Genomic DNA, 70,126 nt, shown 5'->3' with positions numbered 1-70,126 from the left:
TCGGTAGGCGCGTAGCACTGAAGGACAGTGACAGAACTATCGGCCGTTTGGAGGGTGACGCGTATAAGCCTTTCAGAAATTGGTTCCCAACTAAGCAAGCACTTTGCTGCTCTTTCTGAAAGGAGAATTGCCACCCCTTGACGGTGATATCGTTCTTGGCCGGAGTGCAGACACATGTGACTATCCAACAACCTCTTTCCAGATCCTTTCCATCGCGACTCGCTCAGTCCTAGGATGTCTAACTTGTAGTCATCCATGATACGAGTCGCGTGAATATCTTTACCGTGGACCTGCATTGTCCGCACATTGTACGTTCCAATCCGGAAAGATGAATTGTTGGATAGGAGCCGTTTAGTGAGCGCAGTCCTAATACCACAGCCGGGTCGGGGGGTGCCAGAGAAGCCGGTGTCCGAGGCATTTCGTGGACTTATCGTAATCAAAGGGTTTAGGGAGGCAGAGTGATTGGCCCTGCGCTCCCGAGGCCTGAGGAGGTCCGAGGACCCCTCACCAGGTTGGCTCAACCTTGTTTCCCGCTTTGTCTGGCCTCTCTTCACCAACCTGCTTGGCATGGGAGACCCTTCTGGTAGTTAGACTACCGCCATAGCCTGGTGAATCACTGAGGCACGCAAGCCCCCTCACCGCGACAAGGTGGGGATCAAGAGGGGGGAAATATATATATATATATATATATATATATATATATATATATATATATATATATATATATATATATATATATATATATATATATATATATGTATATATATATACATATATATATATATATATATATATATATATATATATATATATATATATAACTATATATATATTTATATATATATATATATATATATATATATATATATATATATATATATATACATATATATATATACATATATATATATATATATATATATATATATATATATATATATATATATATATATATATATATATATAAATTGATTATTCGTAAAAAATTATTTGTCGTTATTTATTTCTTTGACTCTCCAAATGGTACATAAGACACCACATAGGCTTTTTTTGTTCTTATTTTTTTATGGCTTCTAATCCTTCTAGCCAGTATTTGGTATTTTCTGTTTACACTATTTGCCTATTTTTTATATGTATTATTTTTTTTATATTAATTTAATAATTACACCTTTGCATTTGATTTTAAAATATTAGTATTCCTGTTAGTGGGGTAAGTATTCATTAATTGATCCGTCAGTCACTTTGTGGTAAAATCTATTTATTTTCATTAAGTTTTACTTCGTACATATTACTATTTCTTAAAATCTATGTTTCATGTTTTCCACATACACGCCATTATTCCGACACCTGACCTATCCACTTTCAAGCATTTGAAATACTGAATCATGTCAAGTTTTCCTCGGTCTTCCTCTGCTTCTATTACCAACCACATTCGCATCATAAATTTGTTTAACTATCCTTTTTTCAGTCATTCGATTCACATACCCAAACTTTCTTAACACATCTTTCTTAATTTTTTCGATAACGCTTATCTGAGCCTTGTTAATTTTTGTACAATATTTTAATTCAATTAAATAGCAGATTGTTTTTGCAAAGAGTTTTTCAGAATGAAATAAGTTCTAGATAAAAAAAATTGTTACTCGTGTGTAAAGTGATCACTTAAATCAGCCTCTGACGGTCGTCAGCCCCGTAAATGCCTATTCCATATTCTTATCCATACATCATTGACTTCCATATTCTTCTTCATCTTTGATGAGATGTCAAAAAATAATATGATATTAACTCCTGTAATTGGAGATAATCCATATTTTGTGAAGTATTTGGACACACTCAAAATGTTGTATGTTCTAGATAAGTTATAATACAACAATTATGATGTAAAGATGATACGAATCTACTCATAAAATAAGTTGATATAAATATTATAATCAGCAAGTCGGTCAATATCGCCAAAATGGTATTGGTAGCGTCGTGAAACCTTTTTACCACTAGGACCATTTCCAACTACCTTCCCCTATTTCGCTTTCACCGCAAAGGTTCTAGCAGCCTTAACCTTTGACTAGAGTACGTTCCAGAACTTGAAGCTACCCCCTAACCCTAAAATTTCGTAACAAACAAAATACTTTGATGTGTAATGTATTCACTGGCATTAAGGCTGACGTAATAAATAGGTATTTATTTATTGAACGGCTAATGCCTTTAACAAAATACATATATACAGTATCTAATATAAAAATACAATGAATACACTAATAGAGAAACAAAAAGTCTTAAACATAAAATAATAATAAAATAACAGATAGTAAGCACTGGTAGATACATGTCTCCTTCACACACTATCAGCGAGCAGCGAGAAAGAGTGAAACACAACGTTTAAATTTATACATTATAACATGGAGAAGAAATGGTGAGAAAGCACAGAATTCAGGTATCTTTAAATCGTCACGCTTTTAGAATCACAGCCACTTTCTTAGGAATACAATAGGTCGGGTTGTGATCCCGTGGTTAGTGTCGCGGACTCTCAAGTCAGAGTTTCTCGGTTCGTTCCCACTCTACTACAATTTGATACGTTTTTTCTAATAATGAGCCGCTTAGGCTCACAGAAATAGTATGAAATTGAAACATTTGTGTCAATATTAAAAACACAAATATTTCTTTAATTCAAAAAAACAATTGATAATGATAGAGGAATAGGAAATGTGTGCACTATTTCCAGTGTATCCAAATCCTTACTCGCAAATCTGGATTTTATTCAATTAAATTGTAAAAATAAAATTGTAATTAATGTACATATTACATACATATATTCACATTGTAATTCAACTAACCATCACGCCGCTTCTCCGCAGGAGTAGGCAGAGAGAATAGAGCGCCACACCACTCTGTCCTTGCAAACATTCTTCGCCTCTTCCACGTTCATGCATCTCCTCATACATACCCGCCGATTGTTACGACTCCTAACCTGACCACTTTCAAGTATTTGGCATACCTGATCGTGCCATGTTTTTCTCGGTCTTCCTCTGCTTCTTTTCCCACTAACATTCGCCTCATAAATTTGTTTTACCGTTCTTTCCTCACTCGTTCGTTCCACATGTCCAAACCATCTCAACACACCTTTCTTAATTTTATCGATAATGCTTAATAACTATAGAGGTACGTTTTTGGTTGGTTGGAAGATATTAATATTTTTAAAGCAAAAAGCCCAACAATGTAACCAATGTAGGCCAATTTGTTAAAGCTCTTAAGAGCTTTTATTCTATTCTTAAAAATAGAATAAAAGGGGCTTTAATAAATTGATAAATGACACATGAGAAATGAATTAACGAATTTTAATAAAGAAATTAATAGGCATTTCAAGATGAAATCATCGTTGATGAGATGTCAAAAGATAATATGAAAAATAACTCCTATAATTGAAGATAATCCAGATTTGTGAACAAGTATTTGGACACACTCAAAATATTGTGAGTATTTGAATGTAGTAGATATATAGATTACGATGTTACTTTAATTTCACGTGGTGTCATAGATTGCTCATCATAAAATTGTTTGAAATCACGCTCATCATAAATGGCCTCATTTGATCAGACCACAGTATCCTAAACTTTTTCGCTCCTTACACCACTCGTCTTTTTTGTTTTTCGTAGACGTAAATAAAAATAAATATTCAGCCTGTATGCGTTTTACCGGGTGGTCCACCCGCCCGAGAAGTGATGAGATGCATAACGAATGCAATTAGCCGATATACGAGTACGTAGGATAAATTTGGCAGGAGAGTTAGCTTTGTGTTTACGCTGCACGTGTGTTTTAATCACGACTGGTCGACTGATAATTTGACGGATTAATACCTGCGCGTGACCGCAAAACGCTCGCCTGATGCTGATTGCAATTTAGGAGCGAAATGACGTAATTATTTGCAAATTGATTACTATACCTATACCCAATATATTTGTTTATTCAGCATCAACTTTGTGGAATGACATGTTGATTAAAATCAATAATAATAATAAAACCCTTATCCGCACCCCAATGGTGCATAGGGCACTGTGTCATATTAACGCAGTGTTATCTTGATCGTTTACACATGATGGAAAGGTGATCAGCCCTCCGCTTCAGGTACCAGTCCATGGTAATATTGAATAAATATTACAGTGAAAAAATCACCTATATTTAGTTTACCCCCCTTGGGAATCGAACCCGGGACCTCCAGAACGGTAGCCGAGCGTGCTGACCATTACACTACGGAGGCGGACTAAAATTAAACACTTGTATAGTACCACTTATTCAGTTTTATTTCATTATACACGACTAGTTTCGAAAACAGTTGATTACAAAAACTAACATGCAAAAAAATATTAAGGTATACATATATATAAAGAGGTGGGTGGGGTAAATAATAGAGACGGGACATTTTGTTATGGGAACATAGATAATAATGGTGATGTATTTTGGAAAAGCATATTATTAATTAATGTTTTATCAGAATTAAACTTTTTATGTATTTCTAAATTGTTCATAACTTGACATTTGTACGTATACATGACTGAATGTAATAACTTGAACTAGTCGTGTGTAATTAAATAAAACTCAATAATTGAAGAAATTTTTAATAAAGCTTCTTTTATTTTTTTTATAAACTTTTAAAGAAATAAAAAAAGTGCGAAATTCACTTACTTCATTAACTCTAGATTTTCTAATGATTTAGTTCTGCACAGATGTAAAACAACAGCAGTGTTAAACCATTAAATGTACGTAGGTAAAAAAAACTTTAATAAACTTCTGGAAAACTTAAAATCTATAAAAAATTATCAAACCTTTAAAACTAAATTTAAAAAAAAACATATAAGACTCACCCCTACCTAGACTCCATACAAGGGAGTGTTTTTCAAAAAAAAATATTAATTTATTAATTTATTTTATTTTTAATTTATTTTGTTTTAATTTATTTTGTTTATAAAAAAAATGTAAAACGAACTCCCTCTCTAAACAAAAGTATCTACTTTATTAGAGAGGTAGAAACGTTATATTTGAAATGTTTTGTTTATTTACCAACTATTTGGTATTATTTGAATATATATCTTGTAAAAAAATCAATAAAAAAAATAATAAAATAAATTGGTATTGTACAAGTGTTTAATTTTGAAAATATTTAGTAGTTTATTTTTAGTCAATAATTTGTCCGCGTCTCTAGTGTGATGGCTAGAGCGTTTAGCTACCATGCTTGATGAACCGGGTTTGATTCCCAGGGGGTTAATATAAATACATATAAGTGACTTTTCACTCTAATTAGCTTTGGGTCAAAGTTATTACTTTACAGTCATACTCGCCTAGCCAAATGGGTCAAATGGCTTAAAAATACAATTTATATTTGAAGGAGTAACTTTGTGATTTTCCATTTTAAAATTAAAATTTAACTTTGTTTTAAAATCACTATAAATATTTTATTATAAATTAATTATAATGTCTACCGATTTCAAAGCTAACCGCTTCTTTATCAAGACTGATTAATACTTATCAGTCTTGATAAAGAAGCGGTTATCTTCGAAACCAATAGATATTATACTTAAGTTATAATAAAATATTTATAGTGATTTTAAAACAAAGTTACATTTTAATTATAGGCTTAAAAATATATTTGCGTAGTTAAAAATGTTTCCTTATAGTCTTGACCAAATATTTTATGTGATTGTGTGTATGTATAGATAAAAAAAATCGTGTATGATTGTATAATTTGCTAGGATTAATTTAATTTTTGCCTCTTCGATGACCCATGTTTGTACTCAATTATTTCAAAATAATTATAAACACGAGCTACGCGCGAATGCTACACACAAAGAAAACAGGATGTACTAGTAGTCCACAAAAATAATTTCATTTAATTTTATATTTTCAATATATTTTTAGCGTTTTGAAAATTCCTATTTTGTCAGCATCTTTTTTTAATTTATATATTGAAATAATTATTTTACCTTGTTTTTTTATGACACGTAATAATTTATGACTTTATCAACATCAAATACATTTATATAAGATGTTTTATAAATCATAAATCATTTGAAGCCCCAGCAATGAAGCGCCATCTACGGAATCCCATGTTATGATATTATTATGTCTCGTGTCTCCTTCTGAAAGAGTTTCGCAGTTTTCCGTGGCTAGATTGTAATTTATTATACTGATATATTTCACTTGCCTCGGAAAGACCTAGGATCTAGATGATATCAAAGGAATAAGTAAGTTGCTGGTTTAGAATACTTTTTGTAAGGACGTAGGTGAATCTTTTGAATATAATAAATCATAACCTAATACGACAATGGAAGTAAAGGTGAGAGAATGGAATCTGAAATATAGTTGTAGGAACAGAGGTAAAAATCCAAAGCAAACCATGAGGAATCTTTTTTTTTTAAAATGGGAATTGCATTTATTATTTACTTTGCTTATCATGTTTAAGGTTTATAGATTATTTAGTGGATTTTTGTTTGTTATAGCTAATTAAATATGTTTTTATTTGTAACTGTGTTGGGAACAGGAGGGATAATCTAGTGTGGGCCAATCAGGAACTTCTCAGCATTTGCTCATTGCTGGAAGGAAACCACGTAAAACTCCTCAGGAGAAGACTGATGACTGTTGACTGTCGTCAGCGATGAATTGAGGAATCAATTTAAAGGTAGTAAGGTCTCACACATTGCTTAAAACTATTGAAAATGGTTCATCGTTCGTAGGCAGAAGTATTTCCTATTCAGTTAATCAGTCTCGTTAAAAAAAAACATGAAAAGTCCACGAAAGGCAATGAATCGATGCTTTTGAGATGTGGTGTTGGAGATGTATGCTCTTTATTCCTTGGATCAAGAGGAGGACAAACATTTTCATTTTAAAATAGCAAAATGCAAATGATAGACTTTCTTCCGTCTGTTTGAGAAGAGTCATTCAGTTTTTTGGACACATCGCCAGAAGAAACGATAACATCCTTGAAAAGTTAATAGTTATGGGAGATGTCGTAGGAAGATGAAGATATCCCACTAGATGGACTGACCAAAACAAGGCCGCCTTAAGTTCGTCAGTGGTTGGAGTGCTGCTGTGTGTGATGTGTGTGTATGATGTGTGTCAGATAAGGTGAAAGACAACTAAACAAAATGGTTTGAGGACAGAAATGATGGTCATTACGCTCAGTAATAAGAACAACGACGCAGAAGAACAATCAATTCAATGATCAACCAAAAACTCTTAACAGATTTACTCCAGTCGTTGAGAAAAATCTGAAATTTGATATAATAATAAACAGAACTCCTACCAACCATCAAGCAGAGAAAGCTGATGTACTTCGGACACGTCATGAGAAATGAAAAATATCGTCTTCTCCACCTAATCATACAAGGAAAGATTGAGGGGCGAAGAACTCAAGGACGCCGAAAGACATCATGGCTGAAAAACCTACGACAATGGTTCGGCAGAAGCACCAAATCTCTGTTACGAGATGCAAAATCAAAATTGAAGATAACTATGATGATCGCCGATCTTCGTTAGAAGTAGCACAGAAAGAAAAAGAAGAAAAACAGAAGTTTTTCATTGATTTTGTTAATGATGATCTACCATTAATGATTTTATGTACAAGTTTTTGATCTATTACTGAAGTTAATTTGTTTCACACGACAATCGCCCGCTATTCGACAACAAGCGCTAGAATGGACGGTCTGAGCATCCTCAATCAAGCTGTAATTATTCCAATTTGTTGATCTGCTAAGGTATGTGTCGCGAATACAGAGTGTGCTGTTTGTTGGCAGATGTGCTCGGTAAGTGAGTTACCGGGCGTGCGGCTGCGCGGGCTGGGGGCGGCGCGGGGGCCTTTCCGGCGCTGTCTCTGCTGGTGCTGCTGTTGCAGCTGCAATGGATCCTGGTGAGTTTGCCTTCATCATTCTTGTCTTCTACTCCATTACCTTTCATCTTATTCCTACACCCCATCTAGTCGACGTTCCTTGCTCTTTATTAGTTATTTACCCGTTCTCCTTCTATCTGCCATCTGGAGCAGATGGAAGATTTTGTAGAAACTATTTGTAGTGTATGCATCTTCCTTACCTTTTACCGCTGTCTTTCGTTTGCTAAACATTTTTTAAATTACTTGATATATTTTCAATTGTCTTCCGCTCGTCTTACATCTATGGTATGCTCCATTTTCTCAATATCAGCTTTCATCTCTGTCTTACGTTTCTTCTTCAATACCCTCATCTAGTCTACGTTCCATGCTCTTTATTAGTTATTTACCTATTGTCTTTATATCTTCCATTTGTCCTCTGTTTGTACCTAGTGTGTGCATTTCACAAATGTTTTTTGTTTGCATCCCATTTTTTGAATTACCTAGCACATTTCCATTTGTCTTCCGCTCGTCTTACATCTTTGCTCCATTTTCTGAATATCAGGTTTCATCTCTGTCTTACATCTGTATTTCAACACTCCCATCCAATCAACGCCGATTGCTCTTTACTTGTTCTTCTTCTATCTTCCATCTGCCATCTGTTTATAGTTTGTGTATCTTCTTTACTTTTCACCAATGTCTTTCGTTTGTACTCCAACATTTCCATTTATTTTCCACTCGTATTACGTCTGTGCTTCATTTTATCAATATTAGCCTTCATCTATGTCTTACGTTTGTACTTCAAGGCATCTTTCTAGTATATTCCTTGCCCCTTATTTGTTATTTACCTATCCTTTTTCTGTCTTCCATCTGTCTTCTGTTGGTAGTATGTGTATATTCTGTACCTTTTTATTTATATCATTAATTTGTACTCCAAAGATTCCATTAGTTTTCCGCTCGTCTTACATCTATGCTCTTTTTATCAATATATTCTTCAACTGTCTTCCATAGGTTCGTTATCCGTATTCCAACCCTGCTTCATTTGCATTTTGTTTTCTCGGTATTACAAACTTATTCACCTACTTCGCATCCCGACAAGAGAAGCGGTATAATAAGATAAAATGAAATGAATTATTTAAATAAAGGGAAATTAAATAATATTTGCTTGTCTGATGTATTTCACTTCGACGCATTATTGAAACTTAGTTCATCTTCAAAACAAAGTTAGTTCTTATCGTTTTAACTGGGGTAGAACGACTCTATTGAAGAAAAGTTGATAAACCCTGACAGACGTAGATAACAAATTACGAACAAAGAGATTCTTAAATTTAGCCTGCTGCAAATATGGGGGCTTCTTTTAACTTTCGTTTCTCAAGTTTTAATAGCATGCACACTTGTGATAACCCTAATTTCTAAACGTTAAACGCTTTGAAGAAATTGAAGCTGGAATTTTAAAAATGATCTATTTAATGTTGTTTTAAAATTTCTATTGGGAAAGTTGGGCAGATGATTACGTGGTGTTATCGATTTCGAAGATATTTTTTTGATCATTTTCAATTTTTATCTCCATGACTTATAAGCTGTTAGTTTATTGGACAAATCATACCTTTCTTACTCATAGTCTCCTGGTATGTGTTGGACTTGCACTTGTGTTGGTGCATAATCGGTCTTCGTTCCTTTGGATCCTGAACCACGACGAAGGCTGCGTTAAAAACTTCGTTCACAATCATCTTATAGGAGATCTAAGGTATTCTTATGGGGTTTACCTTAATGTCCCTGTTACTACGAGTTCTCGAGATTTTTCACATTTTTCCTGACAAAGAATCCTTCCTTGTTTGTTTACGAGTATGTAAATACTACCATTTCTTAAGTAATCAAGTGAACGGAAGTCCAAGGAAAAGTTTTTTTTTTCTCATAATGACATGTTCATTTTAATTTAATATTTCTTTTTCTTTTTCGTTTCATGTGCTGTTCTCAGGTCTAAGTGGTGAGTTTTAAATTATATTTTATTAAATGCTTCCAACAAGATATTTAATCCACTTTTTTTTAAAGGTTTCTTCTGGTTTTATATGTTTCAAGTCAAAACCAATGTTTGGAGACAATGAGCACCATAAAATAGAAATTCATCATTTCTAACCTATTTATCGTAACATATCTCATGATACATTATATAAGATATCATTGTATAATATATCTGTCTGTGTGTATGTTTGGCTGTATTGAATGTTGAATACAAGAGACCTATCTCAAGATCCATTGATACTAAATTGATCAGATGCAATTTTCTAGCTCGAGGAAAGTTTTTACAGTCCGCTCGTTCTGGAGGACCCGGGTTCGATTCCCAGGGGGGGTAAAAATAAATATGAGTGATTTTTTCAGTGTAATATTTATTCAATATTACCCTGGACTGGTACCTGAAGCGGAGGGCTGATCACCTTTCCTTCATGTGTAAACGATCAAGATAACACTGCGTTTATATGACGCAGTGCCCTATGCACCATTGGGGTGCGGATAACGGTTTTATTATTATTATTAAACGCATTTAAATTCTGTAAGAGACGTTGACAGTTAACAAGTGGGTCACACTCAATATCCCCATATTAATTAATTTAGCTTGTAAATTGCAATATAGCGTGATAAATTAAATTTCTGAGTACTCTAATTAAGTAGTTCCTAGGAGTGTAAAATAGGAAAATGCTAACACGCTAATCGACAATTTACTAGTTGGTATACGCAATCAAAGGGTATTTACTCTATTAGCAAATATTTCACGATTTTTATATACTACACACTTCATTTGAAATCGCAAATGGCAGTCATAAAAAATATATAAAAATTCGCGGAGGCGCGCCTTTTTCCTGACTATTGATATTATGAAATGCGTCGAAATCGTTTGCATACAGGCACCGTACTCAAACCAAACATTAAAAATTTATTCATTGATTTGGCAGTCAATTTGTGAAAATACATATCTATTTTTTATTTAAATTTTAGTTGTTAAAATAGCTTTCTTTCTAAAAATCTATCATGACATGTGTTTCGATGCATTCCGCATCATTTTCATATAACGTAAGAGCAACTGTTTGAAATCGATGCGGAATGCCTCGAAACACGTGTCACATAGATTTAAAAATAGTGGTATTTACCAAATAAAATTTATATTGCAAATTCTAAATTTATTAAAATTCTAAATTTTATTGACTTACTTAAGGGGGAATTCGGTGAATTTAAATACAGAACGCGGACGACCGTGCAAGAAGTCGGTCGTGCTTCCACGCGAGATTAAAAAATATAAAAGTAAAAAAAATGTAAAATATTATAATATAACATTGAAAATTATTTTTTTTAGAGATTAAATAGAAAAAAATATTTTTACCTTTTATAAAAGTTAAAAATATTTTTTCTATTCTTTTCGAAACCATATATTGATTTGGAAGAAAATATTATTTTTTCAATACAAAAAAGGTGTTATAAGCAAAAAATGCGATTAGGTACGTCAAATGTTACTTTAGTTTAAAGAAAATTAAGTATGATTTATCGTGTATTGGGCCTTAATTAGCATACATCGATAAGAAAAAATCTCCCAAAGCAGGTATATTAAACTCAAAGTTACTGGAAGGGTTCGCTAACGATGAACCGTTATAGACAAATGAATGATCTCGCTTTTTTGAATAGCTTATAGGCCAGAGAGAGCCCCACTTTGGTAGATAAACGTTAATAAAAACAAAGTCTGGTCAATACCTTGTGTCCGCAAGTGTTGTTATTGAAGTGGAAAATGGTGGTTTTAATCCAGTGTTAATAGCTTGTTCAGGCGATTATTACATCAACGTGAAATTCAACTCGTAACTGTTAAAACGGCAACAGTTTCCCTGAAAATAGTTTCACAAACAGTATCTCAGTATATCGAGATTTTACCCCTATTTTTTTCATTTTATTTTTTGACATCTCATCACAGATGAAGAAGAATATGGAGGTCTGTGCATTTATGGGGCTGACAACCGTCATAGGCTGGTTTAAGTAATTACTTTACACACGCGTAACATTCACCAAATCTACCCATTATTGACAACCACACTACTCAATTTTTGAATTACCTAACGTCTAAGTGACTCTGAAATCTAGCTACGGCTTATGTAACACCGCTTATCATGACCCTACTCCGGCGTCAACATTTTATGTTTCATAGCCTATGCCTACTCGTGAGTGGATTTACTCTTAATTCTAGACAAAAACACTCGCTACACACAACTCAAATTCTTGAAAGCTCTTTATAAATTAACCGATTTCGAAACGTTGTTCTTGAATCACTAAAACTTCACTAGAGACATCTATTGGTGAGATGAAAAGAAGCTTATTATTAAGCAGAAACTCTTTTAAATGGTTGATTTTTTTAAATTTGTATCTGAGGAGGATAAGACATATTTGAGAAATAATTTGTAGTATTATTTAGCGACTAGAATGATGAGATCCTGTAACAAGAACAGATCCTTTTTATATCCCCCCAAGGAATCCCATCCGAGGCTGAAGAGTTTGCGCTAACCGCTACCACTGTGTGTCGCCACAATCTCGGGATACATAATGGTAGTGTTTATTGTTTGGCTAACTTAAATAATAAGCGCTAAGGGAAGTGCTGAGAGGGTGGAATAAGGAAACAGGGGTGATCAACCGTACGGAAGAAACCTAGTACCAGATATTAATTTATTTTGTTACTACTACTTGTTTTTATATGGGAGCATTTATTATTTACCTTGCTTATTACAAGGATTACAATACAAGGATTATAAATAATTGAGTGTTCGTTATTCTAAAACCTTCAATTCAAAAACCATGTCTTAATCAAAAAAATCAATTACAGTAAATGTTACCCGGGTGTACATTAAGAAGTGTGAGAATTAAGTTGCTGGCCATCGATTATCCCGGCTTTACCAAGTTTACCGTAAGCAATGCGTCAATTTGATTTAAAAATATAAATTCATTTTATACGCAAATCGGACTAATTAAATTAGTTTTTAAAAACATTGTTTAATTTTGGATATATTATCCAAAAATTTAAAATGGAATTCTACCATAATAAATGACTATTTTCCGTATTTTTTTTTTTGAATTACCTAACGTCCAAGTGACTCTGAAATCTAGCTACGGCTTATGCAACACCGTTTATCATGTCCCTACTCAGGCTTCAACTTTATAAGTTTCATAGCCTATGCCTACTTATGAGTGGATTTACTCTTTATGTTTAAAGTTACTATAATTTCATGTAATTCATGAGTGAAAATTCTAGGCAAAAACACTCGCTCTATTTTCCGTATATTTTATAGGTCCATTTGTATGCAAGTTCAATTAATAAACGAAGTTTTTAAAACAGTGTTACTAGTTAATAGAAATGTTTTTATGATGGTAGATTAAAGAGCTTTCGTTTTTCAACAACTGAATCTAGTTACCATGACTGTATGGTTGGGCGTACAGTGTGTTTCGCTCCAGATATCAGAGTTGACGTTCCCACAGCTCAGCGGGCAGGAACTAAGCCAGGGCGGCTAAGAGTTCTCATCCTAACAAAGCCTTCACCCAGTTTCCCGCCCTCGCCTCCGCCACCAACCCCTCCCAACCCACCCCTTACAAGGCTCGCACATTCTACCCTCTACTGACTAACGTAATTGTTAGAGCGACAATCAAGTCAATTGAGTACATACGAAATTATTTTATAAAATATATACAAAATTGTAAAAGAATGACACTTGTTTTTTGCCACTTGAGTTTATTTTATTATGAATAAAATAAACTCAAGTGTTTTTCTTTTAAATATTCATCATGTTTTACCACAAAGTGAATGCCGAAACAATAAATAAAAATTATAATTATTTATCCTTAATATGATACGAAATTATTGAAGGGGTCATCCTAGTAAAACTGACATTTCTTTTTTGTAATTATAAAAAATATATATAAATATTACTTGGGTTATGATTATTTATTTATAACAACTAGTTTCGGAAGCTTAAACATGTGTTTTTCTTTTACAATTTCATCATGTCTTACCACAAAGTGAATGCCGAAACAATAAGTAAAAAAAAATACAAAATGTGTCAAATTGTTAGCACAGAAAAGCTTGTTTGACCAAAAGCAAGATTCACCATTTTGATTCAAATCATATCAAATTAGTTAAAAGGTATTCTGAATCAAAACAATCTCAGAGCATATCGTAGTCGTACAGGTGAAAGTGACAAACTACCAAAACGTAAAATGTTCAGGAGGGCCATTAAAGTCACATTTGATTGACAAGAAAATAAACATCCATGCAGTTAGTCATTTTTAACAAGTCAATATATTATACTTTCGAGTTTAAAATCGCTTTGGGATTTTTTCAGGGCAAAATTAAGCTAGTAAGATATCAAATAGTAAATGATCACGTTTTTGTACAAAATGCACTTGGTCACTTTCTCCTGTATGACTACGATATATTTGATTCTATGCACTAAACAAATTTACTGATTTAAATCTAGTTACTCAATTTGATGAACATCTGCTGGAATATTGGCTAAATTTAAAAATAAATATGGATTAAAGACGTAATATTATATCATCCCCAAAATTTTAATTTGTTACCGATTATATTTAAATACACGTATATACATACTCGTATAAGGGTGGCATAAAATTAAGTACCCTAAAGGAAGATGTTAATATTTTTGGAAATGACATCGAACGTCAATCATAATTGACATTTGTGAACTAGACAGCTACATTATATTGCAGATTCTAAAACCTTTCAATAATTCTTCCTTTGCAAAACTATATGTATATTTATTTCGAAGAAAAACTTATTCATTCAATTATATTATTTTTTGTTCAACATTTACTTTGTGAAATGACATGCTGATAATTTTTTTTTAAATTAAACACTTGAATATACCACTTTAATGAGTTTTATTTATATATACGACTAGTTTTGAAAACTACAGTTGTTTTCATTTTCTGGTACAAATTAAAACATTTTTTCAATTGTTAAAACGGTGTTTTTAATATATATATATATATATATATATATATATATATATATATATATATATATATATATATATATATATATATATATATATATATATATATATATATATATATATATATATATATATATATATATATATATATATATATATATATATATATATATATATATATATATATATATATATATATATATATTACGTTAAATGTTAACTAGGTTTAGTGAAAATCAAGTTGAGGGCTATCAAATATCCCACCTTATTCCAAATGTTAATTTTTATGGTAAATAATGATGCAGCTAAAAATGGTATTTTTTAAGATGTGCTTAAAATTAATTAATCATCAGCGTTTACGTATTCTCATTGTAAAAATATTAAATAATTATCTTAAATTACTTTAAAAAACTTGAAAGACATACTAGTAAACAAAATAAATTAGGCAAAAAATGATTGATTGGGGGAAGTAAGGCTATGTAATTTTCTTTTTTATGTATATATATTTATTAGACGTTTGTAATATTTAAATATCATTTAGTAATACACATTGTAACAACCGAATTGCTGCAGCTTTTAAGAGCTTTTGGTTTGCTTCTCCGCTATTTTCCGACCGAAGTTTATTCAGGAAGACATTTTGATTGATTGAAGAACAAGCAGGGATTTTCGTTATCAAAATGCAACTTACAAGCTTAGTCAATAGATGGCAGATATAATACTGATCGGTAAAGGTTTTATTGTGTACTTAGCAATTGTTATATGTAAACCAAAGTAACAACGAATAAATCATATTTTGCGGTAATTTGTAAGCTGTTTATTTATTCTTTATTATTTTGAATACTGTCGCTATCATTAATTATGCTGTTTATTATTTTCTCTCGATATTTCATGATCTCAAAAAGATTTAACAAAATTCATTTGTCCTACTCATTTCATGTCATAATACAGTGGAACCTAGGGGCTAAAAACACCTTTATTAACGAATAATTCGAGTAACGAATAAAAATCCCGTCGAAATAATTTTTCGGCTCACGAATGAAATTTCGGGTTCGATCGAGGAACGGGGTTTGGGGAACGATTGTAAAAATGAACACAAATTTTAATTCGTGTTAATCATAATGAATTTACTCGAATTAATCAAGATTTAATAATTTTTATTTTATTTTTATTTTTATTATAAATAATTTATTTTATGGTTTAGCGAAAACTTGATAATTACGTAATCCGATTTCATAAAATGACTTTACAATTCATAATATTGACATCTCATCAAAGATGAAGAAGAATATGGAAGTCTGGGCATTTACGAGGCTGACGACCGTCACAAGCTGGTTTAAGTGATCACTTTACACACGTGTAACATTCACCAATTCTACCCATTATGACAACCATACTACTCAAATTCTTGGAAGTTCTTTATATATGAACCAATTTCGAAACATTTTTCTTGAATCACTAGAACTTCACTAGAGACATCTATTGGTGAGATGAAAAGAAGCTTTTTTGAATGATTGAGCAGAAACTCTTATATTAGTATGTGAGGTCCGAATCCTGGATTATCATCACATACATGAGAGACGCAAGAAAATATCATTTTCATTTTTATTATTTCAGCTTATAATTTGATCAGTTAATTTATTTACAACATATTGAGTGAGTCTTTAGACTTTACAATTGTTCGCAAGGAAATGGCTTTATAATATTTTTAATAATGCACAATTATTGTTTTTACAAACAATATTATTAAACAAATTATTAATTAAATATTATTATTATTAAACAATATTATTTCTATTTTATTAAATGTTGTTTTTTTAGTCGATATATTGATGAATAAAATAATTTTTGGCTGAAAATCATCGTATTATTTTCATGAAATCGACGTTTGAAATTACGATGAAAAATATCGATATCTTGAATGTTTTTCGCAGATACTTTGTGGCACATTTTATGAACTTTATAAAATAAAACAACTTTGTTTTAACCACTTTTTATTGGTACACTTTTTCCAACTGGTGTCGACAAGAACCTTGTCATCCTCGGGGTTTATGTACTAATTCTAAAACATTGAAATACTTTATATTATTTATATTAATATAAAGTTTGAAAAATATCGAGACTTATAACGAGTTCATGCTCTGAGAAAGAATGTAATTAAATAAACGACAAAAAGAGCTTTTTCTCAATTCGCTAATGTGATGAAGTTATCAGACTTAAAGACTTTCGGAAAACCGCTAATGTGCGGTTAAATTTTCCGGCGCAACTCCGGTCACGCTCTGGTCGCGTGACTCACGATCCAGACATGTGGAGCGTCTGTTTCGGCCACTGTATATATTGCCATTATAAGTTTTACCTAAACAATACACGAAATGCCATGAGGTACGCCAGTGTAAACCGAGGCCCACGCAAACACATCACACCTCTTTAAATAGACAACCAAAAAGCACAAAGAGATGGGTGTTTTCACAACACTGTCCGCTAAGTAATAACACAGGAATTACACCAGTCACAAAGCTAGGTAAATATGATATGCAATATTATAGGTATGTAACTTGTTTAAATAGACAACAAAAAAGCGTAAAGAGATGGGTGTTTTCACAACACTGCCCGCTAAGTAATAACACAGGAATTACACCAGTCACAAAGCTAGCTGAATGTGATGTACCATATTATAGGTATCTAACTTGTTATAGACAGCAAGAAGCGTAAAGAGATGGGTGTTTTCACAACACTGTCCGCTAAGTAATAACACAGGAATTACACCAGTCTTAAAGCTAGGTAAATATGATATACAATATTATAGGTATGTAACTTGTTTAAATAGACAACAAAAAAGCGTAAAGAGATGGGTGTTTTCACAACACTGCCCGCTAAGTAATAACACAGGAATTACACTAGGCACAAAGCTAGGGGAAAATTATATTTTAAAGGTGTCTCGTCTCAGCTTGATATGAAACATCTATCCATATGACACCTAAAATGAATATATAAATGTTAAACGTATGTTAACGCAAGTGTCATAGAGTCTTTAATCTTACTATAGGTGTCTCAAATTGATATGATTTAAATAATGACTTATTTTAAACAAGTCGTAATTCAGATGTTTTTTTTTCAAATTCGATCGCTTATCGTTGATTCGTTGAATTATGCATTACACTTTTTGGACATCTCAACATAGATGAAGACTATTATGGAAGTCTGGGTATTTATAGGGTTTATTATATGTCACAAGCTGGTTAATTGAACACTTTATACACGTGCAACATTCACTATTCTACCCATGATTGACAACCACAATACTCAAATTTTTGGGACTCCTACATATCGCTCCCTCCTTTCAAATCCCTAAGCTTTTTCTCAACTTCCATTGAATATTTCTTAAAGACTCCAATATATCGCTCACTCCTTTCAACAACGTCCTATATCAAAAACTTGATTTTTCAGGAGATCGTTTTTAAAGTTTAAAAATATAATAAAATGTATTAAAAATAAATATCAAGCCACTTATTGAACTTTTTACTGTGCAACATATCTTTTTAGGTAAAACCTGAATGTTTTTTCTCCATTTAAAAAATATTTAGTACATTAAAAAAATAATTAAACAATACCTTTTCTTCAAAATGCAAAAACCATACTTCTTCATCTATGTTGAGATGTCAAAAAAATGTAAAAATGACCTTCATGAATATAGAAATTTTTATTCAGAAGAGACCCATTTATTTGTGTGCAAGATCCAAACCCGGATTATTTTTCATGCTGGGAAACGGCTGAAAACCAGGTTTTAATTTTTTTTATTCAGTTATTTATCACTGAACCAGCCCACGACAGTGCTGAAGGTCTGCTGATGACAGTTAACAGTCCACCTTCTCCTGAGGAGTTTTACGTGGTTTCCTCCCAGCAATGAGCAAATGCTGAGAAGTTCCTGATTGGCCCACAATAGATTATCCCTCCTTTTCCCAACACAGATTCAAATAAAAACATATTGAATTAGCTAGAAGAAACAAAAGTCCACTAAATGATACATAAACCTTGTGCATAATAAGCAAGGTAAATAATAAATGCAATTCCAATCTTAAAAAAAGCAGCCCACGACAGGTTGTAAGCCCTGTAAATACCCAGATTTTCATATTCTTTTTCATCTATGCTAAGTTGTCAAAATACTAAAATGTAATGAAATCTACGAAAATGTTTTAAAATATTTCAGTAGGTGCGTTTGATGTTGAAATGTTACATTATAAATCATTTTTGGTCGACAATATAAATTTAAAGTTTCAAGGTCCACCCGCTTTGATTTATCTGGATTATTTTTAGAGGAGTGTTACATTTTAGATTGGCACTAGTGTACATTGACATAATACTCTTACGAGTACATCGTTGCAATAAAAAGTCTACAAAAATACTATTACTATTTTGTTTAGACGCAGCTATCATAACTATTAATCCCGATATTAATGACGTCATGGTTGAGTGTAGAGAATAATGTCGTTTTTTTTTTAAATTAATTAATTAATTATTGGTCATACTAATGACGTCATAGTTGAGTGTACAGAATATTGTCGTTATTAAAAAAATCATTCTAATAGTCATAGTTGAGAGTAGAGTATTTTGCTGTTATTTTTTCAAATGAATTAATTGGTTATATTAATGACTTTATAGTTGAGAGTATAAAATTTTGACGTAATATTTTTTACATTAACTTATTGATTATCATTCTAATGACGTCATGATTGAGAGTAGAGTATTTGGTCGTTGTTTTTTTATTCAATTAATTAATTATTGGTCCTACTAATGACGTCATAGTTGAGTGTACAGAATATTGTCGTTATTTAAAAAAAAATCATTCTAATAGTCATGGTTGAGAGTACAGTATTTTTTCGTTATTTTTAAAATTAATTAATTATTGGTCATACTAATGACGTCAAGGTTGAGAGTATAGAATTTTGTCGTAATATTTTTTAACATTAATTTATTAATTATCATACTAATGACGTCATAGTTGAGAGTAGAGTATTTGGTCGTTGTTTTTTTCAATTAATTAATAAATGCTCATACGAATGACGTCACACTTACACGAGTATTCAAGTTTCTTCTTATTTTTTCAAATAAATAAATAATTTGTTTGTCATACTAATGACGTCATAGTTGAGAGTAGAGTATTTATTTAATAAATGGTCATACTATTGACGTTACAGTTGAGAGTAAAGCATTTTATCGTTTCTTTTAAAGGTTGATAATTAATTTGTGTTGAGGGGTGAGACTTCGTTTAATGGGAACATAGATAATTGATAAATAATAGTGATGTATTTAGGAAATGCATATTATTAATTCATGTTTTATAAATATTTAAATTTTTATGTATTTCTATATTTTCTAAATTGTTCACTCCATATGTATTGCGTTAACTTTTGTGCGTAATCCCGATTATAAGTTAACGCCTTATGCTACAGAATGAGACAGTATGAGATGACTTACAGTGGCATATGCTCCACATAGGAGCGAAAAGCGATGAAGACGTATAAATATCTATCGTACTTGCATCTTGCAACTTTCAAGTGCATTATTCTCGCAAACATATTTATTTGAACCATCAACTTGCTGCCAGAATGTTCAAGTGCTAAATTCAAATTGAATTTCATTTAAATTTATAGTTATGCCAATTTTGTGTAAACGGATATGAATTATTGCAATTGGTAACTGCATTCGCATGCCGCTGTTATATTATTACATATCGCTCACTCCTTTCAACAACGTCATATATCAAAAAACTTGATTTTTCAGAAGATCATTTTTAAAGTTTAAAAAAATAATAAAATGTATTTAAAATAAATATCAAGCCACTCATTGAACTTTTTACTGAGCAACAGATCTTTTTAGGTAAAACCTGAATGTTTTTTCTCCATTTGAAAAATATTTAGTATATTTAAAAAATTAATAATTTTTCTCCTTCCTGCTAAATCTATTATCTTATATCATACCCTTTTTTTAAATCTCTGAATGTTTTTCAATAGTTTTATAATATAAATGTGGAATTGTTTAATTGGCTTTTATTTAACGTAACTATTTTTTGTTGATGTAATGTAATGTTTATTAATGTTAATGTAACTATTGTTTATTATGTTTTTTTGTATGTAAGCTGTACAATTCCCGAATAAATAAAATAAAAAAAAATAAAAAAAATACAATTATTAAACAATACTTTTTCTTCTAAATGCAAAAACAGCACTTTCTGCCCTGTAGCCGGTAAATATTAAGTTAAAAATATGCCATTTTTGCCGGGATATAGTACATTTTCTGGGCATTTCGAAAACATGCACAACTGAAAATTGTCGATTTTTGAAATACGACGTTGTTGAAAGGAGTGAGCGATATAATAATTCTGAAAATTTAATGCATTACATCTAACCTTAACACACCGCTGATTCAATGGAAAAATGACACAATTTAACCCTGGGATATTCAAATATCGTAAAAATTACGACGGCAAAAGGACGATTCCTGGAAATTTTCAATTAAAAATTTTCGCCTCGTTCCCGCGCCCCTTGCTGGACAGTAACTATTTAAAAAAAACGTTATTTATTTCATTATAACGTGATCTCTTAAACCCTAACAATGTTACATTTGCATTAAAATAATGAGAGTTTTTGATTACTTTAGAAGTAAAAGAAACATTTTTAAGGTTTTCTTAAAATTATTTTCAAACACCGTTTGATGCGGAATGCATCGAAACACGTGTCACAATAGATTTTATGAAATAGTGGTATTTACTAAGTAAAACTTAAATTAAAAATAGAAAAATAATACTTAAGATTATGCACATTATTTTTTGACATCTCATCAAAGATGAAGAAGAATATAGAAGTCTGGACATTTACGGGGATGACTACCGTCACAAGCTGGTTTAAGTGATCACTTTACACACGTGTAACATTCACCAATTCTACCCATTATTGACAAACACTACTCAAATTCTTGGAAGTCCTATATATAAGAACCAATTTTGAAACATTGTTCTTGCATCACTAGACATTCACTAGAGACATCTATTAGTGACATGAAAAGAAGCTTTTTTATTGTGCAGAAACTCGTACTAGTATGTGAGGTGCGAATCCTGGATTATAATCACATACATAAGAAACGCCAGAAAATGTCATTTTCATTTTAATTATTTTAGCTTATAATTTGACCAGTTAATTTATTACAACATTTTGAGTGTGTCCAAATAATGTGAAAAATAACTCCTATAATTGGAGATAATCGAGATTTTGAACAAGTATTTGAGCACACTCAAAATGTTGTAAGTATTATTACAAAATAATCTGACTTAAATTAAAATAAGCAAATAAAAAATACAGATCAACTGATATTTTGTTTACGTAAACAGAAGTCACATGTATTGTATTTGTTTACCGTGCGTTTATTTGCATTATACAATACACAAATAGAAATGTTATAATTTAATGACGGATTTATAATCTTGGTTTCATCCCAAAATATTCTTGGCAAAACAATCTTCATCATATGAAAACTACAAGTAAATCAAATGCAAATGAATTAGAAACTAGAATTCACGTTTTTATAATCGATCGAATGCCGGTATACCGAAAATAATTTATGGGATATTGTATATTATATTATATAATGCTATTATTTGAAAGTGGTGTTACTCAGACTATTAGCAAACTGAGATAATTGGAGCTTTGCTTTTAAATATTTCTTTCCGAGAACTCTTTTTTTACAAAAATGTTAGAAATCAACTACTCACTGAGATTTTTGTCTACCGGTTTCAAGACGTACCCGTCTCTTCTTCAGGACAATCACTTCAACAGCATGCAAACAATACTACACGTCACTACCATAGCACTATTCATACAATTACAACTGCACAAAGTGTTAATTAAATGTGACGTAGTTGGGTTGACGCTCCACTGCGAATCTGGCGTCGCGGGTTCGATTCCCGCCAATTGCAGAGTAAATTCAAGAAAGACTTATTTTCAATTGGTTTAGGTGTTTTTGATGTATTTTCACATTTACCTTTCCTATACTTACTATCCTACATGCAGTCAAACTTCTAAAAAGAGAGCTTTGCGGGTTATTCCTTTGAAAAATATATATATTTTTAAGAAACATGCAATTTTGGTCGATCCGAGGATCAACATGCACTAAGGATTGCAAAACAACATGCACTTAAGGCCTATTTGATTTATTTGTGAGACATGCACTCGGTCGATAATGGTTATAAGAATAATAATATTCTGTAATCATTATTTGATAATTTCATCTTTTAAAAACATTGATTATTTTTTAAAATCCTGCCTGAATTTTTTGGCGTTCTTGTAGACATGTTTCAACTGTATTCCAAGGACCGCGATATTATAACCCTTGCCGATCTTTACTTAATTTTTTGTATAAAAAAGTTTCTTACCTAATTTCCTTACCAAATTCTAATGTCGAGGCCAAGAACATTAATCTATCAAGTTTCCATTTAGTTATTGGTATAAAAAACGAACCACTTGACGGATCCATCAGCGAGCGATCTACCTCCTTAATGGAGCAAAGGCCATTACTATTGGATACATAAGAGATCTAGAGGGATTTATAATATTTATTCCCACCACACCTTTGGCTATATATTTAAAATGCGGACAACCCAAACGTTCTAAGTGCCAGGCTAATTTCATACTCTTTTTACTCTCAAGGTCATACTTGTTACGTATTGATCTTCACTTCAAAATTATGTGAATATGATGTTTTGTATTTTATTAAAATATCATGAAATCAATAAGTTTAAGCGAATGAAAACAATTTCAACACGTCAATAGAAAATTTAATCATTTGATGTTAAACTAGATATCTCAGAGTTGATACGAAGCCCTAAAAAATGGTCGACGTATGTTTTTTATGTCTGTCTAATTAATTTAATTTTCTGCGTTAACCACTTCGGGTTTATGAAATTATCATTCCCTTAGAAGTATGATTCTGTGGACTTTTTAAACAAATTATGTTTTCTGGAAGAATGATTCTTCTCCTTCCTACAAAATCTATTTTCTATACCATACCCTTTTTTATCTCTGAATGTTTTTAATAGTTATTATAGCATAAATGTGGAATTGATTGGCTTAATTTTTGTTAATGTAACTATTTTTGCTAATGTAATGTAATGTTTATTATTGATATTAATGTAACATTTGTTTATTATATACTTTTTCAAATGTAAAGCTGTACAATTCCCGAACAAATGAAATAAAATAAAATAAAGAATTAAAAGAATAAATACATGAATATTGAAAGCAAAGCAACAATATGTAAGACCGATTGCCACATGTGGGATAGAGATCAGAGCAGATACCGCGAGAACCAAATCTCTTCTAAAAATTCAAAAATGAGGACATTGAGGTGTATAACCGAAAACACGTTGAGAGACCGAATAAGAAAGCGGAAATTAGGAAAATGTCTAGTACGGATGATATAATCAAATGGGGAAGACAGCAAAAACGATTCTGGAATGCCCATGTCAATAGAATGCAAGAAAATAGACTGCCTCAAACTGCTCTTCAAGAAAACCCTGGTGGAAGAAAGCCACTTAAAAGATCTCCAAAGCGATGGCATGACAGCTGATAGTCCACATCGGAACAAACAGATCCTAGAATCTAAAAGAACCAAGAAGAAGATGAAGAATATTTCAGTGCTTGGAATTTTTTAAAAATATTTACGTTAGGAGCTGTAGGTAACGTGCAGCATTATTTTGCATCACGTGAATATGTTTATCATTTTTCTATTTGGCACTTGGAACGTTTGTAATACCACTTATTTCATTTATGTATGTATGTAAACTTGTGCAAAATTCGCGTAAAGTAGGCCGAAAACATCCGCTGCGGTTTTGTAAACACATCGCCCGCTCAAAAGCTTCTGTTTCTTCAATGGGGATTTATTTTTGGCGGGATAATGATTCCCCCCTCTCCGCCCTACCCCACCCCCTTCCAAGCCAACCCGGTCTCGCTACCACCCCCTCTCTTCTCCGTTCACCCGTCACCCTCGCCCAGGTCTATATGGAATAGTGACGCGAGTGTTTTTGCCTAGAATTTTCACTCATGAATTACATGAAATTATAGTAACTTTAAACATAAAGAGAAAATCCACTCACAAGTAGGCATAGGCTATAAAACTTATAAAGTTGAAGCCTGAGTAGGGACATGATAAACGGTGGTGCATAAGCCGTAGCTAGATTTCAGAGTCACTTGGACGTTAGGTAATTAAAAAAAAAATGGAATAGTGATGCACGTACCCAACTAATGGGAAATATTCGAATTAATGTTATTTATTATTTATTTTATTTGGGAATTATACAGCTGGTACAAATTTTTTTTAAATAGCCAATTAAATAATTCCAAATTTATGTTGCGAATACTGTTGAAAATTCAAATGAATGTTATCTTGTTCAATAAAAAAATATTATTCTGTTAAAAAATTAACACTCGCAAACCTTTTAATGTCGACTTTGGAGCTATCTGAATTAGTACTAATTTAATGAATTAGATGAAAATTGACTAAATGATAGTATAGCTGCGTTTGGCTTTAATACTAGAAATATAAGATTTTCTCACTTTAGTCATTAATGGTAATTTAATGATACTCTTGTCCGCCTCCGTAGTGTAATGGTCAGCACGCTCGGCAACCGTACTGGAGGTTCCGGGTTTGATTTCCAGGGAGAGGGGGGTAAATAAATATAAATGATTTTTCTTTTTCATATTTATTCAATATTACTCTGTACTGGTACCTGAAGCGGAGGGCTGATCATCTTTTCTTCATGTGTTAAAGATCAAGATAACACTACGTTTATATGATGCAGTGCACTATGCACCATTGGGGTGCCAATAAGGGTTTGAAGAAGACTCTTATGGGGACATAATTATAAATAAATATATTATATTCCTCAGTTACAACTAAAGTATAGGGCGAAATGTCTTAAATTCTTCATGGATATGGCAAGGGGACAAGAATTGTCATTGATGTGCATTATTATATTATTAAAAAAAATATTTAGTGATAATTCTTTAGGATATTAATTCGATTATCATGACCGATCACTTGCATCACTATTATAAGTGCTCACAATATCACATTAGGCGGTAAGAATGCTCATTTACGTCAGGATTTTACTCAGCGAGTTAAATAATGAATAGTTTTTTCTGCACTGAAAATATACAGATGTTTTTATTTCTATTCGATTTATTTTTCGTACCTCTTTTGTTTTTCAAAGGATTGGTACAAATTAGCAGTGTAGAACTAATACTAACTAGTGCGAGTACATGTACTCACTATTGAAAACCTGAGTGCTCTAACCGTTGCTGCCAACTAACATTATGATAAGCATATTTTACATTCGCCCTCTATTGGTTTTCCCATAAGCGGTGATGTCCTCGAGGAGATCTTCATGAAAGTAAATTATTGTGACAATTTTTTTTTGTTACCTTTTTTAACTTTTTATATGGAGAATAAGGCGGCTTGTGGTCCCGTGGTTAGTGTCGCGTATTCTGAGTCAGAGTTTCTAGGTTCGAACCCACTCTACCACAATTTACGACAATAGTATGAAATCGAAATGTTTGCGTATATTCGAGGGTCCATCCACCCTATAGTCCAGACTTGGCTCCTTCAGATTACCATCTGTTTACAAATTCGAGGATTTTTTGCAGGAAAGAAATTTGAAAGTGATAAAGAGCTGACAGCAGCAATGACTACGTATCTCAATACACTGGCAGCGGAGTTATATGACGTTTCAAAAACTCGTCACACGTTACGACAAATCGCTCACTCCTTTCAAGAACGTCATAAATCAAGAAACTTGATTTTTCAGGAGAACGTTTTTAAAGTTTGAAAATATAATACAATGTATTAAAAATAAATACCAAGCCACTTATTGAAGTTTTTACTGTGCAACAAATCTTTTTAGGTAAAACCTGAATGTTTTTTCTCCATTTGAAAAATATTTAATATTTAAAAAAAAATTAAACAATACCTTTTCTTCAAAATCCAAAAACAACACTTTTTGCCCTGTAGCGGGTAAATATTAAGTTAAAAATATGCCTTTTTTGCTGGGATATAGTACATTGTCTGGGCATTCCGAAAACATGAACAGCTGAAAATTGACGATTTTTGATTTGTGACGTTCTTGAAAGGAGTGAGCGAAATGCTTTAATTTCTAGGTGACTATGTAGAGAAGTAGTTAAACGTATGTTCTTTATAAATACAACGTTCATATTTTTGTTCATATACGTTAGATTTTTTTAATATTCCCAAACGGGTTCTGCTTTCCGGATGACCCTCATAATAAAAACAAAAATATTTCTCTTGAAAAAAGGAAAATAAAGAGGTAAAATATGTAAATAAAAAAATATTGATAAAATGAGAAAAAAACATGAATTTTAACATAATTATTCCTGAGTGAGCTAGAACCACAAAACATATTTTTCTTTATTTAAGGGTGAAAACCATTCCCTTTTATCCTTTTATTTAAAAGCTTTAACCCGCAAAGCCTCTGTTTTAAGGAGCTTGTCTGCAGGTAAAATAGTAAGGATAGGGAAGGTAAATGTCAAATACATCACAAACACCCAGACAAATTGAAAATTAATCTCTCTTGAATTCATTTTGCAATTGGCGGGAATCGAACACGCAACGCCAGTTTCGCAGTCGAGCGTCTATCCAACTACGCCACGGCACCTGGTGTGATATCTGTATCCTTTTATACATGTAAGTGCAATGAAATACGAATTGATGTAATATGAATTACGTAGCTGCTTTAAGTCATTTCAGCTTTTATATTTTACGTCATTAATAAATTTCAGTCATAGGTTTTGATAAAACATCACGTCATATTAGTTTGGAGTTGTCTTGTGAGCGACTCGAGATAATGTCAAGGCAATGGCCCAAAGCGTTGGCAACGATAATACGAGTACTTGCACAGAGAGAGAGAGAGAGAGAGAGATCTCAGATAAATAATATATCATTACAATATTAAAATAACAGTCTAAAAATGTTTGAAAACCATTTGACACGGGTTATTTGAAAAATACGATAATATAGTATTATTTTTTGACATCTCATCAAAGATGAAGAAGAATATGGTCTGGGGCTGACGACCGTCATAGGCTGGTTTAAGTGATCACTTTACACACGTGTAACATTCACCAATTCTTCCCATTATTGACAACCACACTACTCAAATTCTTGGAAGTTCTATATATATGAACCAATTTTGAAACAATATTATTAATCACTAGAACTTCACTAGTGACATCTATTGGTGAGATGAAAAGAAGCTTTTTATTGAGCAGAAACTCTTTTATTAGTATGTGAGGTCCGAATCCTGGATTATAATATATATACACACACATGAGAAACGCCAGAAAATATCATTTTCATTTTTATTATTGAAACTTATAATTTAAACCAGCCAATGACGGTCGTCAGCCCCGTAAATGCCCAGACTTCCATATTCTTCTTCATCTTTGATGAGATGTCAAAAAATAATATGAAAATAACTCCTATAATTGGAGATAATCCAGATTTTGTGAACAAGTATTTGGACACACTCAAAATTTTGTAAATAATATAGTATGTTGTTATGAATAATTCGTAGAGAGGAAAAAACTGAGTTTTTGCCATACTTTTTCATGTAAGAACCACTTATATACAATAATATTCATATTTTACGTTATGTCAGTCAACATTAAAACATTACTGTTAATATGTTAATACTATCAAGTCATCTCTCCTCAGGGTTAAATAGAGATGACGGAATTCCACACAAATCGGTCGTGACATTCAGACTAATATATCCACATATGTAGGGTTACGTACAGACTTATTTACATATATTTTAACAGTGATATGCTTGACTTTCATATCAACAGAAATATGTCAGACAAACCAATCAATTTTAGGGTCTAAGAACGCAAAAATTAATTAATTTAAACCGTTGATATGAAGTAAACATCAAGTCAATGCTAAAAACATTCAAAAGATTCCTTTTGCATGCTATATATATATATATATATATATATATATATATATATATATATATATATATATATATATATATATATATATATATATATATATATATATATATATATATATATATATATTGTATATATATATATACATATATATATATATATATATATATATATATATATATATATATATATATATATATATATATATATATATGTATATATGTATATATATATATATATATATATATATATATATATATATATAAACATATATATATATATATATATGTATATATATATATATATATATATATATATATATATATATATATATATATATATATATATATATATATATATATATATATATATATATATATATATACTTGTATGTATATTTTTTGTTTTTTTTTAAATATTTTATAACTGACATCATCAGTAGAGATATTAGTAAACCTGAGGTGACCCTCATTATTTGATTAGTTTCAACTTCATTTGCACTTGGTATAGGTACCAATGGCGTAGGCGTTATTATTTTTTATTCTAAAAATATTTGCAGGGTTGATAATTTGGCATAATACACGCATCCTATCAGAGTTTTGAACATATGAGTATTGTCAGCACGGGATAATATACACATTCTATTACTTTACTAATACTTATGCGTATTGTCAGCTTGGGGAAAAAAATATACATTCTAACCGTGTATTTATGTGTTTATTGGACGAATCTAAAAACACGGATGAAATGAGCAACACCATATTTTAGCAAACCTTATCCGTGTTTACCAGCTATTTATTTACTATTTTTGTGTGTAGATTCGAAAAGGGTGAAAATACTGATGCTGTAGATCCGACATTATTCGTTTCGCGTATCCATATAGTATTATATTAGTAACACTTGACCCTCTGATAGATTTAGAGCGAATCTCGCGTCTGGGCAGACCGGACCGTGTCCGCGAATCGTTCGCATTAAGTATTGTACGATCTCCCGAATTAATAGTGGGTACTTACTATTAGTAATTAATTATAATCACTTGACGACATTAGTGACATGTGACACTCTCTGTGCGCTATCGGACGTGTCGCATTCCGTTTTCAGTGCTTCCTTACCAGCAACAAGAGCTGTTTGTTGACTTTTGTTCTCGATAAATTGTGTAATTTTTTAATTTACAAAATATTTTTTTCATTCTCATAAATATACCAGTTACTGTGAGTTTCATTGTGATTTTTAAAGTCAAATATATCATAGGTGAAACATATTGACGTAGTTTTAAGTTCGAAAAATGACAACTGTAAAATACACATATAACCATAGAATGAGGATATTGGATTTTGACTGTGAGAGTATGTACTTATATTAAAATGAACATATTTTTTTTAATATTCTCATACTTTATAAATTTAAGCAGTATGATTTTTTAAATTTTATACGTTAACAGCTTGAAAAAACGTTTTATTCTGCAAAATAATTCAAAATATATTCTTTTTCATGGAAAATTTTCTTTTTCATAGCATACGTTTCACAAAAATTTTGCTATAAGGTATATATTTTTGAAATATCATATTCAAATAAAATTCATATATCATTAACGTTTTCACAAATAATTAGATAAATTTTAAATTTCAACGTCTTTTGGACAGTACCTATTAACTTATTTACTAACTGTCAGTTCATATTTTTAAAATCACTAATTTTTATTAGCCTAATGAATGACATAATTTAATGATTGTACAATAAATCCAACTCATAGTCACTATGAAGTGATTAGACGATAATATCAAGGAAAAAATGTCATCTTGCATTGTAATAAAATATATATTATTTCAAATTCGTCCTCATACTTTCAAAGCGGAATATCTTAATGCTACCCGAAATTATGTTTTTTGCCTGAACATAATCTTTGTATTATAAATAAAAATGTAAATGTTCCTTAGTTCAAAATCCTAAATCTCCTAAAATTACTCACAAATTGCTTTAAAATGTTGACACAACGTTGCATTGGAATATGAGCGTTTTTTCATATTGTTTTACAATGACAGCTAAAAACACGTTTTAAAAAAATTATCGCAATGGCAGCGCTAGTGAAACAGCAAAAAGTGCATTTTTTTATTACCGTGGTATTTGACAGCTGTTAAAATGTTGTACACCACAGGCATTGTTAAATCCCTGTTATATGAATAATTAATGAAATATATCAGGAATGTGTGATATCTTATTATTTTTTTTAAAAAGGAATAACCAGCAAAGCCTCTACTTTTAGAGGCTTGTCTGCAGGTAGGATAGTAAGGATAGGAAAGGTAAATGTGAAAAATGCATCACAAACACTAAGACCAATTGAAAGTAAATATTTCTTGAATTTATTTTGCAAATTACGTGAATCGAACTCGCGACTCCAATTTTACAGTCGAGCGTCTACCCAACTGCGCCACGGTGTCTTCTCCTCTCTTTTCTTTATTTTTCTTTGAACCTGACTGACCCACAGCAACGCGTGGCCGAGTACAGTTAGTGTGTAAATAAAAACGAATGATTGTACTATAGTGCGCATATTATATAGAATAAATAAATTGTTTCGCAAACAGGGTAGTAAATCAAAAAGGCGGAGCCGTTCCTCCTTTGTAGACACGATAAAAGCATCAGGAACGATTGTCAACAGAAAAAAAATATGTAAAACTCCGTCTAACGCTCCCTCAACGCAGCGACGCTAATTTAATAACGTGACAAAAATGTCGGCATGCCGTTGGCGGGAAATGTTTCGCGCTTTTCATTATATTTAGGGGCCCTTATATTTATGGTTTAACATATATTTCTCCGAGGGCTGTTACACTCCTCGCGACAAGATGTAAAAATTACCTAACCACGTTTTTTATTACGCGCTATTGCCTTTACGTAATATTATTATACCACCATATGTATACTGCAACTATTATGCAGGTACAGAACGTTTTAAAGATTGTTCATCATACACATAATTACAATATATAATTGAAATGTAACTTTTTTTAAAAATAACTATAAATGTTTTATTATAACTTAATTATAATGTCTACCGGTTTCGAAGCTAACCGCTTCTTTATCACGATAGATAAATAAACTCAAAAAAGTAATCTTACACAAGTATTTTATTTTTATATCATAATGTTTGTCCACAAAGTTAACAATTTTTTTTTCAATAATAATTAAAAATATAGTTGAATGAAAAATCTATTAATTAATGACCGTGATAGTCTTTAAACATCTTTGCAGTTCAAAATCGAAAAATAACTTTTTCGTACTGTTAAAAAACTGTTCTTATACAAACTACTGCACGTTTTTAACAGATGAACTTCCTTCAAGAAGACAATTTATTATATACATCTGCTAATCAAATTTAACGACATAGTACATAGTGGAGTCCCTGGCCAAATTATGACTACTTAACTAACATATGTTATTTTTTGTAGATAATTGTATATCGCTCTTTCTTCTTCTTCTTCCCTTTCTCATTCTTGTTTAACGGCTTGCTTTCTTTGACCCCTATTGGCATCCAGGTGGTGCATAGAGTACCACGTTGGATCTACGAGGTGTTAACTTGATCAATTACTTAACAACCATTTCCCAAGTATTTTCAATATGTAGCATCCTTTATAATGAAATCTGAAACATTTGAAAATACTTTAAGACCTTACTAGCATACATATAATTCACTAGGCGACCGGCTGCGCGAGGGGTCACACGTCTCTACATGATCTTTTTTTTTTAAGAAAATGTATTTAAAAAAATGGATACACCTATATCGAAAAAATACTTTTATAATTCGTTTTTAAACTCTCTCTTTAACTCTTTACTCTTTTCTTTTAGAATCCATATATTTATTTCGAACAAAAACTTATTTTTTTAATAGAAAAGCGGGGAAAAGCAAAAACATAAATTACGTTTAATGTTACCTAGGTATAATGAAAATTTTATTGCGTTATTCCGGATTTTGAGCCATAGAAACGACCTGCACTCTGCCTAAATAATATTTGACATAATTGAAATATTTATGTACATAAAAGTATGTATTTTCAAGAGTTATTAGTGAAAACTGTCAGTAACTGATAAAAACCGTCTTTATACCCAATCAATTTACTGGGTATAAAGACAATTTTTTTCAATTACTATCAGTTTTCACTGAGAATTCTCTTGAAAATATATATTTTTAAGAACACAAATATTTCAATTATATAAATCAAACATGATTGTGGCAGAGTGCAGGTCGATTCTATGACTCAAAATTTGCGATACTGTCCAAGGGACCACAGCCTGATTCTTTAGATTAGTTTAGATAACTAAATTAAAATATTAAATAACGAAATTTCAAATTTGTAAATGAACACCTTGTTACTAGTACATTACCTGAATTTAAGTATTGTTGACCAGTGAGAAGAAAGCGATGTTCACAGAGCGCAGGTCGATTCTATGACTCAAAATTTGCGATACTGTCCAAGGGACCACAACCTGACTCTTTACATTAGTTTAGATAACTAAATTAAAATATTTAATAATCAAATTTCAAATTTGTAAATGACACCTTGTTACTAGTACATCACCTGAATTGTAGTCTTGTTGACCAGTGAGAAGAAAGCGATGTTCACATTAAACTGTTCATAGACTGTGATATTGTGACGACTAAAGTGCGCGAAGTGACAGTCGACAGTCTCGCGATGCGCGTCGCACCCTCGTGAGGATATCGGTAGTCAGTTTGCATGATCGACACCAGCAAGTTGAGCGACTCGAGGACGGGTGGTGGGAATGCAAATGGCCGCAGCCGCAGGGGCAGCTTCCGCCTAAGAATGGTAGAGAGGTGGAAGAATGCCGTACGGAGATTGAGAGAAAGGTAAAAGAAATAATTCGATTTTTAACCGAAGTTCAATATTATTTTTTGACATCTCATCAAAGATGGAGAAGCATATGGAAGTCTGGGCATTTACGGGGCTGACGACCGTCATAGGCTGGTTGTGATCACTTTACACACGAGTAACATTCACCAATTCTACCCATTATTGACAACCACACTACTCAAATTCTTGGAAGTTGTATATATTATGAACCAATATTGAAACATTAATCTTGAATCACTAGAACTTCACTAGAGACATCTATTGTTGAGATGAAAAGAAGCTTTTTATTGAGCAGAAACTCTTATATTAGTATGTGAGGTCCAAATCCTGGATTATAATCACACACATGAGAAACTCCTGTAATTGGAGATAATCCAGATTTTGGGAACAAGTATTTGGACGCACTCAAAATGTTGTGAAATCAATATGTTTAAACGAAGTTCGGAGATATTATTTGCAGAAATAAAATTACCTTGTTTTTTGATCCACTGACTCTTATTATTATAAGCCAATTAGTTTCTGCAACAACGTGTTGCCCTCTTCGGGGTTTATTTTATAACTTTTGTTAAAGTTAATTGTTAATGTCAATGTGTTTAAACGAAGTTCGGAGATATTATTTGGAGAAATAAAACAACGTTGTTTTTTGATCCACTGACTTTTATTATTATAAACCAATTTGTTTCAGCAACAACCTGTTGCCCTCTTCGGGGTTTGTTTTATAACTTTTGTTAAAGTTCAGTGTTAAGACAACAGGTTGTTGCCGAAACTAATTGGTTTATAATAATAAAAGTGAGTGGATCAAAAAACAATGTTATTTTTATATTCCAAATAATATATTACAACGATCCACAAAGTAACTGCTTTAAATATTCAAGTTCGGGGATTTTACTGAAATTTCAATATTTTAATAAAGAAAATTCCGTCGTCTTTCCGAAACATTTAACAATTTTTTAAATGGCTTTCATTTATTGATTTGGCACTTGAATTGGTTCACTTTGTAGTAAAATCTATCCATTTTTAATTTAAGGTTTACTTGGTAATTATCAATATTTCTTAAAATGTATTTAAATGTGTTTAGATGCATTCAGAATCATCCTTAAACACCGTAAATGGTTCGATGCATTCAGCATTATTTACGATGTTTGAAAGTGATTGAATTGAAACACGTATCACAATAGATTTTAAGAAATAGTGTTATTTACTCATTAAAACTTAAATTATGATAAAATTAATGTAATTACAATTCCGCTACGTAAATTCATCGTTGTACGCGTTAATTATGTAGGGGAGGTGATCAGTCTAATGCCTCAAACCCAATTACATCGTAACGCACAAAATTATTACGGTAATCACACACAATTTTCACGTTTTCCGAGTAGGAAACGTACCTTGTACCTCGGGTAGGTAATTAATAGCAGTAAGTGCGGAAATACACAAGCACCTTCAAGTGGCCAAGATAAACTGTTTTAGCTGCCGGTGTAAGGGATTCTGCAGTTTCAATATAAATCTTATTCCCCGTGGCCACTTCTCAAAATCTCAATGTGAGATTTTTTGTTTTTAAGGGGGATTATACAGTTTCTTGCGAGTACATCCAATTCAGTAAGCGCTCGGCTGCGCAAAAAGCTACACGTATGGATTGCGCGCATTTAAAAACAAAAAAATAACCCTCATCCGCACCCAATGGTGCATAGGGCACTGCATCGAACGACGCAATGTTATCTTGGTCGTTAATTGCATGAAGGCAAGGTGATCAGTCCCGCACTTCTTATACCAGTGATATAATTTTGTTTAATAGAATTTGTCATTTTTAAGAATATAAATACAAAAAATATTTTTATTTATTTTTCAACTACTTACCTCTCAATAACTCTTTTATATATATATATATATATATATATATATATATATATATATATATATATATATATATATATATATATATATATATATATATATATATATATATATATATATATATATATATATATATATATATATATATATATATATATATATATATATATATATATATATATATATATATATATATATATATATATATACATTTATATGCACCTCAAGGGCGCTTTCTTCTATTGTATTAACTAATATTAAATTCGCATGCATGTAAAAAAATCTGACGTACGATTTCTATTAATGATCCTCATTTTAAATACAAGTTGACGTTAAAATTGGAAATCAGTCATGCTTTCAATAATTTCGTATCACGACCTCGCAGCATGGGCTTTGGAAATATTCCGCGTATCCCTAAAGTAAACAGAATAAATCAATTATCTATGAATAGGTGTTGATAAGTCAGCAACATTCCAAACGCTAATTCAGTAGATCGAATAGTTTATAAGAAATTTCCCAGTAAACATTAATTCCTCATTGGTTCAGTAATATACTGTTCTGCGGTTCACAAACAATCGAGAACAGAAAAACATATCGTCGGCTTAATCAGTGAAGCATCTAACTCCATTCCGCAGAATTTATAGGATAGAGTAAAAATATCACAATTTAACTATCAAGAAATTCATCAAACCAATAACTTTACTGTATTCCTACATGATTTTTGTCAGTAAAAATATGTTTTTAAAACCGTTTAATTTTGTTTAAATCGGTAATATTTGTTACTTTTTCGGTTCCTCGATTAGGTATTCGTTACATTTTCTGTCTTTTTATTTCTTTCCTGCTCAATTATTTTTTGTGTCAAATTGTCAAATATATTAGAAGCTTGAAATACGCAACATTCAATTAAATTTGTCCAATTATAAGCGTGAATAGCTTTAAATAATCGAATCGGTGTTAAGTAACGACTTTTTTTGGAAGTCGTTATGTAATTCGTTTTTTTTTTTATTTATTTAATCGCCCATGTCCAAAGGGAAGTGACATGCCACGAGAGAGTTTTATTCGTTGAGCATTTGCTTATATCACCTCGAAAAAATGACTTAACGTTTTAATAATAATAAAAAATTAGCCAGCGAAGTTTGTAAAAAATAACATATAATGTTTTATGATAATTTAACATATAATGTTTTATAATAATTTGCAGAGGTATGACCTTTCAGGGTTTTATAAAGGTAATAGAACTCGGTATTCATTCATTTAATCATCATCCTAAAATATGAAATTTAAACACAATTTTAATATTAACAGAAACATTTCTGAATAGTCTTCATTGCGAAAATCTACATTCATATAAATAGAAATCATATTCAGGGAAAACTCTTTTGATTTTCTAAATATAACTGCTATAAATTAATGAATTTTTGTTTGTGCCTTACTATCTGTTCTTCCTATATATATTGTCCTATTATAATCATATGGGATGTATATATTTCCTGTCATATTAAATATTGCAACAATTTATTTTTTTCTTTTAAAAAAAATCATCCTATCGCGTAACTTAGTGGTGCTATTTTCAAACCTTGTAATTTTGATATTGAATCGAGTTGTAGAGTTATGAGCAATGAGTAATTGCGAGACTGAGATGAGCATCATCGAAATAATTAAGAAAGGTGTGTTGAGATGATTTGGGCATGTGGAACGAATGGAGTGAAGAAAGAACGGTAAAACAAATTTGTGAGGCGAACGAAGTTGGAAATAGGATTTAAGGAAGATCAAGGAAAACTTGATGGTATTAACATAATAAAATAAATTAAAGTAATTAAAGTTTAAATAAATTAAATAATTATAATTATTTAAACTTTATAAAATATAACGACTTTGTTTTAACCACTTTTTCCAACCGGTTTCGACAAGAACCTTGCCATCATCAGGGTTTATGTACTAAATTCTAAAACATTGAAATACTCATAGTTAATTATCCTTCCCTTACCAAAAACTTCCACGCACTCCGTTCACCATTTGAAAATATGATTTAAAAAACTCCCAAATGTTGTTTTTATTGTGCAATGCGTATCTATTTTTGATATTTTTCCAATTTCTGTTATTAGAAAAAATTCCGCACAGTACATAGGTTTCATCTGCGAAAACATTTAAGAAGTTGTTTATTTAACTACACTTTAAAAAAAAACAGTTTTTTGCATACAATCCTCCTATTAATCTGACTCTTGTGCTTGTAGAGAAATGAAATAGCGCCCGACCCTTCTAATTCTGACCCCAGTCAGGGGTCAGAATTATCACCGGGTTAGTATGAGGAGATATTAGTAGATGCGTGAATGTGGAAGAACCGAATATTGTTTTGCAAAGACAGATTGGCGTGGCGTTCCATAATTCTGGAAAATTCTAGAAATCTACTACTTTCTCTCCAGAGCTTTGGAGAAAATGAGACCTAATATTTGATTTCGTCCTTTACAGTTTGGCAGTTAGAAATGGCGAGGACAATGGGCCCACCAAGAAGGAACCCGGGCCTACTGATGTTCTGCTCTGCGATGGAGAACCACCGTAAGTACTGTAACAAATATTATTTTTTGACATCTCATCAAAGATGAAGAAGAATATGGAAGTCTGGGCATTTACAGGGCTAACGACCGTCATAGGCACTTTACGCACGTGTAACATTCACCAATTCTACCCATTATTGACAACCACACCACTCAAATTCTTAGAAGTTCTATATATATATATATATATGAACGAATTCAGAAACCTTGTTCTTGAATCACTAGAACTTCACTAGAGACATATATTGGTGAGATGAAAAGAAGCTTTTTTTTAGCAGAAACTCATATATCAGTATATGGGGTACGAATCCTGGATTATAATCACATAAATGAGAAACGCCAGAAAACATAATTTTCATTTTTATTATTTAAGCTTATAATTTGACCAGTTAATTTATTTACAACATTTTGAGTGAAAATGTTGTAAACTGTAACATATATATACGTTTAAAAAATATATAACTAATGTGCAAAGCTTAAAATACAGCAAAACAGCATATAAGTGATTTTTTCACTCTAATATTTATTCAATATTACCTGAAGCGGAGGGCTGATCACCATTCCTTACTGTGTTAACGACCAAGATAACACTGCGTTTATATGATGCAGTGCCCTATGCACCATCGGGTGCGGATGAGGGTTTGAAGAAGATTGATTACTGGGCCTTAACCGATACTTTTTCTCGTTACTGAAAACATCGTTTGAACAAATTTTTCTCTGTATTTCAAAGTGTAAAAAAAGTGTGCGTAGTGTGTAATGTAACAAACATCATCACCCAACTTATTTAGGTGTATCCGCGGCCTTTTTATAATCCAAGCATCCTCATAAAATAAGAAGAATTTTAAACAAAACGCCTTACTCATCATCATCGCAGAATAATAAACTATTGAACAATATGCAAGGAATTTGCAACCGCCCAGGGAGGCTGCTTCTATCGAGAAAATCATTTACAATTTTAGATATGAAAATTATTATGATAAAGAATTTCAATTAAACATAAAATAATTAAGAATAAAATAACAACTTTGTATTTTTTCCACATTAATTTCATTTAACATCATCAAATTAATGTGGAAAATTAATCATCATTTCGTCGTAACCGACATCATCAGACTGGTGTCGGTCATCAGATGATATTGATTACGACGAAACCCGGTTGCTGGTCAAATAAAATTCACGTGGAATAATAATTATGTAGTTATTTTATTCTACAAAATGCAGTTCTACCAAGAAATGTCAGTAAATTTAATAAAATAACTAACACCTATTATCTCGTGATTTTTCATATTTAATTTAGTCATTAGGATTTTTTTTATTTGGTAAATAAAAAAATGGTGATGTACGAGTATCTATAATTGAATGCATCGCTAACCGCATGCACCTAAAATATGGACCTTTTGGGCGCTTGTGCACTGCACGGACTTTTACTGTCCGGCTAGCATGATAAAACGGATGATTGACTTGAATTGGCTTATGCTTTTGGCCGTCTTTCTTCGGATCGGTGCGCTTGATCGGTGCGTGATCGGCGCGCAAAAATTCAATATCACTAAACTGTCGTGGTCGCTTTTATTTAAAAAAAAAACCGGACTGCCGGACGGTAAAACTCCGTGTAGTGCACAAGCGCTCTTTGGCAGTATGCCTACGATATCTTGTAATATTAACATTTGGTCGGTTTCGTACCTACTTATTTATAAAATCTTCATCTTCTAACCTTAACCCGAACCCATTGGTGCATAGGGCACTGCGTCGCATCGATATAATGTTGTTATCTTGATCGTTAATTATATGAAGGGAAGGTGATAAGTCCTTCAATCCAGGGTGATGTAAAATAAATATAGAGTAAAAAATCGCATTTTTTTATCTTAATTATCCTGGAAAGCGAACCGGAAACTAAATGCGCTGACCACTACACTAGGGAGCCGGACAAAAGGGCTAATATCCCACCAAAAAAGCAGCAGATATTACAAAAATGTAACACTTTTTTTTGTTTTCAGGCCGAGTATTGAAGAAATACAGAGTTGGGGCAAGTCTTTCGATAAACTTATGCGGAGTACAGGTAATTATAATAATCGATTCTTTATTAATTTTTACATAAAATATCAAAAATAACTTAAGAATAGCAGCAGTATATACAAAAGAAAAGTAGAAACTAAAAAACCTACATATCGTAGTCGTACAGGAGAAAGTGACCAACTATCAAAACGTAAAATGTTCAGGAGGGCCATTTAAGTCACTTTTGCTTGGCAAGAAAATAAAGATCAATGCAGTTAGTCATTTTTAACAAGTCAGTATATTATATTTCCATGTTTAAAATCGTTTAGGGATTTTTTCAGGGCAATATTAAGCTAGAAAGATATCAAATAGTAAATAATCACATTTTGTAAAAAAAATGCATTTGGTCACTTTCTCCTGTGTGACTACGATATTATCAATCTGATCTGTATAAGTTATGAGTGCCGATCATAGATGGCGCTACAGTCAAACTTAATATTGTCTTGTTGTCACAGAGGTCTCCGTCACCTCCATATAAGCATGTAAAAAAGATACAATACAAATTATATTAAGTTGACTCTCGGCATTGCATTACCATATACAAATTCTTTATAAATAATAATCGCGTAAATAATTGCCTATCTACATATTTTTTTACAAAGAAACTATAATGATCACCCTTGTGAACAATTATTCTTTTAAACCAGCTTTTTTTTTAATTGCCTAAAATTCTAGTGTCTGAAATCTAGCTACGACTTATTCAATTCATTTCAATTGAATTTATTCAGTAAAAATTAACATTTACATTACTAACTAAAGCCTATATATTAACACAAAAATTATAAAGTAACCAAGAACACTCTTGTTAAAGATTTAGAAAAAATCCCGCTTCGGAATACCCCCTTAAGCAACACCGCTTATCTTTACCCTACATAGGCTTCAATTTTATAAGTTTAGTGGGCTTTACCTACTTGTGAGTGGATTTATTATTTATGTTTAAAGTTACTGTAATTTCATGAGTGAAAATTCTAGGCAAAAACACTTGCTAAAAGGCATGAATTTAAACAGTTTAATGATTCTTAGTTAGCAGTGAAGTTACTTAGCTATATGATTTTAGTTATATAATTTGTCTTGTGAGTTTACAAGGGATAACTCCCTGACGTGATATTTATACAATGCTGTACCCGTATAAATGTACCCCTTGAGCCAAAAAAGGATGTGCTCCATTCAATTTATTAAAAACATTTTCCTAGTTTATTTTTGAGATTATTTTTATCTTTCACCCTTTCTACTTTTTTGTGTTTTCTGTAAAATAACACATCATCCATCGAGGAACCTCATTGAAGTAGCTACGGATACAAATATGACTATTAAGCCTCAGTTTGCGACCTATGCCCTAGCTAAACTACTTCCGCATAAACCTGCCTGTTACATGCTATAAGAAACATAAATGCAACCAATACCTTTTTTAACTTGATAAATTGGCAGTCGATTTCATGTCTAGCAAAGCAATTACGTATTTAAGGCAGACACCGCGCTTGAATGGGGAATACTTGCTACTGCAACTGGTGCAATGTTAGCATGGATTTCTGTTTTTGAGAAGCGCGTGAGGAATGAATGGGCATTTGGATTACAAAGGTCTTGGTGTATAATCTAATTGTCATTTTGTACATAGCGGGCCGGAAGGTATTCCGTGACTTCCTGCGCTGCGAGTACTCGGAGGAGAACATCCTGTTCTGGTTGGCCTGCGAGGAGCTCAAGAGGGAGAGCAACCCGGACGCCGTGGAAGAGAAGGCTCGGTTCATCTATGAGGACTACATCTCCATACTTTCACCCAAGGAGGTGAGGCTTCTACATCCATATCTCATGTGTGAAAATGATTATTTCACCTGGTATTATAGTCACGGATTAGCCAATAGCCATGGATGATCTACCTCTTTTTGGAACGGTACTATGCATCTGGCACTTAACCCTTAAATGCATACCGTTGCAATTCTGCAACAACAATTTCACATCATTGAAAGCTGTCCCACCGCATGCCCAGATCTGATACAGAAGCATCTAGGCGTCCTGACAGATCTGCTCTTGCGAAGCAATTTTTTTAAACTTATTTATTGAAATTTAATTTATTGAAAATGTTAAACAATAAAAAAATTATATCCCGATTTTACTGTGAATTTACATTTAAAAGCTTTCAATATACCTGTCACTGCCAATCTAAATAAATACAAGTTTGTAAATCCGTCACCAAATTTTCTAGAAGTACCCCGGTGCAGACAGTGAAAGGGATTAGTATTTAGTTCAATTAGTCAACTAGATCCGACTCCGACCCGACGCTGGCCAGTACACAGACGCCCACAACCCTGACCAGCACAGCAGACTGACAAGGAACAGTGCAAAGACATTTTCTAAACAATTTCACATCAGTTGAAACATCCTTTAGTCGCCTGGAATTGTTATAATTCACACTGTTGCATATTCATCACACATCTAGGTGTTAGAATTAAGTCAGCCTTTTAAAATTAGAGTACTTTCTTGACATTATTCATTATTGTCAGAGATTTTTTTTATTGTAAAAATAAAAAATTATGCATATAAGGGTAAATCAGTGACCAAACCCTCCATCTGAATGATTGCCACCCATACAACCTTTTCCAACTTTTGATGCATCTTTGAAATGTACTAAAAAAAACATTTCTTGCTTTTAAAACAAGGGATAAATACAAATTTATGATATCACTCCATATTAGGTAGGGTTCACAAACAAGGCTGGTTCCAGTTTTTCAAGGCCACGACAAACTATGTAAATAGTCTAAAATAATCCTCACATATGCATTTAAGCATTACTATCACATAACACAAGAAAGCACCTCCCAGCAAAGCACACAAATCACAAGTAACCCTAGATTACAGGACTTTATATTTACGACGGACATCCAATCTGTGGTGACCACCGAGGCAACACATGCAAAGATTGGAGTGACAACTAGCATCTCTCTTAGTCTTTTTCCCCACATTTTATTTTTGTATTTCATATAAAGTTCTCAAAAAATATGTTGCACTAATTTTCAAATGTTTTTAGTAAATGTTATTTATGGTAATGATACTCCAGATTTAAGTTTAACTTTTTTTTATTTATTAATATCAAAACATATTACATACACAAGTCATATATACATATAATATTCCCGATGAGTAATTTCTTTTTCTCATTTTGGGACATGGGATTAAGGTTAACAAGACTGGAACACAAATAATAAAGTAACAAAAAATATTTTTTTTAAATAACCAAAACCAATACATGGCAAAATATAAAAACAATAAACAGGTATAATAAATAGGCATAAGAAGCATATTTAAAAGAAATAAATGAGAAAAATATAAGGTAAGAAGCATATTTAAAATAAACAAATTATATGAATGTGAGAGGGAAAACAGAACGTGGACGACCGAAAAAGACTTGGCACGATCAGATCAATCAGAACCTAAAATCTGGCGGTGTCAAAAGTCTGCGTAATCGGAGGGCATGTATGACTAGATGTATGGATGTGAAGGAGGCTAGGAGTGTATGTCAGGACAGAAGAGTGTGGCGTTCCATCCTCTCTGCCTACTCCTGCGGGGAAACGGCGTGATGGTAGTAGTAGTAGTAGTAGTAGAAAATATAAAATGAGAAAATATAACAAATGAGAAAATATAAAAAAACATAAGGTAAAAACAAAATAAGAAAATATGACTAATCACTACATACAGTTTATATTTTTCCATATACATAGAACCTACTCAGATCATTTATTTTGGATCCCCGAATGGGTTTTTTTTTATATATGTCAGGCAGCTGGTTAATTTGGGTAATGGCAATATATTTTAAGGACCTTACTCCAAATTTATTACTTAATTATTATATGCCGTATTATAAATTGAAGGTGTCGCTGGACTCCCGCGTCCGAGAGGTGGTGAACCGGAATATGGTGGAGCCTACTCCGCACACTTTCGATGAAGCCCAACTGCAGATCTACACCCTCATGCACAGAGATTCTTACCCAAGGTAACAACATTTAGCCATTTTTAATGCAAATTAGAAGTGGATGACTCATGTTCACTCATATTCTCAATATTATTAATATTTAAAGCATTTACTTTGTGGTCAGTCATTTTTACTCATTTATTTTTTTTATTTTTTTTTAATAATATTAGTATTTAACCGAGGCTAAGTTAAGGCTAAGAAGATGTCGTTAGGTGGGGAAGGCAACGAAGAAGACAATGGTATGCGCATGTGAGGAGAATGGAACCATCCAGACTCCCCCACATCGCATTGTACGGCCAACCCCATGGTAGAAGACTCCCGGGCAGACCACCAAAGAGATGGGCCGATAGCTGGGAATCGACGTCGCAGGAGGCTAATCCCTCTTAAAAACAGGCCGTAAGGCCTATAATAAGAAGAAGAAGAAGAAGAAGTATTTAACCACTCACCGAGATTTTTATGTCTACCGGTTTCGAGACGTACCCGTCTCTTCGTCAGGACAATCACTACCACAGCATGCAAACAATACCACCTTTCACCGCCATAGCTCCATTTACACACTTAAAACTACACAAAATGTTTAACACATGCAATTTTTGGTCGACCCGAAGACCAACATGCACTAAAGGTTTCAGCACAGTTAGAGGTTAAACATGCACTGTGCATGCTGTGGTAGTGATTGTTCTGACGAAGAGACGGGTACGTCTCAAAACTGGTAGACATAAAAATCTCGGGGAGTGGTTATATACTAATATTATTAACATTTTAGTAAAAAAATTAATAAGCATGTTAACACACTTCGGATGGGAAGGGTATTTCTAGCCGTTCAGTCGATTGATGCTTAAGGACGGGAAGGGTATTATTACCTTTTCGGCTGGCCTCATTTCAAAGACAGAAAAGAAAGAATTATCCAATGTTTTGATATGAATATTATTTACCAATCTCTTTGTTAATTCTTAACTTTATGTACTTAATTATCAAATCTCGTCGCCAGCAGTCTGCAGGCGTAAAAAATACCTATCTGAAATGTGTTAAATTCGGATTAAATTTTCATATGGAATATGTATATCGAGAGTAATATTTAATTTTTTTAAAATTTCAAATCAATTGACAGGCATTCATTTTACTCTTGTAGAAATGAGTAAAGATATTAAAATATATAAACATAAAACATGGTCTAGTAAGACGAGGCATACCGTAGAACGGGGCTACTTGAACTTTGATGTGTTATTTGAGCTCAGTACAAAAAAAATATTTAGATCTGTATTTGGTCTACAATAATGAACATATCGACATGATTCATTGTTTCCCTGACTGGTGACACTTACCATATATGTTCATTTTTGTAAACCAAATACAGATTTAAATTTTTTATTTGTACTGGGCTCAAGTAACACATCAAAGTTCAAGTAGCCCCGTTCTACGGTACCTAGAAAGTTTTTGGACTAACCTATTATTATATATTTATTAATCATGGGTAGAATGGTAAACATTAGTGTTTGAAGTGATCTCTTAATACGGCCAAAGATAGGTCGTAATCCTTGTAATTAATTAATAATTAATTAATAATTCCATCTTGATAGACTTCTTCATCAATGCTGAGATCATCTAAAATAATTAAAAATATTTAGTTTGATTGTTATTTCTGCTTTCAGGTTCGTGAATTCTTCTCTTTACAAGACCCTGGCTCAAGTGGCCAGCAGCAGTAGCCCTGTAGAAACAGGGAGCGGGGAAGAACCCGGCTCTCCAGATTCCACCCAACCAGAGCCGGGCACGTGCCTTCCCGCGGGAGAGGAGAGACAGGAACAAGCGGTCCAAATACCGGAGAACAGGCAGGACAAAAAGGCAGTCACCTGGGAGAATCTAGGAGACACGTCAGACAACCAACAAACCAGGAAAGAAGTCGCCGACAAAAAGGAATCTGTTAGAAAAGAATCTCCCAGCGTTAAAGAAAGCCCCGACAGAAATGAGGAACCAAAGGACTGCTGTAAAGAAAGCGAAAAGAATTCAGACAAAAAAGATCAAAAATTTCTCCCAGATAAAGAGTCAGAAAGCAAAACAGATAGAAAAGCGACGAGTGCGGATAATAAAGACGTTTGTCCGGATAAACAGTCCACTGGCGGAAATGATCCGGTTCACCCGAATAATCTGGCATAGTTAACATTAACAGAGTGTATAGCGGTGCTGTAGATAATATGCAGACTACACAATAATCACTAATGACAAATGCATAAACATTTTTCCTGTAAACTTCGCTACAGCAAATAAATAAAAAGAAACGTATCCGAAGAAACATTGTATCGAGGAATTTAAGTGTGAAGTTTTGTTGTTTGCTCGTTTTATAATTTTCATTCATGTAACTGACCAAATTATATTTTAGATAATTTTATAGAGGTGAATACGCATCGCTGAGAACTATTTTAGTATTTAAGATTCATCCGAAGCTAGTCTCATTTTAATACGACAGTGAAAAAATTAACATTATACGTGAATGGTAAAATTCTCAAATGACGAAACATTGGGGAGTGACTGAAATAAAAACTAAAAAAGTGACAAGTGAAGAAATGTACGGATTTGAGTGTCATGTGTAGATAAATCTCTATCTGGGGGAAAACATATTGTCTGTTGCAAATGTTTTCCACTGATGCGCATTTATCAATATGATATTATATTGTGTCTAATAAACTTATTCATAACGGATACAATAACGGCGTTGAACAAATATAAGCACCACGATATAAATGAAACAGAAATTTACATAAATTAGAAAATAAACCATTTAGTTCTAGTCATATTTAAACCTTATAGATTAAATGAATATATAATATTATTGTAGAAGTGTAATTCCTCTGATTCTCCGTTGTGATTTTCTTGTTGACAAAATATTTATTTACACTTATCAGTTGGATGTATTATTAGTATAAGTAAGTAATAATATATCCAAATTAATGAGTTAACTAACTCTTAAGTTGTTGTGAAACATGTCGATGTTATAGTCATTATACATACATATATTACGCACAATGTTTGAAAACATAATAAATGTGTATTGTTTATACAAAGTTACCCACAAAAATATAAGATTTTGTTTAAATGTTTTGGTAGTAAAAGAATTATAAAGTTATTAAGCCCGCACCAACAAGACTCCCACAGAAGGTTACTTACCAGTAATATCCTTTTTCCAGAAGAGTTTACCGTAAAGAGTGCTGGAGTTTTGTGACAAAAATACACAATCCAGAGCCCGAGCGCTTCATTGTTGTGATAGAAATACATAATCCTACGCCCGAGTGTTCAACTGTTGTGACAGAATTACACAATACAGCACCCGAGTGCTCGACTGTTGTGACAGAATTACACAATACAGCACCCGAGTGCTCAACATTGTGACAGAATTACACAATACAGCACCCAAGTGCTCAACGTTGTGACTGAATTACACAATACAGCACCCGAGTGCTCGACTGTTGTGACAGAATTACACAATACAGCACCCGAGTGCTCAACATTGTGACAGAATTACGCAATACAGCACCCAAGTGCTCGACGTTGTGACAGAATTACACAATACAGCACCCGAGTGCTCGACGTTGTGACAGAATTACACAATACACCACGCAAGTGCTCAACTGATGTAACAGAAACAAACATTTTGTAGAAAATATGAAATCATCGAATAATCCTGTGATGAGACCTTCTGGAAGAGCTCGGGGCAAGTGAGATTATTAAATATTGTTCAATGATTTAACTGTCGTGTTTAGTAATGGTGTATTTTGTAAAGGCCCTAACTTCATACTAATATGCGTTAAGATTACTTCAAGGCTTATGATGAGAGTGCATTGTACACTGTATCATATGTAAATACTGTTCTGTGTGCTACCAATGTATTCATCAAAACGAGTGTTGCTATTGAGAGATATATGATTTAAGGTTGGATGTATTTAGTTGGTACAATCCACTCGATTTCCTACTCCTGTATAATAGAGTTTTTGAATGTTCGAAATGCATTGTCAAAGCCGATAAACCTTTTTCAATACATATAGTGTAAGATGCTTTAGTTTCTAAGAAAATATTAAATAAAACTTTGCGTACGTTATGTAACAATAAGCGTGTTTTCTACACCAAGTCATTATTTCTAGTAACTACATACATTTTTATAACACATGTTACCAAATATCACCAAATATGTGTTTTCTTAATTGTTAAAAGACCAAAGAAATAAAATGCACGGATTAACTATCGATATTATACATGTATTTTTTCTTTACACAACTTTATTTTTAAGGAATAACCCGCAAAGCCTCTATTTTAGAGGTGTCTCTGCGGGTAGGATAGTAAGGACAGGGAAAATAGCCATGAAGATACATCGCAAACACTTAGACCAATTGAAAATAAATATTTCTCGAATTCATTTTGCAATTGACGGGAATCCAACCCGCGTCAACTATGCCACGGCACCTGTCTTAGTCTTAATAATTCTTTTAGTACAATATTCACCTACCATTTCTTAATTCCAAATATATGCTTTTAAATTCTTTTGTAAAATTAAGGGGCTCATTTGTAAGATAGTCTAAATTAAAATAATGCAATCGAAATTTAAATGTGATACCATAATGGATTAAACCACCAATTAATGAATTGAGAAAGAAACACCATTTTTAAATTGACATAAATAATGAAGCAACAGCGAGATAATTGATATAATACGTAATGTAAATATATTAAATGTCAGCCAATGAGAAAGTAAGGAGTATTCTGCCATTCTAAAAACAACATTCTGTCTATAAAATTACGCAATAACTTAAGACTCGAGATTAGATTTGTCAGACTTCGTAATCGTAAACATTTTTATATTTTATACGAAGTTTTGAAAGTCATTAGTAAATTTTCAAATAGAGACTATGTCTGTGTGTTTAGGTAGTAGAGTAAGAACATGTTTTTTTTAAAAATTCATTAAGTCTTGTAGGAACAAATAGGGAATTTGAAGGTAATGTGTCACATCTGGAACTCTAGTAGCTTCCGGCGAATCTAACCTATTAAAATACCATCATCCGGTGATTTAGCTAAACTTCATTCCACATCTACCTAAAGAGAATGGAACCGGCACAATATGCAAGCTCTAGTCTCTTATTATTTACCTGTTACCAATCCCTGTAGAAAATGTGTCACATCTGGAATCAAACTCATTAGCACTCCTTTATTATCCAGAGATGAAGCTTACCTTCATTCCATATCTACCTATAGAGAATGAAATCAGCACAATATTTAAGCACGAGTGTCTTATTCTTTACCTGTTACCAATCCCTGTAAAAAATACGAAGGAAATGTGTCACATGTGGAATCTACGTCATTAGCACACTATCATCCAGAGATGTAGCTTAGCTTCATTACATACCTACCTATGGAGAATGAATCCAGCACTGATATGCAGGCACAAGTGTCTTATTCTTTACCTGTTACCAATCTCTGTAAAAAAATACGAAGGAAATGTGTCACATGTGGAATCTAAGTCATTAGCACATTCTATCATCCAGAGATGTAGCTTAGCTTCATTACATACCTACCTATAGAGAATGAATCTAGCACTGATATGTAAGCACAAGTATTTTATTATTTATCTGTTAACACTCTCTATAAAAAAATATGAAGGGAATCTCTTATATCTGGAATCCAAGACATACTCTATCATCCAGTGATATAGCCTAACTTCATTCCATAATTATAGAGAAGGAAACTTTTAACAATATTTGTGGTCATAAGTACTTTTTGTTTACCAATCGCCAATTCATTGAGAAGTCTTACCAAATGACTCATGGCAGAAATATTAAGTGAAAAAAAAAGAAAAAACTTTAAACACATGTATTTAAATCAAGCTTATTCTAAAAAGTTTCATTTTGTAATCTACATTTTATATCTCTGACTGATCATTAAACACAATCATTTTGTATTAAGACACACTTAGTTTAAGCAAATTTTACACCAAAGCTAAAAATTAAAATGTTTCTTTATTAAAATTCTCTATCTGAGAGCCAACATGTTTTAGAGTTTTTCTTCTAGAAACAACAACAAACCTAATAACTTTTCTAGTAAAAAATAAAACAAGATTTTTTCTCTGAATTATTTACAAAATATAGTTGAAAATTTAAGTACTCTTTTTAAAGTTTAAACTTAAGGAAATGATGTACATTTTTCACTGACAACTTGGCTCTCAGGTAAAGAGTTTGAAATAATAAAAATAAACTGTTTGTATTTGTAGGACTTTGTATTTGAAATATCTAAAAACTACAATAATTACTTCATCTTGGCTGATGAAACCCACTGTAAAATTTTGTTAACCTTGGATATGGAAATAGAATTTAGAAGGCATTTGTCTTAAATATTAATTCTTCTTATAAAGTTTTGAATTGCAGTGTATTTGTGGTAGTACCCATCGTAAATCCTTTATAGTAGAAATCCTTATCGGTTACTGTTATCAGCAGCCCTTGCGTTTCATTACGATGTCACTTTACTCAATAAGTAATCATATCACTGCCTATACAAATGTAATACGTGTAACTACCTTAAGGTTCTAGATGAGCACACTAAGTACCAAATAATATTATATACTTATAAATCTGCACAAATTATCAACTTTTCTTCACGCCAAAGCACAAATCTTTCTGTTCTTGAGAAAACAATAAATATATCAGTGTGGAATGTAAACTTTTAACATTTTTACACTCTTTTCCGTTGAAAAAATATGAATACTAGGCCAATGTATATCTCTAGACCATCGTTTATCAACCTGGGGCTCTCAATGTATTATAAGGTCGCAACTATTGTGAAAAATCTTTGTATTAACATATTGTTGTTGGGCAGTTGTTTCATCAACCTCAACCCTAATTAAACTCAGACAGTCTGCTGCCCGACCCTCAGTATACTAATCCAAGTAGCCGCCAACCCGATTCCGATCTGTACAATGTTTTCGACCAAAGTAAGCTAATAGAACGCTTCCGATCTGTACAATGTTTTTGACAAAAGTAAGCTAATAGAACGCTTATAAGCGTCTCCTGCTCTTTAACAGTATGTAAAAAACGCTTTTAAGTGTTTCCCGAAAACAGTGTGTTAATAAAATCTATTTAGGTAACAAAAACCTAATCAAATAAAGGTGGCAAGGTTCTTTGCTGTTTTTCTCATTTAGAGGTTTGTGATACTAAAAAGGTTGAGAAATGCTTCTCTATATAAATACATTGATGCTTTAGCGCATAAACATACTAATGATGGTCTTTAATTAACATTTTTGGAATTTTTATTTTTTTATTTAAAAAAAAAAAACTTCACACTGTTATTGCCCTTACCATATTAAACATTTATTTTTTCTTCTTGAAATTTTTATATTAGTATGTTTGTGCCATATTCTCATTTTAAGTATTATAGTTACCTGTATAATATTTTTACAAAGGTGGTTTCAATCCAAGTTGTGATCCTTTTAACCTGTCCGGGAGTCAGTTTCTGGTGACAAAACTGCATCTAAGGAGTGAGTTTTTTTCTATTTATTTAAACATTTTATAATTTAATATCATGCTATAAGCAACATATTTTCTTCAAAAAAAAATTTATATGCCATGATTTATTTCAAAATTATTTATGTTTTATTTCATGAGCTTTCTTTGACTGTGTCATTATGATGATCCCACACACAGACTAACTAATTTATATCCACACAAACTTTGTTTTAAGTAAAATGTAATGGGTAAAACAGAAAAATTATCTGAAGTGCAGTTTTAGTGTTAAAATACAACCACAGATGGCAGTACAAGTGCCATTTTAGAAATAAATGTCACTGGCTTTAGTTATAAGCGCAGCGTTCATGTATGCCCATACTCCTTTCAGGAAAGTTTTGGTTGGATGACCATGTATGACTCCCAGACAGGTTAATATTCATTTATTAACATAATTTATTTAAATAATAAAAATAAACATAGTATACATACTTCGTGAGGTTTTGTGCAAAAGCAACCATGTTCAACTTTCACCTCCAAACTATTTTTTTTTTAATATTAAAAAAATATAGAATCCATTGTTCTAATTTTGCCAAAAAAATAAGAATATTAAAGTAGATTGATTCCGTGGTTACATATCTACGAAAAACCTAAGTGGTATTTTTAAAACAAATGGATTTGATACTGTGATAATCGTATTACGTATCACATTTTTTTTTTTTTAGAAATAAATGTGACGCATCACAGTTCGCACAAAATGATCGTTATAGTGAAACGAGAATTATAATATGAAAATACAGTTGAACCAATGAACAGACTTGAGGGTGTCAGAAACAAATCCTAGAATAATCCATCGATTGATGCCAAAATAATATTAACATATTAACACATTGTTTGTGGGCTTTTTTTATCAACCCCGGCCATAATTATACTCGGACAGTCTGCTGCCCGACCCTCAGTATAGTAATCACTAGTAACCACTAACCCAATTCTGATCACGACAATGTTTTTTGGTGTCTCTCGCGCTATACCAAAAGTAAGCAAAGCGTCTCCCACTCTCTACCGACAGTATGTAAAAGATGCTTTTACGCATTACCCGCAAACAATGTGTTAAGCTACAATTCTAAATAACACTTTTTTTTATTTATACAAGTACATGTTAACGATAAATGGCAGACATAAGTTACGGAGTAAATCATTTAACAGGTTAATAGTTAAAAAATTTAAAAATAAAACTGTTACTGAAAAATTATGTTTTCGCCAATACCCTCAGATATATTTTGACCAATGTACATGTGATCATTTAAGATATTTTATTTATACAAGTATTATTATTTAGATTGTGAATAAATTCCATAAAAAAAATTAAAAACCCGATAATACTGCAAATATCGCAAAAACGTTGGTCTAATATTCTCACAATCGGTTAGTCAATTTAAAACATAGTTTCAAACAGATATTTGTGAAATATTTAGTTTCTACATTCGCACTTTGACTAGTCAAGTGAAATTAAAGAAATTTCTAATTACACACCCTCGACGTAAGAGATTCGGGTATTCACAGTAATTGTAAATTGGGAAATGAAAATTAATAAACTTTTGACACAATTTTTTTTAACATATTGAGCATCTGCTCTCAACTGAAAAAAGGTTATACCGATTCTACCATCACTGAATACTCAGTAACGGACTTGGGCATTTCTTTAATTGGAACTTCTATACCAAAATTATAACTTAAATTTTTTTTATGAAATAATTTGTTAAAACCCTCAATTGACTCGACGTATCGAAAAATACCCCATTTCTCTTAGTGAAATATTAACAGTAGATAATTAAAATAAATAAATAAATAAATATGTATATATATATATATATATATATATATATATATATATATATATATATATATATATATATATATATATATATATATGTATATATATATATATATATATATATATATATATATATATATATATATATATATATATATATATATATATATATATATGTGTGTGTATATAACCATAATATTACATGAATGCATGCCACGTACCTTCAAACCAGTAACCTTTCCAACTTGATCATACTAATAAAGTAATAGTTTATTGTATGTAGTATTTTTTGATTCGTATATCTGCAACAGTAGTCACATCCAAAAAATACAAAATCGGTAAAAAAAATACCCCTTTATAATACACATGTATAGTAGAAAGTCATAGCCATGAAAAAAAAATTTAATTTAATTTCGTATTAACACATTTTGGACGGGTGTTTTTTTTTTACGCATGCGGATTGCTGGCGATGGTATTTGATAATTGTGTACGTAAAGTAAACAAAGAGATTGCTACATAATAGTCATATAAAACATTAAATAATTTCTTGTTTTCTGACTTTGAAATTAGGCCAGCGCAGAAGGTAAAAATACACTTCCCTTCCTCAATCATCAATCAACCAAACGCGTAGAAATAACTTTCCCGTCTTTAGTGTGTTAAAAAATTACTCAAAATTAGATTTATTAGTTTCTTAGTTGGTTGGAAGACAAATGCTTCATAGCAATAAGCCTACCAATGTTTATATACATATTTTCTATACCATGTTTTATGAATAAATACAGCCATATCATCCTGCAACGATTCACAGGGTCCTTGTTTAGTATTTAGATGCTGGTAAAATATTACAGCAGGCAGTTTTATTTTATAGTAAATCAAAGACAATCAGAAGGATCCTGTTCATCCTACCAATTTTAAAAAATGAGGATGAATAAGAGGGTGTAATTATGTTCAAAATTAATCTACAATGAACACATCAGAAATATTCGCCGAATGTATTCCAAACACATTTTCAAAGAAAAGTAAAATAGCAAATTTTATTCCTTATTTTACTTTTTTCCTTATTTTACTTTTATTTATTCAGAAAGTTTATCTTTCGACATCTAACAAAAACTAAGTTTTTCACCGAAACTGGAGGCGCGATTTAGAAAATATTTTTTATTCAAGTTTGTAAGGCAATATTTGAATGAAATTACATTAAAATGATAACAATACCTCTGAATTTACATTTGGATGATTATTGTTAATTGAATGAAATTTATACCGACAATTTCTTGCTGAAATAGCAATTATTTGGATAATTTTGTACATGTCGATCGAGCAAGATACTTATTTCTAGAACTGCAAAACAAAATAAAATGTTTTTTTCTTCAAATGTACTATGAATGTCACGCGATGGAATTTGCGGAACCATCTTTATTCCCCATTTACTTATAAATTGAACCACATCCAAATTTAAAACCTATTTTTCTACCGAAATATGACACTACATTTACATAATATTAACCTAATTTTGAAATATTTTAAAAGGTTTTATTTCAAAATCACGTTGATCACTTTTGCAGATATATGACTCATTTCAAGTATTTAAAATGTTTGCAATAATAGCATTTATGTGTAATGTATCATAAATTAAATCTTCATATACGTCACACAAGTATATTTAAAAAATAAAATAAAACAAACAATTATGTATTAACTTCGGACTTATTTCTTAGGAAGAAATCGCTATGTTAAAATACATTGTACTATTGAAATATAAGTATAAATTCGTGAAAAAATGTTTTATTATATTCCCCATACATTATCTATACATATGGACTGTAGTTTTTATACGGACTCATCTGTGAATGTTGGTAAAGTGTACTCATATGTACAGTGGCGTGCACAGAGAATTAATTATGGTAGGCAGTAGAGGTAGGTAGTAAGGTAAGCTAGTACTACTTACTAGGGAAGGCTGTACAGGCAGGTAGTAAGGTAAGCTGGTACTACTTAGTAAGGAAGGATAGGTACTGGTTGCGTTTTTAAGTCATGCGGGTAAGTTAGGATAGACACCCGCTTTTCTGCCTATATGGAATGCACGCCTCTGTATATATATATCATTTGTAAGTAGTTTCCGGTACAGGAAATATCTAATTGAAATACTTTGCATCCCCCCCTCTAGCCACAACATACCCAAGTGTTTAAATTTTGACATTCATAATAAAAACTAATTCAATTGCAAAACAACAAAGGTGTTTAAATAGATTTTTTTTCTACATTCATACATCTCGAGTTTTATACACATGGAACTAGGCATGAGGACAAATTAAATAACGACTTCTTTAAAAAAGGTCATTACTTAATTCAGCTTTTGGATTTGATCACTGAAGCTAATCACGCCATGTAGTGTGCAAATTTGGTTGCATATTGAGTATTTCTAGCTTTTAATATAATTTAAACGAAAACATATTAGATTTAAGTTCTGTACTGACATTTCTTGGTGGAACTGCTTTCTATATAATAATATAACAACTATGTACAGTGAAACCTCTATCTATCGTTCCTCGAATAATCATTTTCCCGGATGAGTCGTTTATTTCTTCTACCCCAAATTCATTTCATACAAAAATAGATCGTATCGATCGTTTCTATCCACCATTTACCGCATTCATCGTTTGAATTATGCTACATATTTGATATAATTTGTGTTTTTTTTTTAATTTTCTGAATTTTGTTACATTCGACGACAATATTTCAACGTGTGGAATACAGACTATCTAAATCTTGTGTGATGGATACAGCAGAAGAGGTCTGAAGATCTTTGGGTTCTGTTCAACTTTGAATTTTTTTTTTAATAAATACATTTATTAACATCCAAAACTTGTATTCATGAAATTTCCACCTACTAATGGTTATGCAGATTGGGAGGACGGTATCTTTACTCGATCGTATCTCCTTGTGTATTGACTTCTTTATCCCGCATTCATAGTTTATTTCAATAGGTCCCTTTAAAAACGATAGAGGTTTCACTGTATATACTTTTTTAATTTTTTTTATATGACCAGTGACCGGGTTTCGTCGTTATCGACATCACCAGCCTGATATCAGTAATGACAAAACCTGGTCACTGATCAAATAAAACAAAAATGAAGTGGAAAATCAAATATAGTGGAAAAAACTATATAGCTGTTGTTTTATTGTATCAAAAACTTAGCTGAAAAGAAAAATCGAGAAAAAGTAACAAATGCCATCTTAATCAGGCAACAGAAAAGTCGTGAATTGCCAATATTTCTTGATAAACTTGCATCTATGTAAATAACTTTTGTGAGGCATTGCAATTTTTTTTAAATGAAAAAACTAATACAAAAAATAATATAAACAAAAGAAATGTTGGAAAAATAATCACACCAATTTTTTTTATAAAACTTTAATAATACAGGTAATTTACTGTGTCAAGATCTAAAAACAATTTATACAAAATCATCTAAGATTATTTTAAGTCTAAGAAATCATAATACAACCAGTCGACAAAAGAATTGTCGCATCTTTGTGCAAAGCTACTTAAAAACTATAGAAATGTATTGACATTCTTGGCTGACGCACATATGTAGGGCTAAATAAAATAAAATTCTAATATATTATTACGTACTTATAAATATATTATCACTAAACAGAAAAAGAATACCAAATTATGCTTGTACACTTTTATGATAAAGAAAAAGTTAGTCAAGAAATTGAAAAGGCCTAAACTCAAATATTTTTTCAAATTAATGAAAATAATGTCGCAGGAATCAGAATGCTACTATGTATACAGAACCCAAAGTACAGCAAGAGCAAGTATATATATGTGGGTAGCGATGATATGGGTTGTTTGGAAGATATTGCTTTTTAGCAATAAGCCCGCCAATGTACTTATTTATTTTCTGTACGTGAAGTTTAAATAAATAAAATATTGAGATAAATTTTTGGGTTTTTGCATTCTACCATAATGGTATACATACTGCTATTTTTTTTATAATTGTGGTTTTTAATAAAAAACAATATTGGATAAGGATATGGGACAAACAGGAAAATAACGGAGATATCAGAGATAATAGTATTAAAAAAATACATTTATTAGTGTTTATTTAAAATGAAAAAGAAAAACATTAAATTTATAAAATTAGATTAAAATTAAAATTAAATTCATGGTCACTTATGATACAAAAATCTATATACAAATCTAAATCCTATTTCATCCAAAGCCCAAAATATGAATTTACAAAATAAGGGAGTGTTTGTTTGCATTTGTTTAATTTTTAGATGGAATAGAGTATTATATTCACTTATAAAAGGCTCTTTATGAATGTATGTGTCATTGGCGGTAAAACTCAAAAGTCACCAAATTTTAAAATTTCATAAATATGTATGTTACACCGAATCCGTGAAATTGGCAAATAGGATTTTATGGCGATTCGCTAGCTATTCTACAATTCCACCCTGCATAGCTCCTGCTAGTAAATATACTTTTTTATCAATCATTTTGCGATAGTTTTCGAAAAAATAGGCACTCATCATTTTTCAACAAAAGTAAAAAATAAGTACAAAAAAAATAAAAATTATTTTTAGGCATTTAACAAGAGTTAAGTTTAATAAGTTTTAGGTGAGAATGTCAATACATTGATATTTGCATATCATTTCATAGAAAAATTCAACAGATGGCACATTAAACTTGTGTGTGAATGGTTCCATTAATATTTATATTTCGGGGTGTAAAAATCAGAGTAAATACATTTTAATAATGGGTAGAGTGGTAGAGTAAGATATTAAAGCATAAAGTAATCGCTTAAACCAGCCGATGAAAAATTGTAAGCTCTGTAAATGCTTAGACATTCATATTCACTTCAAAACAAAAACAACAAAAAAAGTGAGTTTTAATTGAGATATCTATAAGAGTTAGTCCACAAACACCGTCTTACTTACGCAAAAATGTTGCACAAATTAGTATATTTTGGTGTGCGCGAACTACAGCTTTGTCATCCATTCACACCTGCTTACTTGGACAAACGTAGTTGGTAATAGCAATGTATCAGGTACTAGTAAAGGGCGCTCAACATATCCCTTAGGGATCGAAAAACGAATGTTTGGATAAGGGAAAAGACCAAGGTAACAGATGTGTGTCAAAGAATCGCGTAACTAAAGTGGAACTGGACAGGTAATGTGGCACGTATGTCTGAGGTTAGGTGGATAAAAAAGGTTCTCGACTGGAGGTCTAGAATGACATGCAGAAGCGTGGGTAGGTCTCAGGCAAGACGGTCCAATGACATTAAAATAGTGGCGGGCCTGCACTGGAAGAGTCGCGTCCAACAGAGAACTGCGGAAGTCCAAGAGGGAGGCCTTTGTTCAATGCGGAACAAAAGAAGGCTGAAGTAAGTAACTCTTCTTGTTCAAAGGAAAAGTGATCATAATTTATATTTGAAGCACTAACTTTGTGATTTTCCATTTTATAATTGAAATGTAACATTGTTTTAAAATCACTATAAATATTTTATTATAACTTAATTATAATGTCTACCGGTTTCGAAGCTAACCGCTTCTTTATCAAGAATGATTAATACTTAGTATTAATCAGTCTTGATAAAGAAGCGGTTAGCTTCGAATCCGGTAGACATTATAATTAAGTTATAATAAAATATTTATAGTGATTTTAAAACAAAGTTACATTTTAATTATGAAAAGTGATCAGCCTTCGCTGCTTCAGGTACAAGTCTAGGGTAATATTGAATAAATATTTATTTGACCCCCCCCCCCCTGGGAATCCAGTATGGTAGCTGAGCGTGCTGATCATTACACTACGGAGGCAGAGTAAGTAAGTAAGGTGCTAGTAACTGGACTATAGGCAGATCGGAGTATGGACTGTGGACTATGAGGCGGAGGAGGCGGGGGCCGGGGCGGCCAGCGCAATGTTGCGGCGCGCCTGCGCCGTGGAGCAGTGGCCGACCTGCGTGGCGAAGCGCAGTGTGCTGAGGCTCTCGTGGGCGCACTCCTCGTAGGGCGCGGCGGCGGCCACCAGCAGCGCCTTGGCCGCGCCGCCCAGCTGGGGCTCCAGCAGGCGGGTCAGCTTGCTGTTCCGGAAGGGCACGTGTTCCTGCTTCTGCTGCAGGGCTAGGATCACCTGCGCACAGACACACAACCTCATATACTCACTAATAGGGTGTGAATTACTAATTGTCTTCTTCATTCTTCTTCAAACCCTTATCCGCACCTGATGGTGCATAGGGCACTGTATTGTATAAACAATGCAGTGCCCTATTTTTTTTGCATCCCTTATGTCGCTGCGACCATATTAGGTCCATGTGACCTCCCTCTGTATTACAACTCACTGCCAAGACCTACGTGAGTCATGTAACTCCCGGTCTTGGTGGTAGGAGCTTCACCTTCTCGGAGTCCAGTAGAGGTCCTCCAAGGATGTGACTTTGTTTGCGAGCGAGCAGTGCCCTATGCAACTATTTAATTTTTAAATATTATAATATAAAATGAAAATGAATTTATTTTAACAAAATAAGTATTGTTGGTTAACCTGTTAACCGGGCGGGACGTAAAAATATGTCAAACGTTAACAATATCAGGTACGTGTAAGACGTATCGCTCACTCCTTTCAAGAACGTCACAAATCGAAAATCGTCAATTTTCAGTTGTGCATGTTTTCGGAATGCCCAGATAATGTACTAAATGCCAGCAAAAGAAGCATATTTTTAACTTAATATTTACCCGCTACAGGGCAGAAAGTGTTGTTTTTGCATTTTGAAGAAAAGGTATTGTTTAGTTATTTTTTTAAATATACTAAATATTATTTTAAATGGAGAAAAACCTTTTGGTTTTACCTAAAAAAATCTGTTGCACAGTAAAAAGTTCAATAAGTGGCTCGATATTTATTTTTAATACATTGTATTATATTTTTAAACTTTAAAAACGTTCTACTGAAAAATCAAGTTTTTTGATTTATGACGTTCTTGAAAGGAGTTAGCGATATGAATATGTTACGCCCTGGAATGGACGGGCCTTTGTTTTCCAATAACAAAGGTAATTAGTCATCCATACATGTCTCGACATGAATTCTTTTCTATTTGTTTGTAATTTTGTATTTTCCTTTGTGATTTATGTATAAATAAATGAAAAAATACATATTTTAAAGTCATTTATTTTAAGCATAAATAAAATATATGAAATTAACGTCCACCGGGCGTGATGTACCGACACGTCCTAGTAAAAGAGTTCGCCCCCATTGTATGTTGCTTAACCTGTTAACCGAGCGGGACGCATAAATACGTCCAACACAAACAATATCGGGTACAGGAAGGATATATGAATACGTCCTTGAAATATATGTTTATTATATTATTATAATTATGGACGTATATTTATCGAACAACAAAGGTATTAGTCATCCATACATCGGCTGTCCAAACTCAAAACACAGTAAGGGACATTTTTTTTGTTGTACGTTTTTTTGCATTTTTTGACTAAGTAGATTCTACTTAATCCAAAAATGCAAAAAAAAAACATACTACAAAAAAATGTCCCTTACTGTGTTTTGAATTTGGACAGCCGACATGTCTCGACGTGAATTTAAGACACGGAGTTAATCAATATTCGCACCCGTTACAAGTTGCGTAATTGGACAGCGGACCACCCGGTTAACAGGTTAAATGAAAAGTGAACTCCGCGGTTAACAGGTTAATAAATATTTTATAGAAAAAATTACTTTTACATTTTTATTTAAATAAATTAAATAAATACGTGGGGGGTACACTCACCTGGCCTAGCTCGGAGAGGCTTCGGTTGATGTTCTTGGTCTCCTTGAGACGCTGCGTGAGCTTGGCGCTCTCGCTGCCCGCCAGGTCCACGAGGCACAGGCGAGCGCCTAGCAGGAGGTCGCGCGCCACGTGCCGCCCCAGCAGGCGCACGCGCGCCACCGAGTGCGAGCGCGACGAGCGCTCGTTGCCCGCTGTGGCGGCCGTCTGCCGGTGGGCCTGCGCCCGTGCCGCCAGCCTCAGCAGCTCCTCGGCGCTCCGCACCTCCTGAAGGAATCACACCAACGAGAATAAGAGCCGGGTACGGCAGACAACCTCGCTCCATCCACTTGGACATTCCAGGATTATTTACTCATTTATTTATTTATTTTCTTTTATGTATAATACATTACAATTTTTATCATTTATAACATAAAAAACATACGTAGCATAATGTCACATTAGTTTGAAAATGCCATAACAAGGGGAAACAATCGTCTCAAATTTTATTTTTGTGTGTATATTTAATAATATGTACAATAATCAATTTAGTAGACTCTTTAAATCAGTGTTTGATTTTAATATTTAATAAATTAGTTAAAACGGAGTTCTAAAATTAAATGTCAAATGTATTAATAGTGATAATTTTGTCATTAGAATATCTTGGTGGCATGGCGTCATGACTAACCTCGTGTAAATGCCATCATACACCACCACTAAGAAAATTCTCTTTAACATAATAGCCTGTTACATACCTGCTCTGTCAAGTTGGTGACGTAGACATCAGATCCCTTGGCGTCCAGCATGCGGATGTCGAGGTCCCGAGGGTCCCGAGACGGCTGCAGCAAGTCAAACAGCTGCTCGTTGTAGATCTCCAGGAAGGAGGCGTGCACCGTGTAGTCCCACCTGCAAGTCCCATCCGCATATTACTACTTATTCAGTTCTGATGGCAACCATCAGACAACCATCATGAGCTATATAAAGGCTAACTTTCATACTACTACTACTCGGCTGTCCAAACTCAAAACACAGTAAGGGACATTTTTTTGTAGTATGTTTTTTTTTGCATTTTTGGACTAAGTAGATTCTACTTAGTCCAAAAATGCAAAAAAAACGTACTACAAAAAAAATGTCCTTGACTGTGTTTTAAGTTTGGACAGCCGAACTATCATGCCGTTTCTCCGCAGGGGTAGGCAAAGAGGATGGAATGCCACACTCTTCTGTCCTGAGATACGATCCTCGCTTTTTTTACATCCATACATCTAGTCATACATTCCCTCCGATTACGCAGAGTTTTGACACCACCAGATTTATGGTTCTGATTGATCTGATCGTGCCGAGTCTTTTTTGCCCGCCGTCGTTCTGTTCTCCCGCTCACATTTGCTAAATATACTTTCTTAGTCATTCTCTTGTTATCCATTCGCTCCATGTGTCCATACCACCTTAAAAAAAACTTTTCTTTAACTTTTAAATTATCCCTAGTTCAGCCGCACATTCTTTTCTTATATCTCCGATTTTAATTGTCATACAACGATTTTCCACACATTCGTTTGAGGAAGCGCATTTCAACAGCGTTCACTCTGCTTTCATCGTTCCTTTGCAATTTCCATGTTTCGCTTCCATAAATCAGTGTCGGTACCAGCACTCCGTTGTGAACCGTCTTATTTACTTCCAATCACTGATCAAAGCACCATTTATTCTATTCCCTGCATCCACTCTTCTCTCAATATCTTTTAGATTTAATTTTTAACATTTTGCATTTGGCAAGATGGGTTGATATGAATGGCTGAAATAGTCTCCGTGAACAACTTACCCTGATTTGGAGAGCTGCTTGATGGATTCAAAGAGCATCGTGCAACTGCGCGGTATGACACCGGGAGATTGTCCCGTTCCCTCCATTGTGTACGTCTTACCTAAATTTCAGATATTATAATTATCTACTGCATCAAGGCAACTCCAGACATTGTAGCATGAAATTATATCAGTATGTATTTCGTATATCAAAAGCATTGTTAACTTTATGGTATGGCAATACAACACTCTCCTTATCATTAATCATTCACTTTGTGTAATACCAATTTTAAGTGGTATTACATAAAGTGAACGATGAATAATAAGGAGGGTGTTATATCACTATGGCTTGTATGATTAATAAATAAAAGACATGATGGCAATTATCTTGTTTTTAATATAATTTAATTGGCTTCACATATTGCTCACTCCGTTCAACAACATCATATATCAAATATTGTCAATTTTCAGTTGTGCATGTTTTCAGAATGCTCAGAAAATGTACTATTTCCCAGCAAAAGTGGCATATTTTAGGGACATGTATCTCATTATTAACGATATTTAGTATCCACCTACATAAATATGTTAACGATAATACAACAATTAAGTTTTTTTTTAAATAACATGAATCAAATGATGTGGTCATTTGTTGTTTTACTTGAAGTACTGATCCAGTTTTAATAAATTAGTGGATTCAGTTGCTAACTTATCAATTAATCATATATATTCTTATTTAAGTTGTAATGAACATCCACTAAGAAAATCAAAAAACTTAGTTTTATCATCTCGTAGTTGTTGTTTTATATGTATGTACTTTATACAAGGTAGTTTAACTGCTGTTGCAATTTAAATATGGTGGTAGTATAAAGTATTATCTTGTCATTTGATCGCGATTATACTTATTCAAGAAACTAAGCTTCCACGAAACTTCCACTAAGAAAATCATTGAATTAATTTGAATTATTTCATTGTTATTTTTTATATTTAAAATTTTTAATATTTAATGTTTTAAACGTCACATCGCTCACTCCTTTCAACAACGTCATATATCAAAAATCGTAAATTTTCAGTTGTGCATGTTTTTGGAATGCCCAGAAAATGTACTATATCCCACCAAAGGCGGCATATTTTTAGCTTAATATTTACCCGCTACAGGGCATAAAGTGTTGTTTTTGCATTTTGAAGAAAAGGTATTGTTTTTTATTTTTAATAAACTAAATATTTTTCAAATGGAGAAAAAACATTCAGGTTTTACCTAAAAAGATCTGTTGCACAGTAAAAAGTTCAATAAGTGGCTTGATATTTATTTTTAATACATTTCATTATATTCTTAAACTTTAAAAACGATCTCCTGAAAAATCAAGTTTTTTAAAAATATGTATGACGTTGTTGAAAGGAGTGAGCGATATATCATATTAACTGACTGAAATTAATATTGGTTAGTATACTATGTACATATGTATACAGATATTGTGACTCCAAAATGCCTTTCATGTATCTATAATGAAAACACGTCGAATAAGAAATTAACAATGCTATTTGACAATAAACCATATGCCGTCATAAAACGTTTGATGAGGGAAATTTGATGACGTATGCGAATGCACATTTTTCGTTTTATTCAAATACCTAAAGTTTAAACCTTCATATCTCCCTAGTTCTCTACAGATTTCAATAAGAATGTCACCGATAGTCTTGTGATTTTTCATATTAATTTATCAGCCAATAATCACACATCGTGATATTTATCCATTGATATTATAAGTGAAAAAAATTACAGGGTGCATTGTATAAAAACTAGAATATTAAGACAGAATTGTTGAACTTTAACCACTTCACTGACGAATTTTGGCAAGAAACAAAAAAAGTCGAAACAAACAAAAACTTAAAGTCGAAACAAGTTTGTCCGAACACCGCTCGGGTTAGTCGATAATGGGTCAATATTTGACTTCGACTTTGAGTCGGAATACGATTTACCCAAGTTATACTCGGGCTCGTCAAATGCAATACAACCTCCATACCCGAGCCACGCTCGCGCTGGGTATTAAAGTATATTTTAAAATGTATTTTACCTGAACCAGTCTGTCCGTAAGCAAATATGCAGACATTGTATCCATCCAGAGCACTCTGCACCAGACACGATACCTCTTCCCACACATCCTCCTGGCTGCTGGAGGGACCAAACACTCGATCAAACTGGACCGAGAAATCACACGGTTAATTTACATTCAGTTGAGCAAAGCCGCAAATCCACAGAAACAAGTGGCGCTCAGCTATTGCTATTAGTAGATGTCTTCATGCACTCCGTGCGTGCCACAATTCATATTCCATTTCAATAAAATCCGACAGCAAACACACTGCGAACAACTGCAATGCACACAAATGCTTGTGATGCTCATCTGAAACTACTTACTTTAAAAGTAACGGCAAGTATAATCACATCTATACTGCCCAAAGATTTGGAAAACCATCTGTACATTATCTTTGGTCGAACAAACCACCTGCAGTTATTTTTAGCGAAAAAAAATACAAATACAATCAAGCTATTTCTTCAATATGCCTAATCACGCAGACATCACACATTGTTTGCGGGAAACGCTTAGAAGCATCTTTTACATACTGTTGGTAAGGAGCGAGGGACGCTTATAAGCATTCTATTTGCTTGATTTTAATAGAGCGCGATAGATGCCAAAAAAAACAATGTAGAGATTGGAATTGGGTTTGCGGTTACCAGTGATTAGTATACGACCCTAATCAGTATACTAATTAGGGTCGGGGTTGGTGAAAAAACCACCTGACAGCAATGTGTTGAAGGTTTCAGACTTGTACAATCCTTCAGAAGTTAGAATACTACTATGATGACTCTTTTCCTATTTATAGCTGCAAGAAACAGTCAACGAGCTGCACCCGTATCAGTCTCTCAAAACATCAGTAGTGAAAAGTAATGCAAATACAGCATTACAAGATCAAACAGCATTTTACAATAAATATTTTGCTTTATTTGTCCGCCTCTGCGATATAATGGTCAGCTATTCAGCTACCATGCTAGAGGTCCCGGGTTCCATCTCCAGGAGGGGGGGGTGAAAATAAATATTAGTGAATTTATACTCTAAAATTTGGTCCGCGCAAAAAACCGTAGGAGTGATCACCTTGCCTTCATGTAAGCAACTATCAATACCATGCAGAGCCCTATGCACCATTGGGTCTGGATAAGGATTTAGAAGAAGAATAAATTTGCTTGCATTTTGATTTTTGACTTTGCCGAATCTCAATACAGTCGAGGGTTAATAAGATTGCGGTGCCAACTTGACATTACGAGTGAGTTGCTGGTGTTTTCCTTACCTTGAAGTCGTGCTTGGCGAGTCTCCGGTGTGCGCCCGGCTCGCAGCGTTCCAGCTCGATGGTGCACGCGTCGGGGAAGTTGAGTGCCGCCACGGCCTTGCCGGCCGCCAGCGCCGGTCGCACCCGGCATATGACTCTTATGTTGCCTGCAACCAGACAATAATCTCTTAACAATCTAGTGCAGATAGTATTCAAATATGCTGGCATATCGTATATGGGGTTAATGTTTTCAATTGAATTATACATTTAGAAGAACTAACTGGTTATCTATAAAAAAAGAGACTAAAATTAAATATGCTGATCTTTATATATAAATTTTTAAACAATAAATTACCCAAATATTTTAAGAATAAAATAGCGTTAAACAAAAATTTTCATGAACATATTACTCGAAATAAGGATAGAATAAGACTGCCATTGTTGAAAAAACCGAGTCACAAAATTGTTTAATGTATAAGAGTTTGAAAATGTATGATGAGATGCCTGAATGTATGAAGAATGAAGACAATTTAATAATAAATGTTTGTTAACTGTAATAAGATGTAAATATATATGTTTATATATATATGATGTTAATTAAGTGTAAAAAATAGTTTATATTAGTGTAACATACGCTAATTAAAGAAATAAATTATAAAAAATTAACCAACACGGAAAAGACGGAAATGTGTCAATAAAATTAAAATACAATTTAAAAAAATTAACCTCATATAAAATTCCCTCCGATAATGCGGTACCTATCTCAACGTTATAGGGGGGGTTTACTGTACATATTTTGTGTAACTCATTTATGTTAGTGAATTGATTGATGAACTATTTCTGTACAATTCCCAAATAAATAAATGAATTAAATTAATTATTGTGTCAATAGTTTGGTAACTTTAATTTCCTGTAAATACAATAGACGGCCAGTTTTGAAATTGGGATACAGCATCAATGTTACAATTAAGGAGATTGGTAGTCACCTTTCATATCTTGTAATTTGTTGTGCAGGCTGCGTCTCTCCCAATGGAGGCGTTGGGTGGATTCCTGCAGTTCTTCAACATCCTGCACTTGCTTTGCGATAAGCTGAAATATACACACACTGTTATTTATAACCTATCTTAAAATAACGTATGTAGTTTTCATTAAAAATGTATATGAAATTAATCAATTCGTTTACCGACATTTTATCTCTATTATTATATGAAGACAAGATGATCAGTCCTGCGCTTCAGGGTAATATTAAATAAATATTAGGGTGAAAAAACACATTTAATTTTACCCCCCCTCTCCCTGAAAATCGAACCCAGGACATCCAGTATGGTAGCCAAATGTGCTAACCACTACATACACTACGTAGGCGGACAAATCAGACAAAAAACTTACTTCGGTCAAAATAATAATTCATATAACACATTATATCCCGTTAAAATTCATTCGCAATTTCATCTTATGAATTTTATTTTATTTTGTTATTAATTCTTCTTCTTTGTCTTCAAACCCTTATCCGCACCCCAATGGTGCATAGGGCACTGCATCGTATAAACGCAGTGTTATCGATCTTGATCATTAACATATAATACACATATTTTTATAAATACAAGTACCAAGCTCTAAATAAATCCACTTTTTTTTCAATTTTTTCTAAAAACGATCACACCTATATATATAGCATTCCTCAAAGTGCGAAGTGAAATATTTCAATTAAAAATGATAGTTTAAAAATGGTAATAAAGTTCTCAGGTCCCCGATTTCTAGCCAGTAAAATTAATCTTTGATACTATTACCATTGTATGCATGATTTGATGGTAATTTATTAGACTTCATAGAAGGGGTATAATCAATAATCATGAGAGGCGAAGGATAGACTAGTTTTTAATACGACATACAGTAGAAAGTTAATAAATACCTCTTCGTGTTGGCGATTAGTATCTTCACTTTGGTCAAGTTTCCTAGTTGTTTCTTCAAGCGTCCTCTTCGTCTCGTACAATTCAGAAGTAATTTGACTAAGCCTATCATTCAAGGATTCATTATCTTTCACTACAGTATCGTATTTCTGTTGCAACTCGTCTTTCTGTCCAGACAACTGCATGATCTTACTTCGGTCGGCTTCGGCGTTGACCTTAAATTCCTCCAAAGTCGTCGCGTAGCTTTCCCATTGAGCTCTCATCTCCAACAATTCCTCCGAGATGGTGTCGTGCGTCCTCTTCAGCTCCAAGTACTCGGCCTTCATCGGTTTATGCTTCTCCAGCAAATCGTTGAAGCGAGCCTTGTAATCGTAAGGCGCTATCTTCTTAGTAATCGGTTTAGTCGCGGTAGAAGCTTGAGTATTTGGCAAGATATTTCCATTTTTAGGTTGTTTCGCGGCTATAGCCGAGTTAACGGGAGCCCCGGGACGCTTGCCTCCGATGGAATTCTTCACGAACGGCTTGTTCTCTTTATTGTGGGCTACGAAATTTGATCTGATAGCGTCGGGCTTCGGAAGGAGAGGATGCAACACCAAACCGTTTCTATCGGATATCGGTCGTCGCGCGGGTCCCATTTGTAACTCCGAAAACGATTTACTTCTTCTTAAATTCGTTTGAGGCTTCTTCATCACAGGTAGAGATTCTTTTGATAATCCGATGCCGGGAATACTTCGCAATAAATTGCTTTTAGCCGGCTGCCAAACTTGTCTTATCTTGGGCAATTTACTCATCGAATCCATGTTTACTAACTTGAGCAGTATATTCTTCGGTAATATTAAATAAAAATGCACATAACTCTAATGTTTATAAATAACTTCAATGTTTTTCATTTGCGACAAATATAAAATTAATTGGTTTATTTTCAATAAACAAGCATAAACACGCACAAGACCCGATAAAAACAGCGCAGATCCAAACAAAAGTCAGTAAGACGGTTGAAACGGTTTGAAATTTGAATTTGAGGTGTTCAATAACTATTCGTTACTCGAAACCGGATACGAGTAATCGTTCTTTTTTCGGTTATCGGGTATTTCGGGTATCGGATTGGAGCTTGTAAATAATATCCGTGATTCGTTACTACACGCAGGGTTTTTTTTATTAACAAAAAAGGTCCCGGAACTCACTTCATTCCAAGCTTTTAACTAAAAGATATGTATTTTGCTATTCATTACAATACCATATTTTATCATTTTGACGAATTAAATAAATACAGATTCTATTACGTAAGCACAACCATTGTTTCGTCTAATGGATTTAGTAAGTTTAAAAAAACATATCCGTGCAAAAAGGTGCCGGAACGCCATTCCGCCACCTTTCATAAAAAAAACCATGACTACACGTATCATGGATTTGATTTTTAAAAAAACATAAAAATTCAATTAGGTTTAGAATTCGGTGAATAAATCAGCTTATAATTTTTAATTTTTGGTCGTCTGGTTAACGTCCCCGGTGCGATTTTTCAAACAAAATTCCAAAGCCAATGTTTTAGTAGCGAAGGTTTTTTTTTAAATCATTCACCATGCCAAAATTTTCAAGAGACTTTTTTTCGGCAGAAGATAACTTTTCGCGTTTTCGGCGAAGGGTTCCTGAGGAGCTAGTACTTTTTATTCGAAAGTAACGAACGAGTCCGAGTACTTAAAAGTAACGAGAATGTACAAGTCTAATTTGAATTTGTATAGTGTTGCCAATAATTGAGAATTACGTTTCTCTCATTTTTTTATTATTTAAAGTATCTATCTAGTGCACCTTACTAGAAATGTCTGATCTTTCTAGTATATATTCCTTGGTCTGATAATATTGTTTATAGTGATAACAACCAAAACATGTATTGTATTCAAATG

The 70,126-nt window shown here is 32.6% G+C and overlaps 2 protein-coding genes across 3 annotated transcripts; one reads left to right on the top strand and one right to left on the bottom strand.

Moving 5' to 3' along the window:
* The first annotated feature begins 29,955 nt into the window (after positions 1-29,955).
* On the top strand, positions 29,956-48,718 carry Dhit (regulator of G protein signaling double hit). Of its 2 annotated transcripts, XM_088262207.1 has the most exons (7): positions 29,956-30,012; positions 33,420-33,714; positions 38,042-38,128; positions 40,122-40,183; positions 41,795-41,961; positions 44,043-44,164; positions 45,796-48,718. In XM_088262207.1, the coding sequence occupies exons 2-7, from the start codon at positions 33,584-33,586 to the stop codon at positions 46,295-46,297; spliced, it is 1,071 nt and encodes a 356-aa protein (XP_088118333.1). In that variant the 5' UTR covers positions 29,956-30,012; positions 33,420-33,583; the 3' UTR covers positions 46,298-48,718. The 2 variants fall into 2 exon arrangements, with proteins under 2 accessions (XP_088118333.1, XP_088118334.1); XM_088262208.1 differs by lacking the exon at positions 29,956-30,012 and having other exon boundaries at positions 32,972-33,714.
* Positions 48,719-59,055: 10,337 nt separating this feature from the next.
* On the bottom strand, positions 59,056-69,228 carry LOC148308167 (protein claret segregational-like). The gene is made up of 8 exons (XM_088262227.1): positions 68,228-69,228; positions 67,302-67,404; positions 66,337-66,482; positions 65,067-65,190; positions 63,017-63,116; positions 61,959-62,109; positions 61,228-61,491; positions 59,056-59,585 (listed from the first exon to the last, which is right to left on the bottom strand). Exons 1-8 carry the CDS (start codon positions 69,023-69,025, stop codon positions 59,334-59,336), a joined length of 1,938 nt encoding a protein of 645 aa, XP_088118353.1. The 5' UTR covers positions 69,026-69,228; the 3' UTR covers positions 59,056-59,333.
* Positions 69,229-70,126: the final 898 nt, after the last annotated feature.

The sequence above is a fragment of the Brachycentrus maculatus genome, unplaced genomic scaffold, assembly GCF_059751285.1.
Source record: "Brachycentrus maculatus isolate JH-2025_06_01 unplaced genomic scaffold, ASM5975128v1 h1tg000175l, whole genome shotgun sequence".
Taxonomy (NCBI): domain Eukaryota; kingdom Metazoa; phylum Arthropoda; class Insecta; order Trichoptera; family Brachycentridae; genus Brachycentrus; species Brachycentrus maculatus.
Note: the sequence above shows the minus strand (reverse complement) of the source record. Positions and strands in the feature narration are given on the sequence as shown.

Bases quoted from the DNA above. Each gene is read 5' to 3' on its own strand.
- Dhit (XM_088262207.1), top strand. From the start codon at position 33,584: ATGATCGACACCAGCAAGTTGAGCGACTCGAGGACGGGTGGTGGGAAT. The intron at 33,715-38,041 runs GTAAAAGAAATA...CGTCCTTTACAG, and splicing joins GTACGGAGATTGAGAGAAAG to TTTGGCAGTTAGAAATGGCG. The intron at 40,184-41,794 runs GTAATTATAATA...TTTTGTACATAG, and splicing joins TAAACTTATGCGGAGTACAG to CGGGCCGGAAGGTATTCCGT.
- LOC148308167 (XM_088262227.1), bottom strand. From the start codon at position 69,025: ATGGATTCGATGAGTAAATTGCCCAAGATAAGACAAGTTTGGCAGCCG. The intron at 67,405-68,227 runs GTATTTATTAAC...TGTATATTTCAG, and splicing joins CTAATCGCCAACACGAAGAG to CTTATCGCAAAGCAAGTGCA. The intron at 66,483-67,301 runs GTGACTACCAAT...GTCTGGTTGCAG, and splicing joins CAAATTACAAGATATGAAAG to GCAACATAAGAGTCATATGC.